General features: G+C 33.3%; 3 protein-coding genes across 3 annotated transcripts; 2 read left to right on the plus strand and 1 right to left on the minus strand.

Moving 5' to 3' along the window:
• The first annotated feature begins 14,917 nt into the window (after positions 1-14,917).
• Positions 14,918-17,171, plus strand: LOC103498407 (peroxidase 10-like). The gene is made up of 3 exons (XM_008460995.2): positions 14,918-15,191; positions 15,325-15,516; positions 16,425-17,171. Exons 1-3 carry the CDS (start codon positions 14,970-14,972, stop codon positions 17,016-17,018), a joined length of 1,008 nt encoding a protein of 335 aa, XP_008459217.2. The 5' UTR covers positions 14,918-14,969; the 3' UTR covers positions 17,019-17,171.
• Positions 17,172-43,316: 26,145 nt separating this feature from the next.
• LOC103498406 (peptidyl-prolyl cis-trans isomerase CYP40) lies at positions 43,317-49,340 on the plus strand. The gene is made up of 9 exons (XM_008460994.3): positions 43,317-43,618; positions 45,552-46,052; positions 46,262-46,349; positions 46,468-46,520; positions 47,826-47,930; positions 48,124-48,199; positions 48,744-48,781; positions 48,859-48,930; positions 49,022-49,340. The coding sequence occupies exons 1-8, from the start codon at positions 43,448-43,450 to the stop codon at positions 48,910-48,912; spliced, it is 1,086 nt and encodes a 361-aa protein (XP_008459216.2). The 5' UTR covers positions 43,317-43,447; the 3' UTR covers positions 48,913-48,930; positions 49,022-49,340.
• Positions 49,341-50,512: 1,172 nt separating this feature from the next.
• Positions 50,513-51,617, minus strand: LOC127143841 (uncharacterized). The gene is made up of 3 exons (XM_051079084.1): positions 51,381-51,617; positions 51,087-51,267; positions 50,513-50,775 (listed from the first exon to the last, which is right to left on the minus strand). Exons 1-3 carry the CDS (start codon positions 51,615-51,617, stop codon positions 50,513-50,515), a joined length of 681 nt encoding a protein of 226 aa, XP_050935041.1.
• Positions 51,618-60,948: the final 9,331 nt, after the last annotated feature.

Genomic DNA, 60,948 nt, shown 5'->3' on the forward strand with positions numbered 1-60,948 from the left:
GGGAGTTTGGAACCACGTAAAGTGGAAATTCCTTCATCTATAACTTCTTCTCAAGTTATTGTTCGTGTAGTTGTTGACTCTGTTAACAATCCAAAAGAAGAACAAATTAATGGTCAAACATTTCTCAAGTTATTGTTCGTGTAGTTGTTGACTCTGTTAACAATCCAAAAGAAGAACAAATTAATGGTCAAACATTTCATAATGACGTTATAACAAATGAACCTGTAACTGAGGGACCACAAGAAATAGAGTTAAGAAGATCTGTAAGACCAAGAAGATCAGCTATTTCTGATGACTATGTGGTTTATTTGCATGAGTTAGAATTTCACTTAAGCATTGATAATGATCCGGTTTCATTTTCACAAACTATTAAAGGAGATAATTTTACCAAATGGTTAGATGCCATGAAAAAGGAGTTAAAATCTATGAATGATAATGAAGTCTGAGATCTTGTAGAATTGCCTAAAAAAAGTAAAAGAGTTGGGTGTAAATGAGTCTTTAAGACCAAACGTGACTCAAATGACAATATCGAATGATACAAGGCTAGAATTGTTGCTAAAGGATAGACTCAAAAAGATGACATTGAAAGAAACCTTTTCTCCTATCTCGTAAAAGGAATCATTAAGAATTATTATGACTTTTGAAGCTCAGCACATTATGATTTAGAGCTTCATCAAATGAATGTGAAAAACTGCCTTTCTTAATGAGAAATTTAGATGAAGAAGTGTTCATGGATTAACTAGAAGGTTTTATGGTTGAAGGAAAGGAACATATCGTGTGTAAATTAAAGAGCTCAATATATGGACTTAAACAAGCTTCCAGACAGTGGTATCTTAAGTTTAATGATATCATCACATCTTTTGGTTTTAAAGAAAACATTGTTGATCGATGTATATACCTAAAGATCAGCGGGAGTAAGTTTATAATTCTTGTTCTATATGTCAAACCAAAGAGTTTCTTTCTAAAAGCTTTGAAATGAAAGATATGGATGAGGCATCTTAATTATGTGATTGAAATTGAAATATTCTGTGATCGAACACATGAATTGTTAGGATTGTCTAAAAAAGCATATATTAATAAAGTTTTAGAGAAATTTAAGATGGACAAATGCTCTTCAAGTGTAGTTCCAATTCAAAAGGGAGATAAGTTCAGTCTCATTCAAAGTCCAAAAAATGAATTGAAATGAAATCAGATGGAAAATATTCCTTATGCATCTATTGTTGGAAGCTTATTGTATGCATCGACTTGAACTAGACCAGACATCAATTTTGTTGTGGGTATGCTAGGCAAGTATCAAAGTAATCTAGGAATGGATCATTGAAAAGTTGCAAAGAAAGTTTTAAGGTATGTACAAGGAACAAAGAACTATATGCTTGCCTACAAGAGATCTGATCATATTGAAGTGATTGAATATTTAGATTCAGATTTTTTCGGGTGTGTGGATACAAGAAAATCCACTTTTGGCTATTTGTTCCTATTAGCTGAAGGAGCAATTTCATGGTAAAGTGTAAAGCAGTCTATTATCGTTGCATCCACTATGGAGGCTGAATTTGTAGCATGCTTTTGAGGCTATAGTTCATGGTTTATAGTTGCAGAACTTTATCTCAGGACTTGGAATTGTCGACAATATTGTCAAGCCACTGAGAATTTATGTGATAATTCTGTAACAGTTTTCTTATAAAAAAATGACAAATATTCTAAAGGTGCTAAACATATGGAATTAAAATACTTTGTCGTTAAAGAAGAAGTTCATAAACAAAGGGTGTTAATCGAAAACATTAGCACTAAACTTATGATTGCGGATCCACTGACTAAAGGATTGCCACTAAAGACGTTCAATGATCACGTTGGATGTATGGACATCAATAGATATCATTATTAAGATCAAGATTATGTTATTTGACACTTTAAGCTAATTTATTTATTGTTTTTGATTTATCTTATGGTTCTATTCTTATGATTAGTACATACATAAATGATTTATGTAAATCAAATAGGACATCGTCTTTGATAAAGACACTTATTATTGAACCATTATTGATTACCTTTATTATAGATCATGTTAATAAAAGAACTATTTTAGTGATACATGGAAGGGAGTATGTTAATGTAATGATGTATGATCGCCATGATCCTTTAGTAGTTTCTTTGACTTGACGTGATATGTAATGAAATTTAATTTTACACATTATGTCTATGAACGTATATGGTAAATAATCTCAATAGGCCAAGTGGGAGAATGTTAAATTTATTCTTAAATATAATATTATTATTAATGTGGCCCAATTGCATTATATGTTATTTATCTTTTTTGAGTTTATTATTTTATTAGGCCCATTAGGTTAAAAGATAATGCCCTAATTAAACACTATGATGGGTGGTGTCTATAAATAGAACCTTAGGGATTGGTTCTCTCACTGCCTCATTAAGTAGTTTATTTTCTCATCAAGAAAACCTAAATTAAGTCCTAAAGGAAGGCAAGTGAGAGAAACACCATTCCTCAAGAAGATTATCATAGATCAAGATATGTTGTTCTTTAACTAAATTTAATTTGTAAAATTATCTAGTTCAAAGATCTTGACACTTATTGTTATATACAATGTTAGAGTTTTATTATATAATCATGAAACTAAGTTTACGATATTATGACCTAATCCTTTTAGAATCACATTTCTATGTCAATCTAAAGAGGTTCTAGGATTCTTGAATTAGCTGGCTCAATAAAAGAATAAGCCTCAAATTAATCTTACAAAATCGACCTTTGCTTGGGGCAATGCCAAAAGAAGTGTTTAATTGACTCTAACACATTCCTTCCTTTTTCTTTTTATTGGATCTTCTATTAGGTTTTGTATATTACATTGATTTATTCTAGCTTTTTTTCTCACCTTATTCCATGGAATTTACATGAGATTCTTCTTTCTTATTCTTAAGCAAGTCTCTAAGAGGCTTGGCTTAGTTAATCCATTATCTATCTTAATTGGTCTTTTGTTTCATTTTTCTTTCATTTATTTCGAGAAAACACTACAAGAAGTAGGGCCACTCCTGATACAAAAAACGTTAGAAGACGTGTAAATCATGTCGAGAATTAAGTTTTCGAGGCCAAAAGAGACGTCGGGAAGAGAGTTAGAAGAAATTCATTGGGAGACAGATTCTCAATGCGTCATCAACATGGCGACGGAAATATATGTCTCCTAACGGCAGCATTTTCAACGTCATTTGTGCGTCGGAAACAACCCATCTTTGACGCCCACATGTTCGACGTCAGCCATGCATCAGAAATAATCATCCTCGATGCAACGTCGGATACTCTGTTCCCTACGCTTTCTTAGGTGCATCAGGAAATAGTTTATATTTATTATTTTTTTCTGAAATCTTTTTTATTATATTATTCGTATTCATTTTCGATTCTAGTACGATTTTGTGATATTAAATTACAAAAAAACAATAAATTAGTAAACACCGAAATAAAAAATCAAATTGAACAAAAATTTAAATATGACTGTGGAATAAAAAATAGTAAATGTTCATAATACAACAAAATTAAAAAATTTAAACAAAGTTCATAATACAAATCAAAAGTAGTAAATGTTAAAAAAGAAAAGTACACAAAAATCCATACAAAATAACATACGTCTTGTACCGAGCCTCGTATGCCATACTACACCGTAGGACCTTCAATGATACAAAAGTGCCTAAGTTTAGTACATGTGCATATCATCATTGAATAATGTCATTTCAAGAACTTAAGAATAATGAAAACAAATATACGTACCACAAAGCCAGGGATCATCTAGTGGTATTTGTTGTGTCCGAGTCATGTCTTCCATGAGCTTTCGCATTTGTTCTACTTGTGAAGCTAACATATCTTGCTTTCTTGTCTGTTTTTCAATCGCTCACTTAGCTTCATCAAGCTCAGCCCATAATTGGAGCTCTACCGGTGATTGTATCGAGGTCGTGGCACTACTTGTACTGGTTGTCTTGCGGTCTTTGGGCTTTTGGTCCCCAACCAAGGCCTTTTGAGTAGTATGGTCGTCTACTCAACACAGTCTCACATATCTCGTCCCTAGAGGGAGAGTGGCTGAGAACCCTCTAGGTAGGCTGGGACTAGAGTTCCAGTATTTGATTGTGTAACAAATTTAGAAACTAAGTTAGTAAGTCATAAATAAATTAAAGAGGACAAATAAAGGTAGAAGTATTACTTAGATAACTTACATGTGCATCCTATGCGGCCTGTGATACGAAAGTCTCATCTCGAACCTGTATTTGTCGGTACAACTCCACACCATCGATTGGCTCCCCTCTTTGCTCAGCGAGCTCGTGTTGTTTAGCAGCCTTGTTGGTTCGTGATTGCTCCTGCATGAAAATAATTATATTGTTTACTTCTTATACATATTAAAAGTTGAAAACAAAATTAACCATTACAAAGCGTTTAGTTGCTCATTTGGAATGCACGACTCATGTAATGATCACAGAAATAGTGTCAATCCTCCATACGTCCCACCAATATATGTGGTGGGTTGGCACATGCCTCCTCAAGGTCGCTGAACTTTTTGAAGTGCCTATAACAGTCGCCCCTGAACTCTTTAAAGATATTGAGCATTTGATGCTCAATGAACCTATTGGTTGCTTGATTATTGAAATCAAGCACAAAAAAATGCTACACATTATAAAAAAAAAACACATTGCCTTTGTTAACTTAAATATGTTTCAAATAAAAATAGAAATGTGTAGTGGATGTACCTGTAGGTTGCCCTTGATGAGATCAATGTATTCTCTGCCTACGTCTGCCCACTTAAGGTAGCGGATTGGAAATGTCTCTCTCACACACTTGCATACCGCTTAGTTGAGTTGAACAACGTGTGGCGAAATAGGCTTCTTCGTACTAGGAACGATCAATATCAGAATCTTCTCATTGGCATGAACGTAGCGCTCCAACTACCCCAATATTCCTTGGCATTTCATCCTAAAATAAGTCTTGAAATATGTTTGTTGTATCTTGTTCTATATCTACCCCTATATTCCTCGACATTTCATCCTCCAAACAACCTTGCTTTGTTTCCTTTTCCTATTCAATCGGGGTTTGTAAATCATTCAGGATACCAAACATATCATCTTCTTCATGAAAGTGGCTACTTCTAGATCCTTCATTAAAAATGTTATTACTAGTTCCTTCATCAAAGTTTTCTGTACCTCTAAAGCTAACTAACTCTCCATGATACACCCATTTTGTGTAGTAGGGGATATTCCAATACTAAGTAGATGTCAATCCACACCCTTTAATAATTTCCAATTTGAGTTCATACATCTCTTGCATGGACATCTTATTCGTCCATAGGCATCAACGTGAAACTTGACAACTTCTAAAAATTGGGATACTTCCTCTCTATACTCAAGGGAAAACTTATTTCTAAGTTTCATCCAACTTTTGTCCATCGTTAAAGCTCCTAAAACACAAATATGTTTGATTAGAAGCATATTCCTTCTCTCACATCCTAAACATACTCTTCTGAATATACAATCTCCTAAACTTTTCACTAAAACTAACTTCAAACTACAGAGGCTACCATAACTGTAGGATAACCACCACTACCTAATTAACCACAAACAACTTCAACCTTCGCATACTACCGACCTTTCAACAACGCTACCTTACAAGCTACCTTACTACCACATCTTCAAACCATCAGAGATACAAACAAGTTCAAAACAAAAAAGGCTACCATAACTGCATGATAGCCATCTCAAATCAACAACAAAGTTATTCAAAACTACTAAGAAATAAACAACTAAAATTGAACTAAAGGCTACCTTAACTGCGGGATAGTCAAAACGAATCTTAAAACAAATTACAGAATTTTTAAAAGAGTAATAACCCTTGCCCCCCTCAAAATTTCATCCTCAACCCCTCCCCCCTCCCCCCTCTAATTCTCAACCTATACCCTTCAAATATTAATTAAACTCACCCCACCCCCTTGAAAAGTTTAATTCATCAATCCCCCTTCAAAATTCCAATTGAACACTCCTCTAATTCTTAACCTATTTCATTCCATTCAATTAATTTAAAACCCTATTCTTGTCCAATTTTTCAAATTTTCAACTTAAAATTTAAATTCCCCAACCTAATTTCTTAAATACTCCCCCCTCAAATTTTCAACCCACACTCCAAAACAAATTCAATATTCAATCTTAAACTAACTTCAAAAAATAAAACTAAAAACTAACCTACTTAAACTAACTTCAAAACTAACAAGAAATGGTCTTAAACTTGCCATAAATGGAAGAATGGTGGTGTGACAGCAAGGGGACAGCGACAGTGAAGGTAAGGCAAGGTGCGACGATTCTCGTTTCGGAATTCTCCTTCGTTTCAGTTCTGTCTTCCACAGAACTAAAACGAAGTATATAGGGGAACTTCTAATGCACCACGAAGACGTCAGAAGTTTCACCCAGTACTTAACGTCATTAGTGATTCGTCAGGAATACTATTCCCAATGAATCATTAATGACGTCGGAAACAGGTATAACCATTCCCAACGCCATGCATGGGGCGTCGGGAATCATGCTATGACATAATTAATGTTTGAGTTTTTTCCAATGTCCCATGGAAGCCATCAGAAACTATGTTACCCATTTTCGATGCCAAACGAGAATCGTTGGGAACAGGTGTCTCCATTCCTGACGCCATGCATGGAACAACGAAAAATATTATATATTTATTTTAATTATGAACTATTTTCGACGCGTTAGACCCAGACATCGGGATTGACTTCTTGATTCTCGACGCCCTTCATGAAACGTTGGGACAAAGTAATATTCAAATAATGTTTCCACCATGTCCCGACGTATGCAAAACGACATCGGGAGTAGACATCTGTCCCTACATTCTCTCTTTCGATGCCATTTTGTGTGTCGGGAACCCCCGATTTGTTGTAGTGAAACATGTCTATTCATTTCAATTCTTTTTTTTTTCTATTGATTCTTTTTCGATGAGATGTATGAAACCATAAACCTATGAGTGTCCATATAGATCTTGTTCATGGATTAATGAAAATGTGCAAAATTTCTATTTTTCTCTGTCATTCTATGAGAGGATCTCTTCCTTTTTACTAATGGCATCGCCATTCCATTTGTATTCGAGTAACTAGGACTTTCACAAAAGGGTTGAGGAATTCAAGTGAGGGTAAAGGACGAAATGTTTCACTTTCTTAGGCTTTTTTAGAGTGTTTAAGGGGTTGTTGAGGGGTTTGGAGATTGTCTTAGAAACCATCCCATTGGAGCATGTGGACTCGAGATGGAGGCTCAATCTCATTTCTCCCGTATTCCAATCATGTCTCTACCATCTGTTTCTCCCTTTTCTGACTGGAATGATAAGGAGAGATGAATCCAAATTTAAAATGGTCAGCTCAATCACGTTTATATTGGTATAGAAGGAGGCACAACATGAGTCGGGAGGAGATTGGTAGTGATATTGGGGCGGTTTGCCCTCGGTGGATCAATTAATTGGTTTTATCCATTTTCAAGTTTGTTAAGACAATTTTACTTTTGATAGGTTCAAAGTTATCCCTAAAACGTTGCTATCACTATCTTATCTACTTAGACCCACATGCTATAAATATAGACACATCCAACCCTTTCATTTATAAAAATATCTATTCTTCTCTTGATTGCCTAAAAAATAGTAAGAAGATATTAATCTTTTTGAAGTGGGGTGTCATCTTGTGAAGATTAAAGTAATTAATAATGTAATGTTAATAAGTGGGTAATGACACATACACACAAAATGAGTAAGTGGCGACGAAGAGTTTTGTTTCGTAAAAATTTCACTCTCTCAATTTGGCTGTCCCTCCACTCTATTTTTATTATCAATAGTGTAGTCTTCAATTGGAATGAGCTTAATGTGATCTTTTAGAAGTGTGTTTAAGCTCATACAAAAGTACTTTCTAAATTGTTTAATAATTTATTAATAATATATTTGGACACACTAAAAAAGATATTCTCTAACCAAACATTTTGAATATCTGACTTTCAGGACAATTGTCTAATGTATAATCCAATAGAACTATATTAATATTAAGTCAAGTCTCTTAACTTAAATCCATGATTTCTCTAATGTATAACTAAACTATTATACAATATGTAGCCCAAGTATTTAACCCAAATCATTATTTTAATATTTATTTACAAGTTCACTATATATATATACTTTAACTAATTGAAGTATGATTAAGTTAATAAATGATATACTAGAGTCATTATTAATATTTAAGAATATTTACTATATATTAACTATTATATATGTGCAAATGAAAATGAAACTTTAAATATTTAACAGAAATTATTTTAAAGGATAAAATTATTAAAAATATTTATAAATATAGTAAAACTTATCTATTAACAATGTAAATATATATAGTTTATCGTGGTGTATTATACTGATACATAGTAAAGTTTTGTTAAATATAATTTTACTATATTTAAAATACAATTCACTATTATTTTTTTCTCCAAAATTAATTAAGACTTCAATTAAGACTCTGAATGAAAGGTTATATCACATGTTCTATCTTCCCACTCTATTTTCTTATGAAAAAGATGCAAAATTTTCCTTTTCATGATAATGTTTCCAACCATTTTGATATTTATTTATTTTTACATTTCTTTGTCCATAAAAATTATTCATTATAAAATTTGTCTCTTTCTTCTTATTGATAAGAATTAGGTCTTTATTTTTCTTAGAAATGTTATGATTAAATAATATGATCCCAAGTCAACTAATCACTACTCAAAACCTCCATTAGTGCTCTAATTTTCAAGTCTTATAAAAAAGAAGAATAATCTCAAAATTGGCCACTTTTTCTAGAAATGATTATTGGTTGTGCTCCAACCCTAATAGGAAAATAGCACAATTGCAAGTACTTTGAATTTTTCTCTGTATATATTTCCCATAAATTTTAGTTTCTCTATAAAGAGAATACTTTTAATTCACACCATTATAATTAGTTTGCCTTAATTATAAAAAGAAATTGTCCCTGGTCACAAATATCTCTAAACTTTCAAAATAAAAAATGGTTCATTAGTTTTGAATGAAAGCTATTAAAGTTTTGTAACAAAAATACCTCGTACCTAATAAAAAGTTTCAAAATTACCCTTGGACAAAAAAAATTATTAAAAAAAAAATGCTAACACTTAGTTATAGTTGTATTCTTTGTTGTACCGCGAGTTAATAACAGAAAGAATAACTAAGAAAACACATATAAAAGCAGATCAAACACATCAAACTTTGATAATCCAGTTCCATGTCATGACAAGTACATAATTTATCTAGAATCAACTATCTTGAATTATATGACTTTTACAAGATAAACGTTTAGGCTCCCTCAAAACCACTTGATGTGTGAACAAGGAATTAGATCTAGACTCCCCCTAAATCGTATATTTCATGTTTCACCCTTGTGTCTCATGTTCACCCTTGTGTCTCAATATGTGTCAGCTCCCCTGTAAGAGACTCCTCAGAATAATCTTCAATATTAGGCTCGACCTCTTAACTTGCACGAATCTTCTCAAACTAGTGACTCACAATGCCACAAACAAAGTGTTCAACACCACACATCACACACCAAACAAATTGAGTACATCGTAAAAGACTTTCTTGACACATAATTTTGTTGCACATTTGCCCACACTTCTGTCTTCAACCACAACAATATCACACGACGCAAGCTTATATTTTTAGATCACACGTAATAACAAAACAAAAGTCAACTCCATTAATTCATTAATAAATATTAACTATATATTTATTAATAAATATTAACCAATTTTGATAGAATATACAATAACAACCACAGCCAACATAACATCTTTATTAACCTCGAAAATATCTTTATTAATAAATATTAACCAACATAACAACCAAATCTCCAAAGCCAGCTACTTATCTTTATTAATAAACATTACCAATGTACTTATTAATAGTTATTAACCATATAGGAAATTAAGCTCCAATTTTACCTTTAATAAGATAAGTCAACCAACCTCAGTAACAAACGCTAATCTCATAACTAGTATATAAATTCAAGTTGTTAATATCTCGTTGCAAAAAAAAATCTAAATCTAAATGTCTCCATTATTGCAACGAGCTATTTTTGTCACTATACTAACAATAGAGTTAATATCTCATTACAAAAATAAATCAAATTAATTTATGGGATTAATTTACATATACAAAACAAAATTGAAAATATTTACGACCGTAAAACAAAATAAAAAAGTCCATGATACCCATATAACATGAGTTAAATTTTTCATAATTAACTTCCAAAATTTCTTCGACTCTTCTTCAAGAATTTATTCCTTTTTCGTCATCTCCCATCTTTAGCATCATCTTTTTCATAAATACGATAATTTTTTTCTTATTCTTTTTTCATTATAAGGTATTGTGTCTTTCTTCTTCTTCTTCTTTTTTCTTCTTTTTTTCACTACTCAATCATGTACCAATATTTAAACGATCAGTCGTCTATCCCAGATACACAAAGATAAACCACTATCATTAATAAATAAGTGATAGATTCAAATGATCGTTTAGATTTGGTGCAAGATCGTGTACCAATATCATTTAGATTTGATACAAGATCGTATACCAATATCGTTTAGCTTTGGTAATCGTATATATTGGGTCACATATGACAATCTATTTATATCTATCTCAAATATTATTTGTTTGTACTTATTACTAATTTTCTTTTACTTATCTTATCTAGAAAGTTATATTATTTACCATATATTAGTTAATCGTGGACAGAGAAAGACAGATATTAACATCTATTTCTGTCTATATGTGGTAAATAAGTATTCTAACTGTATCATTGCATTGTGATTAAAGGATCATCATTTATTTTTTCTTCTTTTATAAGTGGAGAGAGATAGATAAAGATAGACAGAAAAATAGAACTCTAGATGTATATCTCTTTCTATCTATTTCTATTTGTCTTATAAATTGTGCATGGAGATAGATAAAGATAGAAATCTATTTCTATCACTATTGAATAGTTAATTTACTTCTTACATAATCTTGTTTTCATTTTATAGACACTGATAGACATTATAATCCTTGTTTTCTAGATGTATAATTAATTGAGATTATTTGTTAGAAATGAATTAGATAGATAGAGATAATAGTGGTCTATCGCTGTCTATCCAAGATAGATAGCATGCAAATATATGTGTTGAATTATCATTTTTGTTGAATTGGGATTATTTGTTAGAATGGAATCAAATAGACAGTGATAGTGTTGTATCAGTTTCTATCTAGGATAGATAGAGATAGTGGTCTATCACTATCTAATCACTATCTATCCGGAATAGATTATGATAGCATGCAAATATATGTGTTGATGAGTATTGCACCATATTAGAATTATTTATTAGAATGGAATCAGATAGAAAGTGATAATGTTCTATCTCTATGTATCTCAGATAGAAAGTGATACTGTGTTCTATCACTGTGTTTATTCGGGATAGATAGAGATAGACAACAATCTTTGTCTATCCCTGAGAAAAGAAGAAGCATATATAGATGAAAACGAAAAAGCGTGAAGGTTAATCGCATGGAATTGCCAAGGCATTTTTGTAATCGCATGATTGTGCTTAGGCGGTTGTTTGGCTTCTAGAATGTTATGCATAATGTAATTATTTTAGTAAATTTTTATAATTTTATTTTTAAAGGCACCCTTAATTTACTATACTAAGGATAGAGATATTTTTACTTTAGAGTTATTTTGGCAACGAGATATTAATGGCTTCACATATGCTAATTGATGGTGTAGTTTGTTTAACTTTTTTTCTTTTAACTTCAAGGATATTTTTAAAACAAAACTTTAATGGTTTATATTCCAAACTAACTGAAAGGGTATATTTGAAACATTTGAAAGTTCAGGGTATTTTTGACCAAAAAAAAAAAGAAAGAAAGAAAGTTGAGGGGTATTTTTTATAATTTAGCCGATTAATTTTATCTTTATGATAGTATATCTAAAATCTTACCTTCTCAACAATCTCATGAATAATAATGTCACACTTCAAAATGTAAACGAATTAGAAAGGCTTTTATAAGAGAGAAGTTTATTTAGGATGGAAATATTGTTGAAAAAGGTTAGAGGTTTGAACTTACGGTAATGGACTTATTACTCTCTTCTATTTTATTTTTAATTATCTAATATATCTATATATATTAGAAAAATAGAATTGCAATTGTTTATTACCTACGTAAAAATATTAAAAATAGAACTATGGATGAATAAAGTTTCTATGCCAAAAAGAATCTAAAAAAGGATGGACAATGTTGACAAACTTAATTTATATGTAAAATGTTAAATTCTCTCGATCTTTGCTTCATAAGCCAAAAAGAAAAGAAGGGAAAAAGAATCAACCTAAAGGGGAAGGGGAAGGTACTATGTATGCATGAGACAAAAGATTATTAGTGAATTCGTTTTAGATGTAATTAAACTCGGATGTAATTTGGATAGAAAAGTTGTTAGACGATCTTGGTACTAAATTAAACCATTTATCATTGTTTGTTCCTCAAGGTTAATCCAACAATGCATTTGAACTTACACTCACTGGAAGAAGGTTTGAAATCAATAAAGAAGACTACTTTGAAAAAATAGGTCTATACAAAAAGTGAGTTACCTCTTTAAACTTTTAATAGTTTTAGTTGTGATCACCACACCATATTACAACAGCTATTATTTGACACTACTGTTAGTAATGAATCTTACATATAAAACATCTAGTTGTTGCTAAATCTAGAAAAGTGATAACCCCTTAAAACTGATCTTTTACAAAAGGCTCGCACCTAGATATTGGGTCATCAAGCTGTCAAAGATGTATTAAGTCAAAACTGAGCTACGATAAGACTTTACAAATTATTCCATATTTTGAACCACTCAAATCAAGAGTTACATCATAGATTTGTGATGATTTAAGTCTCATACACGTTGAAAACTAAAATAATTCTCCTTCTTCAAATAGTTGTTTTTGCAGCTCCATGTCTCAAAAGTATATATATAATTTATATGTTGTTTTTGGCTATTCTTGTGGCCTCCACTAAGGCAGAATGCAAAGAGATTAGTACAATGCACCATCAAACCAACAAAGGTATATAATAATTTTAATTTATGTTATTTTATTCATTAGTGCATGATGATCATATAGTGTGCCTGCAGAAAAGTTAACTAAAAGCACTATATTAACACATTTATTCATTTTCCCCATTTTATATTTAATCTCATATTTATGATAAAAATATAGTTTAATTTAATGCTAGCAAGTACCATTATCGTTACCCTCTTATATAATGTCTCACACACTATCATATACTTCATATCTGATAATGTTATTTTATTTTTACTTAGGTTTGACTAAGTTAATTATTAAAACGATATGATATTGTTTATTTTAGTTTCATCTCAAAAAGTTCTATATTAACGAAGATAGTTATTTTTATTTATTTGTCCACAATCATCGACATTTCTAACCAATTTAGAATAACTTTGGCCACATTTCAATAGTCCTCCATCGATTAGCAAAGGATCGGATCATCAAGCCTCTCTTCAAATAGTCCATCATTCGTTTAGATCTTGTTTAGACCAGAACATACCTACTTATCTAACAGAATTCAACTATGGATTACACTATGACCATCTTTTGATGCTCCACAACACCTTGTCAATACTTGAGGATCCTACCTGACATGGCTAAGTCAGGGATACGCCTCTTATATCATTTGTTAGGAAAATCTTTCGATTTTTTAACAAGAATGTGTAGGAAAAAGAAGAGGTTAAAAAGTAAACAATAAAAATGAAACACACACAAGAATTAACATAAAAAAGAAAAGAAAAAGAAAACTCCATATCAGAGAGAAAACCACAAACCAAAAAAAAAAAAACCTAGATTAAATATTATTACAACCACACAAACAATTCACTCTTCATGACCTAATTGCAAAAACATTCTATTAAAACTTGTATACTAATTACTCAGCCTTTAATCTCACTCTCCTGCTAGATAATAGAAAAGGGAATTTAACTAAAGTTAACACGCCTAAACTTAAAATATTGTTTCTAACTTGATCATTTTCAAATCAAAGATATAGGATCCTTTTATGATACTTGGACCAACCTATGGTTTTCTTGAACTTTTTTTGACATGGAACAACTGCACTTCTAATATTTTTTCAAAACCCAACATAAAGTTCATTCTTGACAAAATATTTAAAGAAACTTTGTTACATCTGTTTTATTCACCAACGACAATCATAATTCTCAAAGAATTATAACTCATACTCCAACATAAAGGATTGACCATTTGGAATACTAACATTCCAAGGTTTTCATTTATTTGTTGCATGTTGATAAACCTTGCTGAAATTTATAGTGCAAACTTTCACCCAATACTTGGGTTCACCACAAAATTCTTCGACCAATGATATTACTTCCTACCAAACACACACCTTTGCATAACCACCAAGTTAATGTGTGGTACGCAAACTTGTGGAACCGCTAATACCACATCATCTATTATGACATTAGATTGAATTAATTTAATCTCTTCAGAGGAAGTTACAGTTTTCCTTGAGAAGAAAGATAACGTCAACATCATACCCTTCGACGAACCTAATCTTCTTTATCAGATATTATATTGTATTATATTATGTAAGCATGCAAATTTTTTCTAAATCAAAATGGATTGCGCATTAACCCAACTATTAAGAGATAAAATATAAGTAAAAAGTGAAAAGATATGTTAATTATATGTTGATACAATTATTAATCAGTGGAAAGGCCACTATGCATCTCCACCCAACAAAACTAGGTTTTGAATCTAACATTATCATTGCCTATAAAACCAATCAACCACGAAAGGCTTCATATTTATGAACTAAATTAAACAGCTCTAACTTAGAGAACCACCCAAAAATGCCTCCCAACACTCCCATTTTCGTCTCTCTTCTGTTCCTAATTTTTCCCTTCTTCATTCAACAATCTAATGCTTACATGGAGCTTAGACCTGACTTTTACGATGAGTCGTGCCCCCGTTTGCCAATGATAATTCGGTATCATATTTGGGCCGCTGTCCAAAATGATTCTAGAATGGCTGCATCACTATTGCGGTTGAATTTTCACGACTGCATTGTAGACGTATGTAAAGTGCATTATTTACCTGTTGTTAATACTATTACGATCATGTATTTAGTTGGTCTAAATACTCGAAGGTATTAGAAAGAGAAACATAAGTTTTATCTTTTTCTTTTCTTTCTATGTTGTGTATTAGGGATGTGAGGCATCAGTGTTGCTTGATGATACGAGAGATATGAAAGGAGAGAAAAATGCGCCGGGTAACGTGAAATCGCTTCGAGGATTTGAAGTGATTGATGGGATAAAAGCAGATCTAGAAACATATTGCCCACAGACAGTTTCATGTGCTGATATTGTGAATCTTGCAGCTAGAGAAGCTGTGTATTTGGTATTTTTCTTTTAACATTTTCCTATATCGTGAACTTGAAATCATCATTGGGAATATTACTTCCAAGTGAATTGCTGATAAGAAAACGTTTCTAACATCTATTATAGTTAATTATTTTCTTATATTTACAAATTTATAACAATTTAGAAAATATATTCAAAATTATCTACCAATGTATTTCTAACTTTTTATTTATAGTTTATAAAAAATGATCTTGAACAAATTTAATGCATCTTTTTAATTAAATCCTACCCAATTTTCCAGAATTTTTATTACAATTTATATAATACATGAAGTTACTAGCTAAGAAGGTGTTTGGAGTAAGGAGTGAGTTATTATAGTTTTAGGTTATTATGGTTGAATTGTTATTATAGTTGAATTATAATAGTTTGTGTTTTAAGTATAAATTATGAATTTGAGTTATAATAGTATAAGTTTATGGGGTATATTATTTTAGTTTGAAATGAAATAATAAACACTCTAATAACTAATAAAAAAAATGTCATGCAAATAGTAAATACTCTAGTAAGTTAGGTTTTTGAAATAACGTAGCTAACTGAGTATTTTGTAGCTAATTGAGTATTTTGAAATACTTTTACAATCCTTCTCACGTGCAAACGGGTCCTAAAATTTTCAGAGTAGAATGATTAAATCATTACCGAAATTTCATAAACTAAATAGTTAATTTTATTTAAAGTTAAGAGGGTAGAAGTATTTTCTTAACCTAAAATCATCGGTAGAATATGATAAATAATTCATTGGTCGAATATGATAAATAATTCATCGGTAATCAGAATCTTTACAATCATCATCGAGGTATTAGGATTGATTTTCAAAGCGTAGATAAAGCAGATTTTAACCTTAGAAGAAGTATGATTTTGCTGATTTGAAGCATGAATTTGGATTAGGTTGGAGGGCCATTTTGGCACCTTCCACTGGGACGTAGAGATGGTTTAACCGCAAGCTTAAAATCAGTGCTGGCTCAGCTCCCATCTCCCAAGGCATCTCTAGAGAACAACACCGCCAAGTTCATCTCAAAAGGCCTGGACTTAAAAGATCTCGTCGTCCTTTCAGGAGCCCACACCATCGGCTTCGCCCGCTGCGTCACATTCAAAGCCCGTCTCTTCAACTACAAAGGCTCCGGAAACCCAGATCCTGACATAAACACCGCAATGCTCTCCGATCTCCGGTCCATGTGCCCCAACAGGAACGACGGCACCGGGGCCAATTTGGCGCCGCTGGATGTGGCCAGTTACGACAGGTTCGACAACGAGTATTTTACCAATCTGATTGGCAATGTTGGGCTTTTAGAGTCGGATCAGGGTCTGATGGCGGACCCCCAGACGGCGAGAATGGTTAGAGAATACAGTTTTGATCCGAATCTGTTCTACGAAGACTTTTCGGAGTCGATGATGAGGATGAGTTTGGTTGGGGTTATGACTGGCCGTGAAGGGCAGATTCGAAAGCAATGTGGCGTTGTTAATAATGATGATGGGTATTGAAAATTAGAGCAGGGGATAAAGGAAGAATATGTCTGATGTAAAATGTCTTTCATTGAAAAAGTTATAAAAGAAAAGATTTAAGATTTGCCTTTGTTACGAAGATAATATATACATAAAAGTTAGAGAAGCTAGTTTTGCTCTCCAAATTTGCCACTTTTGTGTGAGTTGAAGTTTTATGGAATTGGAATTTTTACTTGGGAATGTGTAAGATGTAGTTGTGTTGGTGAGACGATGTAATGTATATTTCGGTAGACTAAATAATCAGTTAATGTATGAATGCAACACTTTGGTTGTGATAGTTTTAGGGTGATTCATACCAATGACCTTCCACCAAATGAAAATTGTTTTGGTTTTAAAGAGTACGCGAACTGATATTCTAACTTGCATCAACACGTTATGAATTTATTAATTCGTTCTTGAAAACCGTCCATGCACTTGATGCTCGATCCTCAATACTCGATGCTTTATATTCTATATGGTTTATATTAGTAATAGTTGCAAATATAGCTATTAGATTCAAAATAATTAAGTATATAGCAAACATTAAAAAAAATATAGTGAAAACTGTCAAATTCTATAACTGATAGACCATATAGTAAATATTGGTCTCTTATCAGCGATTGAAATCTATCACTAATAGACTTTGTCATATTTGTAATTTTTTTTAATATGTTACTATATACTTATTAATAATTATTCATAAAATTGTTACCAATTATAATTACTTTTTATACTATATGTTCTATGTTGTACGCTAGATATTCGATCCTCAATGCTCGGTAAGAGATACTAATTACTCTATGCTTAATACTTAATATTTGATGCTCTATGTTTTATTTATATTATATATATATTTGCCTCTGAATGCAAATTCTTAAATAAACAAGAAGGAAAAAACAGAAAGAGTATAAATGCTAAAACAAAGGAAGAAGAAATCCTAAAAGATGACACAAAAGGAAAAAAAAAAGTATAAAGACGGAGGAAGAAATGTAAAAAATTGCAAAGAAAAGAATCATTAAAAAAGAAGAACAGAAAAAGAAAGCAACAAAAAAGATGAAAAAAATAATACAAAACCGAAGAGGTGAGTTGAAGAAACATTTAAGGTTAAAGTAGTAATTTTACGCACAGTGATAAGATAAAAACGAAACTCCATTTTTCATGAGTAATTATAATGGACATCAATTTTTAGAATAATTATTAAGTATGTAGTAATATTTTTTAAAAAAATTGCAAATATAACAAAATCTATCGGTGGTAAACTTTTATCATTAATAGACTCTTATGGTTTATCAGTGATAGACCAACATTTGCTACATGGTCTATCATTGATATACTCCTATCATCGATAGATTTTGACAGATTTTGTTATATTTGCAATTTTTCTAAAATGTTGCTATATACTTCATTACTTTGTACATAATTGATATATTTGCAACTAAACTACTTTAAAAAAGAACCCATTTTCCATATGGGCTTTTTATTTTAGTAATATCAAACAGTCTAAGATTAAAGAAAAAACCCATCTATGAAAATTTTCCATCCTTTTACAAGAAGTTAAAATTTTATCTTTAAAGAAAAAAAATTATAATCAAGATTACGGATAAAAATAAAAAAATTGGAGTTACAAACCTTTTTTCGATAGAGTAATATCAAACTATTCTATAAGTAAAGTTTTTGACAACCATGGATTCCCTCTTATCTATAGTCCATAAGAATTTGGTCATCAATAAAATTTATGGCTCCAATTTGTTTTTGATCAATGTGAAAGCTTCAATAAATTTAAATTGTCTTCGATCAAAGTAAAAGATCTGATGGCCACATATTGATCAAATGTAGGATAATAAGGAAAGTTATTCTTCGTAAATGAAGATTTTCATGTAAAACACTTATATTTTACGTTCGTTTTACCAAAAAAAAAAAACTAAATACAAAAATTGAGAGTGATATCTAAAAAATGCTTAATGGTTATTTCAAACTTTTATTTCTAATCAAATAGGTACTTAAACTTTAAATTTCATTGATTTTTTTGTACCTATTGGATCTAATAGGTTATTCACCCCTTCAACGTTTTTAAAGTTCATAGAACTTACATAAAGCTCAATTTTATATATAATTAGAAAAGTTAATCTTGGAATACAATGGAAGCTTAACTTATTGGACATGACTCTTTGGTTTTGAAATAGAATCTTGATATGAATTGAAAAAGCATTAAATTATTAAATTATATTTAATAATTTTGATGTAATTTTAGTATTTTTCAAGCTAGTTTTGTTGTTTTTTTATAACATGTAAGTACGATTAATTTAATCTTTTTACAATACATTAGGGTTTTATTGGGAGTCTATTTCAGTCTTGCATTTACGTTGTTTAATGAAATTTTTAAAATTGCCTGGCACTACAAGAAATAGGAGCTATCTTGACACACTAAAACGCGTCGGGGTAGATGAAGTCGGGAAACAAAGCTTACCCCGACGCTATAAAGCCTATGTCGGAATTAGTCCTCTATCCCAACATATTTTTGAAGATGTCGGCATAACTTAAGGTTTTCTGGACGCCATGCACGTAAACATCAAAGAAACCTTTAATTAAAATAATAATTTCAAAATTCATTGGCATGTACTTTCATGGCGTCAGGGAAAATTGAAATTATTATTTTAATTAAAAGTTTCTTCGACGTTTACTTGCATGACGTCGAGATAGGTCGCCTATGTCGACGTCAAGCTTGACCACGTCAGGAAAAACTAGAAATTTAAATAATTGTTTCAACTTTTTCTCGACGCTATCAGAGAAACGTCGGGATTGGTCCGTCTTTGACCGACGTAAAATTGACTAGGTCGAGAGAACTATTATAACGACCCAACTTTTCAAACTAAGCTGAGATTATTATTTTACTACTAAGACACTTCATTCAAATATAAAACTTATAAAACCTATTTAAAAATCATTAATCATCCAAAAACAAAACAAAATGGTCTTTGGGTCCTATTTCAAAACAAATTGAAAAATTCATAGAATTGTTTAGGAAATTATAAAAAATAAAACAAATGAGTAAATATCCTAAACATGACTCATGTTCAATCCTTAAAACAATTAAATTTAAAGACGTTTAGCAGAAGCATAAATAAAAAGACGTCTCTATATGGCATTCACGAATCCTTCTTGCCCCTCGCCGGTGTACCTCACACCTCAACTATTAGTTCAGTCTTTATGTATAATCTTTCAAGCAATCTAAGTTTAGTCACAGTCTAAGTGCAGTCAACAATCTAAGTTCAGTCAACAATACCGTTCCACAGTATATACATAAATCTAAACTATGCATCACAGTTACACCATCTAACTCCAATTCATAGTACATACCATCAATATGCAACTACCCCTGACAGTCAAATCAAATGCATCCAGTCAGCAACACTACCCATCAATATATATATAGACATATATAAACTACACAAAATGGTCTAGGCATCTAAACTCAATCAACGACACAGCCCATTAATATACCTAAATTACACATAGCGGTCATGATGTCTATACTTGGTCGAAAGCAGAACTTAGCAGTACTTTTTATCTATACAAACTGTCGAACAATGCAATCATTATATTATAACTATCATATCAGTCAATACATGCCAATCTAAAATTTAGTCCAGTAGCATAAGTCCCTTACCTCGAGATAGCTAAAATCCTTTTTCGCACAAAATCCAAACAATCCAATCTAAACATAATCAAACAAAAAAAAAATCAATTACTTTCATAAACAATTCCCTTTATCTAAAACACTCCAAAGCGACGTCCACAACTTACTCAAGTAGTTGAAAGTCGAATTCCAACCAAACTTGATAGAAACTTAAGGAATTCGAGCGCTATAACCCAACGACACCTTTAAGGTTGAAACAGTAATTAAACAAATTAATACAACATTAGAACATAAACAATGGCTATGAAAACGACCATCATTTCACAAGCTTCATCTTTATCACAAACCTCGACGGTTCACGGCAAAGCAGAGGGCAATTACTCATGAATCGAGTGAACGATGGCGTGTAAAAAAATAGATTTGAGCGGCAGGCTTGGAGAGGCGAATTCGGCTTTCACGCATTGCTGGGAGAAGTGATGTGTGGCTTGCAACACGGAAATAGATTGACGCGACAACTAGCGAATTTGTAGGTAGTGACGAGTCTGGACGTGCGAACGGGGAAGGAGGCAAACTGGATATGACTGCAGCGGCTGGGTTCATGAAGGACGCAATGGGCGGATGAAACCAAAGCAACCCGTCAGAAGGAACGCAGCGTCGGCAGTGTGCGGTTCGACTTCAACGCGATGGACGGCTGTGAGCTTCAAGTGGACGCAATGGCAAGGAGCGATGGTCGCTGAAATGAAGAAGGAGAAGATGAAGATTAAGAGTGGGGGGAGGGGGCAATCGGCTGGGATGAAGAAGAAGAAGTAGATAATTTTAGGAAATAATAATAATAATAACAAAAACAAGAATAATAACAATAACAATAATAATAATAATAAAAACAACAACAATAACAATAACAATAATAATAATAACAAAAACAATAATAATAACAAGAACAATAATAATAACAAGAACAAAAAGAATAAAAAGAACAAGAACAAGAACAATAATGAATCATCTTCTTTTCCCAATGAATGAGAAATTATACAAGGAGACTGCCTCTGACCATCACATTGTATTACAAAAGGGAAACTACAAAAGCACTTCAAATTAGTTTACACAAGTTGGTCTAGATTCATAGATTATATATATTGTGTATATATATACACACATCTCCTATTGTGCAAGTGGTTATCACTTTAATCTTATCCCCTTAACCTATAAGCATGCACAAACAAACTTGCAAGAGTATATAAAACTAAGCATGAATTGTAAGCACAGAATAATGGCATTGACTTGAAAAAAGAGGTGAGATGAAAGTGTTAACAGTTCTAAACTTAGCAACTCATACAAAATAAATGCAACAAAAAAGAGAAGACGAATAAAAGAGCACTTAAAAGAGCAATTTGCATGCCCTATGAAAGGTTGGAGCCTTATTGCACCACGAGAAGATGATTTGAACATTAAATAAAGAGATATATTTTTCAACATGTTATGATATCTTACAAGAGAATTGGATTAATACTTTTGATACTGGAACTATTGATTTAGAGACAATTGAAAACAACTTCTTTTAACTTTTATTGTCTAAATACCCCTCCTAACATTGACAATGTGTAGTAGCTTCAGGAATAGCTGTTTCCCTCTTGCATCCGCTCATAACTTCGTAAGCTTGGAAAAAATATTGAGAGTGAATTTCTAGGCCGCACCGATACTCCCCTTGATTTGACAAGCACCACGGTAAAGTTAACACAGTTTCTATAAAGCTAGGACTATTATGCAAGTGAGTTTTGTTTAACTTGGGAAAAAACGCATTCAATAAAAATCTCTGAACGAAACATCACTCGAGTATTTCAGGAGTTTAGTATGAGTATGAATTTAAGGATGGTGGGAAGTAGTTTTGGCTGACTAAAAACCACTTCAAAATTGTCATATTATTAAAAAAAATGGATTTCAAACTATGAAGCACTTTTGGAGGAAGTATCTAATTAGCGTTTCTATCAAAATGTGTCGCACTTAACTCACACAGCTCTTAGTCACAAACTAAACATTATGAAAAAATTGAAAAGCAATTCTAAGTGATAACAAACATCCTTGACTTCAAGGTCATGCTAATTTTACTCAAAATAAGTAATTTGAAGAATAGGCAGAAACATAACTCAAAATAATGACGATAAAAGTGACCTAAAATACCTCAAGGAAGCAATATGAGGATTCATCTTCCCCAAAGAAATTTTAACGAAATCTTCGTCCTTGAAGGATAAGGTGGCATTTGGCTTTCCTTCTTCTTATGGACCTAAGCACAAAACAACCATAATGCTTTTCTCAATTTATCAGCTGAAACATATAAATATTCAATGCCATTTCTAAAAAATTAAATACCTTGGTATAATATGATGAAATCTGATCGTATTCCAGAAACAAGGGTGACTGTGGGTCTGGTGCTTAAGAAGATACAACAAAGAAACCATCGGAAGGGGGAGGGAACATCAAAATCGAAGTAAAATCCAAGCACCGGACGAAAGTTTTTTTAGCGTGTTTCCGAGAGGAAGGGAAAGCGTGTAACACGGCAGACACGAGGGTTTTTGCAAGCGTTTGGTGAGCTCCTTCAAACGGCGGTTAGAGCGCTTGTGAGAGAGAGGGAAATTTTTGTGTTCTAATAAATCAAAGAGTGTTTGTGAGAGAGAGACGACGACAACTAGGTTTTTGCAAGCGTGTTTACGAGATGAAGGGAAAGCGTTGCCAACAAAATGGGAATAATTGATTTTTTTAGAAAAAAAATTTTAATGACACAAAAAGTATGTCGTTAATTAACGACGTAAAAATTATGTCAAGAAAAACAAATTTGTGTCAAGAAAAATTCGGTATTTTTTATTTTTCAACGACACATTTTACTCCACCTCACTTTTTTTTATTTTTCAAGGACACATTTTACTCCACCTCACTTTTTTTTATTTTTCAAGGACACATTTTACTCCACCTCACTTTTTTTTATTTTTAACGACACAATGTCTTAATTAGTAGTGTCATTAAAATCCATTTTTCTTGTAGTGTCATGTACTCTCCACCTCGATCAAATCGAAGTATTTGGATCTTTCTACTTAATAGATTTTCAACTTCAGCCTTATACTCCTTGAACTTTTCAAGAGCTTCAGACTTATGCTCCATTAAGTATAAATAATCATACCTTGTATAATCATCTATAAAAGAGATAAAGTATTTAAAACTCCTCTAGTTTTTATATTTATCGGACCATAGAGGTCTGAATGTATAAGTTCTAAGGGCTCTTTGGCTCTATAGTTTTTCCAGTAAAAGGTCTTTTAGTCATCTTTCCTTCAAGACAAGATTCACATACAGGTAATGAATCATCTTCTAACTCATTTAGAAGACCATTCTTTACTAATCTCCTAATCCGATCAAGATTAATGTGACCTAATCTTAAATGTCAAAGATAGGTATTGTTATTTAGAAAAATTCTTTGCCTTTTATTTTGAGTGTTAGCAGTTTTAAACATCTCATTATTTAAAACTGCTTTTGCTTCATTAGGTCTTAATACATATAAGTTGTTTTCAAGCTTTGTCGAACAAATATGCACACCATTCTTAGAAATGAATGATTTATTCATAGAAAAATTATTTAAGTACATATGTTCAATAAGACAAGAAATGGAAATTAAGTTCCTCTTGATTTTAGGAACTATGTACAAATTTTCCAAAAACATAAATCTATTTCCGAAAAACAACTTAACATCTCCAACTATGCAAGTTGAAATGACATCTCTTGTTTCAACCTTGAGCGTCATCTAACCCTCCTCAAGCTACTTCAAGGAACTAGTTTCTTGTAAAGGAAAACAAACATGGTTAGTGGCTCCTGAATCAAGTATCCAAACATTTTGGTCATTTTCCACTAAACATGTTTCTAAGAAAAGTAAATTACATTTACCTTCTTTTTCATTGTTCTTCTCAGTGAGGCATTTGGTGCAATTTTTCGTACAATGTCCATTCACATTGTAGAGGAAAGATTTTCTCTTATCGGCTACCTTAGTCTTTCCTTTGCTTTTAGCAGCTGCAGCACAATCCTTCCCCTTCCCTCTTTTCTTTTTCTTAATTTTCTTAAACACAAAGGATGAAGGTTCAGACTTGGTTTCAAAGGATGAAAACTTTTGGAATATGCAACGTTTGTCTCTCCTTTTTTATTTTGTCCCTTAAGCATCTTTTGGAGGGAGTCCGTGATCTGACGTGCAGTGACCATGGTCTCGTGTTTCTTGCTTAGTATGTCAGACATATTGGACAAGAGATAGACACGAGCCTTGTCGTTGGCCTTTGTCCAACGGTCATATGCATCTCTAACAATTTGGGTTGCATTTCGAGTAAGGGAAGGAGGATATTCCAACATCAAGACGAAGTGTATATCATATATAACTAGAATCATATTCAGGTTTGACTTCCACATTGCATATTTTTATCGGTTAATTTTTCATTTTTAAGTAGTGCAATTAATGAAGAAGACATGCTAAAATAAAGACAATTGACCATATTAATTATCTTTGTCTTAACCCATTACACAAAATAATCCAATCAATTAAGCTAAAATAAACAATCAAAGGACCCTAATAAAATAAATGATTTATTTTTTGCAACGATACTTTAGAAGTTTAGAGCAGCAGTCAACGAAGGGTGATCAACTACTCCACTCACTACAAGGAATCGGGATTTTTCTGACGCCGAAACAAACATCGGGAATAAGCCAATCTTTCGATGCACACGATAGAACGTCGGGAGAAACAGGTATTCCCAATGCTGGACAGACTCATCAGAGAAAACACTATTCTCGTTACCAAACACAATGTGTCAGGCCTTGCATTGGGAAAAAAGTGTATTCTGACACGTACAGCATGTGTCAACCAAACAACGTCGGGAATAAGGTCACATTAAATACGGAATACCCCTTATTCTCGACGCCATGCACAGTGCATCGGGAAAGGCGTCAGGAATAATGGATATTCCCGATGCGTTTATGGTGCATTGAGAAAGATGTCGGGAATGTGGGCGACAATGCAGGTGAGTCTAAGAATTTCCTTCATTTTAACTTACGATTATTTCATGTTTTTTTCCTTACATTATATGTTATTACGAATTTATATAGCAGGGTCTTCTTCTCAACAACCTGCAACTCCGATTTCTAGGAGACGTGTGCAGTCTCGACTCTTGGAGTTGAAGCGCCACGTTGCAATAAATGGACGCATTTCGATGATGGTCGCCCCTGAAGCAGAGAAGCCTATTTTCCCACACGTTGTTCGCTTCAGCCAGGCAATAGGCGTGTGCATGCGAAAGACATTTTCTGTCCGCTGCCTTAAGTGAACGGACGTTGGGAGAGAATACATTGAGGTCGTCAAGGGCGACCTCCAGGTAATTAAGTGCACTACACATTTATGATTTCATTTAAAACATATCTAAGTTAACCAATATAATGTGTTATTTTTGTAATGTTGTAGCGATTTTTTGTGCTTAATTTCAATGATCAAGTAATGAATGGGTTTTTTGAGCATTAGATCCTCACGACCTTTAAAGATTTCTGAGTCGACTATCACAAACACTTTAAAAAGTACAGCAACCCAACGGAGACTTGTGCCAACCCATCAAACGTATTGGTTGGACGTCTAGAAGATTGGCACTTCATCTGCGACTACTACATGAATCGTGCATTCTAGGTATTTGTTATGATTAATTATGATTTCAAATTTTAATATGTATAAGAAATAAACAATATAATTATTTTCATGTAGGAGTAATCACGGACAAAAAAGGCTGCTAGACAAAAGCAGTCTTACAATCATAGCAGTGGGTCCAAGTCGTTTCTACAACGACAGTACGAGCTCGCTGTGAGAAAAGAAGTGTCGGTCGATCGTGTGAAGTTGTTCCGGAAAACACCCGTTCGAGCTAGGACGTTCGTGTCACAGGCCATAGAGGATGCACATGTAAGTTATGCCCTTATTAATTATCCTCTTTCATTATATATTTTTGCATTACCTAACTTAGTTTTTAAATTTGTTGCAGAATCAAATGTTGGAACTCCAGTCCCAGCGTACCGTAGAGGGTAGTCAGCCACTCTCTAAGGATGAGATATGCGATCAGGTGTTGGGTAGACGCCTAGGCTACTCAAAAAGCCTTGTTGGAGACCTACCAAAGGCCCGCAAGACGATGAGTGAGAGTAATTCCATGACGTCATGTTCTCAGTCGGCCACAGAAAGAGAGATTCAAATACAAGCTAAACTTGATCAAGCTTTGGAACAGATTGAATTGCAAGATAGAAATTTCCAATTGTTAGCTTCAGAAATGGAATAAATGCGAAAGCTGATACAGGACATGATTCGAGCACAACAAGGACCACCACATGGTCCTTAGCTTTGCGATACGTATGTATGTTCTCATTATTCTTAAGTTTTTGCAATGATAGTATATAGTGAACATATGAATATAATACACTAAACTTACTTACTTTTGTATCATTGTAGGACCCACGGTGTAGAATGGCGCATATGAGCCTCGTTAGGAGAAGTACGACTTTGTTTGTAGTTTTTTGTATTATGAGAACTACATTTTTTGTATTATGAACAATTATGTTTTTTTAACTTATTAAGTTTTTTTTTAATTTGTGTTTGCATTTCTTAATTTATTAATTTATATTGGACTTGTAATTTTAATTTAATCCAAAACGTCGAGAAAATATTTGAGCAATCCGAATGTCGTTATTTAACAAAAATAAAGAACTTATTTGAGCAAAATATTTAAGGGGAAATAAATTAAAAATTACATATTTTTTAAAAAAATACATATAAAAAGGAATTCCCGGCGCAAAGAAACGTCGGGAATAGGACGCACAAAAACATCAAAATATATCATTCCCGACACTACGATATGAGTCAGCAAAAAAGACGTCATGAGAGGTATTTCCGACGTCGGTGGTTTCGTCGCCAAAAATGACATTAGGAGAGGTACTCCCAATGTCGTCGACGTCGTCGGGAAACACAACGTCGGGAGAGGCATTCCCGACGTCATGTTATTCACGGGTCGGGAATGCCTCTCCCAACTCAGTTTTCCCGACGTAAGGCCCGATGCCGTGAAAAACATCGACATATCCTTCCCCGACATTTTTTCATTTTTTCCGACGTTTTTGTATGTCGGGAGTACCCCGTCTCTTATAGTGACTCCTGAATTGAGACAATCTCAGCTAATTACTAATACTAAAATAACTCTTATTCCTATAGTTCTTAGCTACCATTATTCGGTCAATGATTCATTAACTAACTTAATTCATCCCGTAAGTGTGACCCTACCATTTTCAGATCCTAGAGGTATCCTTCAACAAGCTACCATTAGGAAAGACAGCTGTTGAAGATTAACCTAAGAAACCTTATCCATTTCTGAAGTTTGCATTGTTCTGACTTTGATCAGGCCCTCCGAAGGGATGGTCGCTCCAGGACGACATGCAGACAGATCATAGAAATCTCACGATGCAACCTAATGGAGGAGACATAGGATACATTGACACGCGTCCTTCTCCCACTTACTATGAACATTTTTCTTATTCACCTTGTTATTAACTCATACAAACACTTTTCGAAGGAAGGTCGTGCCCATGGCGACACGAAGCCGATTATGGATCTCACATGTAAATTCTTAGGGACATGAGAGCTAAAAATTGATATATCATATATACGATTTTTCTCCCACTAAAATTCCGGCTAAATGAATCTAACTAAGTCTATTCTTATTATAACTCTTATAATAAAACTTTACTCTAAAGTTTCTAGGTGTATTAAACCATTTAATTTACCTAGTGGCATTTTATGCTAATAGGAATAAGGTTAATTCAACGTCGGTTCCAGGCCAGTTCCCAGGTAGGAGGTGTTCCACTTAAGCCTTAGATAGAACTTTACCGGTGGAGTTTCCTTATAACTTTAAATCCTATTTGTCCTTCTTAGTTTCATTAAGCTAAAATAAGACTTAATTCTAATCCTATTAGAATTAGTGTAATATTAGGTCTATTTAATTTTAAACAATTTAAAATTAAATCAAATTTATCCTAAAATCATATGTTTGCATGCAACTCTTTATTATAGGTTGATGGTTTCTAATTTTAAAATTTTACAACTATTATAAAATTAGTTAACTGGCCCTATAATCATGCATACATTAGTTTAGTTAATTAAAATCAAATTATAATTAAATAAGATCATATTACATGCAAAACATTACATTAATATAACATGCAATTTGATTTTCATTACATAAATAAAATCATATTACATGCAATTATATTAAACTATGGATGTAATATGCACAATGCAATTTGATTTTCATCTTAATTAATACAACACTTGTATTAAAAACATTTCATGAAAATCAGCCAAGCATATACAAGACATTAATTTAAATAAAATAAATTATATTTAACTAAGTAATGTCATGCATAATGCTTATCCAATTTCATATATTTAAAATATCAACATATTTTAAATTACTCATGAAATTCACAACCATGCATTAATACCATACAATATAACATTTATAATATATAAAAATGCATGAACATGCTTAACCTAAGATGTGATTTATCTAAATGACATTCATAAAGCATTTAAATAATAATTGAACCTGTAAAATTGGCCTTTAAGATAAAATAGAGTAAAAATTACAATAATTAAGCTTTAAAATATCCTAAAAAGCTCCAAAACCAGTTCCAGAACCTTCAAAAAGCTTCAAACCGGGCGTAGAAATCTTGAACCAGTTAAAAACAGCACCAAATCGACCCAAAAATGCTTGAATCGACCGAAAACATGAAGAACCGACTCAAACCAAGCCGAACCGACACCAAACCATGCGCCAAAAGAAGATCAGAATCGAACTGAGCCAACCAGATGTTGAACCAAGCCAATCAGAGCTGACCAAGTTGAACTGCAACGAGCACAAGCCGTCCCTGCAAGCCATACAAAAGCCTAACTGAGCCGCGTCTTCCTCGGTGTCTGTTGATGTCACTCTGACGTCATAAGCATGACATCATAAGCATGACATGAATATTAATCATAGCATTCTTAATCATGAGATTAATATTTCATGCATTAACATCATCATCGACATAAATCAGTCATCATTAACATAAACTCAGTCATGACTATCAGTCATCAACAACATAAACTCAGTTATGACTATCAATCATCATCATCATTAACATAAACTCAGTTATAACTATCAGTCATCATCATCCTCAACACATTATGTATATTAGATACATTAATGTATAATGAAAAATTACATGCAAGCTCTTACTTTAGTTTGAAGGTCTATTAGGAGAATCTCTTACCTGGAGATTAACTTAATAAAAATATATATATATATATATATATATATATATATATATATATAATCCTGACAACAAGCTCTCAAAAGAAATCCTAAATAGTAAGAGTAAAAAATACTAAGTTCAATAACTTAATTAACAATTGCTCAACGATCCAAAAAACCATTTAATTCAACTTACCCAAAGTTGAGATTGAATTCCAATTCAACCTTGATCGGGGAGAAATCAAAGTTCATAGTGCTTTCAGTTAGAGCTAATTGAGCCTTCACGAAGAAATAACCCAATTTAATCCAAAATTACGTTATTTAGGGTCCAAAATTAATATCTCATGGGTATTATCCAAAATCCATTAAATACTTACCAAAACTTATCAAAAATATGAGAAAAAGACCAAAATACAGGCTTGTGGCTTGGCTAAGGTGATCGGCTCGCCTAAAGGCAGAAAACGACTCGTAGAGAGGTGATGGCTCATGCGTGGCTTGAACCCAGCAAACGGCTCACAAAGGAACGGCTCTGGAAGATACGGCTTGGCTGACGCGGATTACTCGAGCGACTCACACGCGTGGCTCAGATCTAAGGCTGGAAGCGACTCGAGTGGACTCGACTCGAGCGCTTGTAAATTCGACGATCGACGACCGATGAGGCTTCGTCGACGGCTTCTTCTCAGCGGGACGACGCGGTGGAAGACGACGCACAACAAAAAACGACTCGATCGATAGACATGGGGAAGAGGAGCGACTTGCAATCGAAGACAAACGGACGAGGCACCGGAGCACAGCAGAGCACGACGGAAACCCAACCCACGACTACGACTCTTGTTCGTGCGGCTCGAGTGTGCAACGGCTTGCGAACTGAAGGGTTGGCTTCGATGGCTTGGATCTGACGGTAGAGGACGGCGTGCTGCGAAAATTGACAGAAAACCAGAAGCAGCGGAGGGAGGTGGTGGCGGCGACAGCTAAGGTTTGAAGGTTAGGGTTTTTAGGGTTTCTTGAGGAAGGAGATGATGAATAGTAAATGCACGCACTACGAGACCTATTTAAACAATAATAATAATATAACTATTATTATCTTCTTTTCTTTTTCCTTTTCCAAATAACCAACCCCTTCCTCTTTTCATTTAAAACCAATGAAATCTTTTTTTTAAACTCAAATATTCTCTTTCCATCAAATCAACACCTCTATCTTCTTTTATCTTTTCTCCCATAATAAATATATATTTTTTCAAATAATTATAGTATTCCCAATAATATAATTATTCTTATACTTTTCATAATCTAATTAATTATATATACATATACAAATTATAATTCCCTCAACTTCACCAAAAATCCACCAATCACAATTCACTCAAATAAAATCTTTCCACAAAAAATTCCAAATCTCAAATGATTAATTAAATATTCCCCAAAAAATATCTAATTAATTCTAATTTTTACAAAAAAATTAAATAATTTCAATAATTAAATCAAATAACACCAAAATAATTTCAACATGGTTAAAATTAAACTTAAGATAATTAAGATTAAAATTACCTTAATTTGGGGCGTTACAAAGGGATTATATTTACTATTTACGAGTTTTAGTACATAAAACCCAACAATTACAGAACTGTAAAAACCATGTTTTGATTCGAAAAATTATGACGCTGAAGATTTTTCGGTATATTTGCAATTATAGCACAACAAAAAATGTTACGATGGTGTATTTGATGACAAAAATCAATTGTTACTAAAAGTCAATCCATGATACAACAAAATTGTCGTCAATAATGGAAACTTCAGAAAAATAAACCAATTTGGACCTCAACAATGACAATTTTGTTGTGTCAATGTCTATTTAATAGTGGCAAGTGGTAAATGTTAGGAAAAATGGATTAGTAAGGGTCAATCAATTTCTTTTAAGCAATATTAACGACACATTTTTGGATGTGTCATTAAATGTCTTATTTTTATAGGGACTTCAAGGATGCAAAATATTTGTTCCATCTCAGTTTTCGTAACACATATTTTGTGTTGTTACATCTCAGTTTTCTAATAGTGGCTCAATTGGCTCCAGTATGTACTCGAGGACCAAGACGTCTCTACTTCAAATCCCTCCACCCTCAATTTCTACTGAAAAATATGAATGATCATTCATGTTAGTTAAAACTTATAGTATTTATATGAATCTCATCCATCAAATATATTGCTATCATATATAGTTTCAATTATAATCATATTTATAATTACGTATCCTTTTGATGAAGAAAGAGTTTATAGTCCAACTATAAACTAATCCTTCTCAAGTCAGTAAGAGAGTGAGGCTTGATTGTTCAAAGCCTGGAATCATCTATTAAGGGACAATTCATCTATTCGCCCTTAAGTTGGAATTGAGTAAATTTCATCTTATGTAGCTATATATGTTATCAGAAAAATTCACAAAATATTAGACTCGTTGAATCGACAAAACCTTCCTCACTCACGCATATAGATCAAAGAAACGTGTCATAGGACAGGAGTCCCAATCAACTTTATTCCTGTACTACCAACTTTTTCTATTATTTATTAAATATATGATCCAACCGTGTATGTCAACCCATATATGTTTAAATTTACAAAATAACATTAACAAATCTTATTTTATTTGATTAAGTTATTGCAAATACAACCAAACAAAATACCCTCTTAATTTTATTGAGTTAAACCATTTATATTTACAAATATAATTACAAACTATGAGAATCCAAGAGATTTAGGGTACCACTACCAACAAAAAGTTTCACCAACTAGAACTAAACAAAGAAGTCTTTTAAAAAAGGTAACATTTTTTAAACTATTTTAATAGAAACGATTTTAAAATAAACTTTAAAGCTATTTTGAGAAACTATTTCAAAGGGTGGTCAAACACATTTCATTTATTTAATTACTCATTTTGAAAATTAAACCCATTAATTTGTTGGTTAGGGATGTGGAAGCTAAGAAAGCATAATTATCCCAAGAAAACCAATGAAACAATGGAATACAAAGTTTTGCATGTGGTGTACTTAGTGGGATATGAATAATCTTATGCCAATAGTTCATAATTTAAATGGCAATAATGTCATTAGGGAACATAAATCATCCCATTCTCCAGTTATATCCATTATGTGTTGTTTTGGATGATGTATTAAAATGTAATTTTAATTGCCTCTTATTTCAAGATATATTTGAGTCAGTGGCACTATCCAAATTCAAATCTAACCTAGATTAGATTTTATATTTGGTGTAATATCTAGTAAAATAACTTTAAATTATTTAATCACGAATTAAAGTATTGCTTAAAATAATTAGGAGACATGTTTTTTGTTATTTGAATTTAGAAGGATGAATTAAAAATATCCTAACCCTTTAGGTTAAAACTTTTGGATGGTATCAATTTAAATCCTTTATTACGTTTTGTGTAGATATTCATTGTGTGAGATATGTATCGTTTCATCAATTGAACTTCTAAATTTTCACAAACGAACCCATTTAAACTCTCAATCAATATTTTTTTAAAGTTGTTCACGTATTAATTCTAATAGACATTTTGTTAATTCCACATTTGGAGAAATACACACACATATTTAAAAATTAGTTACATTAACGATTTTGAAATATAATCCTAACATAGGTTGTAAATTGATTCACTTATAAAATTAATTTAATTGAAAAATAAAATCTCTTGGACGATATTTTTCAAATTGATCTAAAGGAGGCCAATGTTAATTGATAAACTTGTGAAAGTTTGGGTTTTAGATTGATTACAACGATTAGTTATGAATTTAAATTGATACAAAAACCTTAGGAAGTGTTTGGGGGCAAAAGATGAGTTATTATAGTCTTAAGTTATTATAGTTTGATTAGAATAGTTTGTATTTGGGATATATTATTTTAGTTTGAATTATAATATATAGTATGTGTTTTTGGTGTGTGACTATTTTAGTTTGATAAGAAAATAGTAACACTATAATAAAGAATAAAAAATGATGAAAGTCAAATAATAAAAATGGTAGCAAATAGTAAATACTGTAGCGAATTGGAAGTTTTGAAATAATGTTTACTGTAACTAATTGGAAACTTTTAAATAGTAGGCAATTGAGTTATAATATGTGTTTGGCATGTAGCGAAAGGTGGTTATTATAGTCCTAGATAATTTTTTACCCCAACGGCCTCTAGAGTCTGAAAGTATAAATGATTTTTTTTAATAATAATAATAATAATAATAATAAATGAGGTTAGTATTATAAATATTAATTAGATAAATAGATGTCCATTATGTATACATTTCACATATGTTATGCTTTTTTTCTTTTTTTGTTAATGTGTTCTATAATTTGGTGTTTCAACGTTGGTGCTATGGATAAAAATTTTACTTTTTTTTTCTTTGTATCGATGGTGTGGGGTGCGAAGACTTTTTTTTTTTTTTTTTAAATCAAGTGTGAATATTTGTTGGTGTTTTAGGTTGAAATGTAATTTGAAGCAAAAACACAGACAAACTTTGGATTTGGGATGAAATATGAAATATTTTAGTTGATATTTCATATTGAGGAATTGAAATCGGGTTTTGGAAGATTCAAAACATTCCTAGTACTTGTTTCCTCTTGTGTTTGATTAGAATTATTTTCGATTTTTATTTTCTTTTCTCCTAAACCGATGAAAATAGATAGGTTCAAGTTTGAAATTTAAAGTTTTATGCCAATTAAGGTGATTTTTAGGTTGGTTAAACACAATTACTTAATTAATTTCAAAAGTATTATACTTTATAAATTTATGTATTGCATTTAGAATATCAATTAAAAGAATAAAAGTATAATTTATTCGCATGTAACGACTCAATGTTGAAAAGGTTGAAAATTGATCACGTTGTCTTTGAAGAAATTACTGTAAATTATTTTATGAAAACTAGGACGATTTGGTAAATTAAATATATATAATTTGTGCATGATTGAAAATGCCCCAAATCATTTTTCTGTTCAGAGTTTGGCACTTTATTGAATTTCTTCCTTTCTTTTTGATAGAAAGATTTGAAGAACCCTCAAATCGTATCATGCAATTGATCCCGATTATTAGCATGAACCTTGAGGTCAGAAGCTATTTATGTTATATTCGGCTAGAATTACACAAGTCGCCACTCTTTTTCACTATACTCACTTGAACCAGGGTTACTAAAGGGGAAAATGTCTTTTTGGTAAGACGATAAGACGATTCTCCGCAAAGAGAAGACGATTCCCCGCATCCACTGTCGATGCCGAGGAATATGAACTTGTTGGACTACTTGAACTCAATAAAAGACATAATCAAGGAGATGTCTTGAAAATACAGTCATGTGAAAATCCGAGTTCACTTTGATCCGTCCGGAGGACTTGTTTATCCATTGAGACAGGGCATTAGTTTCGGAAGTTGAAGAAGAGGATGTGTCATCTGTTCTAATTGATGAGGTGGTGGAAGTAGTTGCTGCAGGAGAAGGAGCGAGCCCCGTGGGGGCCCACCAGTCTCGGTTTTCGAACTTAGACAGAAAAAGTCTTTCTATCTAGCCAGAATCAAGGACAGATAAGCTAGGGCGGTCTTCTTATCCATTTCCAAAGTATGAATATGCTCGAAGAAGAATCTCAGTGGAGGAATTGAAGGACCGATATCAAAGTTCAGATGAAGGAGAGAGAGAGAACCCCCCAGCACCTAAGAGGCAGACAGGTTAGCTCTCGCTCGACCAGCCGGATTGACGAAGAAAGAGAAAGCATAGGGTTCAGGAGCAAAGCAGGAGATGTCTTGAATGCTAGCATGTACACCAAGCAAATTCAAGATCCTTACTGAAGTTAGAATACGAATTTTTAAAAAATTAATAATTTATTGACACGAAATGCTTGCGTAAAAAACGTTGAATCTGAACATCGTATTTAAGAAACGAAAATATGACAATTTGGTAAATTAAATATACGAATATTTGTATATTAGATTTAGAATACAATTTTAAAAAAATTGTAAAAAATGGTTTTCATAATCCTTCCCACCCTTTCCCCAAACACATCTTATTATAACCTCTCGTAATTATTCACATGTAATCTTTCCCTCAAACACATCTTATCATAATCCAGCTTCCTTTTTCATAACAAAGGATCATCATAATCATTTCCTTTCCTTTCCTTCCTCCAAACAGCCCCTTAGTGGCCAGACATTTCACCTCTTACTTGCCAAATTGCCTATAAATAATGGCATTTTGTGATAGTTTTGGAAGAGTGATACACATCGATGAACTTTCCAAATAAATGGGGATAGGATTTGAAGAGAAATTTCTAATTTCCTATTTTCTTTATTGTTTATTTATTTATTTATTTTATATATTTCATTTTATTTATTTTAATATTATATTTTTTCGATTTTTGTGTTATGGTTGTGCCTCATTTTCCCAACATAGATGTTTTGTTATGTAATATAATATAGAAAAATAAAAGATACTTGGTTGCAAAAGTGTGTTTAACTACTCATTTGAAATTATTAGTTTATAGTTTTAGTAGTCGTCTTTTATAGTAATTTGATATTGAGAGATTATTTAAGAATGATCAAGATGTTCAAATTAAATCTACTTATCACAAACATTTGAAAGACCGGTTGTTTCTTGACAATCCATGTTATAACCTATATAGAAGTATTGTTTGCATCTACTTTGTGGGACTAATCTAACATAACTATTTCTAATGAACAATATTGTAACGACCCGACTCCTTATACTGAATCGAAGTCATTACCAAATATAGAACAAGTGGTTTAAGTCATAAAAGTTTTTAAAACGCATACGGTTTAAGAAATTTCATTTATAAAATTCAAACAAGGTAGTCATGCAAAAATGTAAAAGCGTTCTGAAGTCCTACTCGGGCCCTATCTACATAAAAGATGGTAAGTGATGAAAAGTACTCAAATTCAAATGTGAAAATCTGAAATAAGAATAAGCGGAGGCGGTAGTCCCTATGGCCCTTCACGGTCTCACTTCGGGTCGCTCGCCAGCTTGCCCTTGCCCTTGCCTCGTCCTCTACCTGAAAACATAAAACGAAGAGAGTGAGTATAAAAATACTCGGTAAGGGACCCACTACTAGTCCCACTAGGTGCCTGTTAACTTCCTGTTAGAGTCCTGATAACTGGTACCCAATCTCTGGCACGTTCCCGAACACGTGCAATCATGCGCTCCCGTAGGAACGTAACTCTGGTCTTCGGTGCCCCGGGGGACACCTAGGACAGTCGGGATGCGAGGACCCCGTCGAGTCACTCGAGTCATATCTATATCCATGCTAGACTGGTGTCCCGTCGGACCACACAGTCCTCAATAGGTGGTGATCCCGGAGGACACCCATGCAGGTACGACTCTAACAGACTAAGCTAACAGGTACCCTAATTGCAGTATACATACACATGGCATCCACATATAACATGTCACATAAATCATCTCTACACTTTCCGTCCCGACATTCGTCGTAGCCATGACAGCTTTTGCCACACATACAGGCTATAGTATAACTATATCGTCATTTGCATCATACTAACATTTATCTCAGGCAACGTACTGTCTAATCCTTAACATGAAAAGTCGGGGCATACATAGTCTCATACTTCTAAACATGAAGCTAGTAGTAGAATCTCTTACCTGGAGATTTACTTGACGAGTCCTAACTGCGAGGCAGTACGCTTTCCAAGCGACGAGGTCCTAACTGTGTAATATGCCAAGATTTGTAATTAGGTCACCAACGACTAACGGTTCAAGACTCATTTGAAATGACTTACCCTAGAGGGAGGTTGCAGTGCTCAAGCCCCTACTGAAGAAATCCCCCGCTGCAGCAGTTACTTGGTCCAGGACGTCCCTTAAGGAGAAATAATCTAATTTAATTCCAAATTAAATCATTTAGTGCCCAAAAATATTGAATCTTACTGGATAATGCCAAAATAGTTGATTTAATTACCAAAATTAGGTGGATGGAGCCAATTTGGTCTTGGCGGCTCGGCTGGAAGAAGACAGGGACCGGCTCGGCTTGGCGCAGGCGCGGCTCGGCTCGGTACAGGAGGCTACGCGTGCGGCTCGGCTTGCAACAGGGAGGAGATGCGGCTCGGCTTCGCGGAAACGCGCGGCGCGGCTTCCCACGCGGACGCGGCTCACACGCGGAGAGGGCTGGACGCGGCGCGGCTTCGGTTTCGGCTTCGGGCGCGCGGGCGTGGAGCGGCTCCGGGTTCGTTCGTCGGCTGGAGGCACGCGCGGCGGATCGGCTTCGAGTGGCGGCTGCGGGAGACGGCTGTGCGCGGATCGAAGCGGCTCCCTTCGGCTCGATCGGAGCGGCGCGGCTGGCTGAACTTCTCAGATCGACGCGGCGCGGCGAGCTTCGGCTGCACAGATCGGCTTGCTCGATTTTTCCGACGCGGCTGGAAGCTCGGCGGCGGCTCGGTTTCGACTTGCAGGCGCGCGGCTGGTTGGCTTCGGCTGTCTCGGCGAGTGCCGGCTGCGCTGCGTCGGATCTACGCGGCGCGGCGTGGCTGGCTGCAGATACGGCGCTCGGCTGCGCGGATGAGGAGCGGCTCCGGATTCGGCTTGCAGACGCGGCGCGGCTGGGATGGTGGTTCGGCTCTACTACGGCCGGCTCCGAGGGTTATTTTGCAGCTGGCGGCGGTGGCGTGCGGTGGCGTGCGGCGGCGGCGGAGAGTGGCGGCGGCTAGGGTTTTTTTTTTCTTCTTTGGGGAGATGATGAGTCTCACATTTCCCAATGCCTCTTTTTAAAAGAATTAAAATAATAAAAGAAATCCCTAAACCCTCTTTTCTCTCTCCTCAATTAAACCACCCTTGACCCTTTCCAAGGCAATTAATTTATTTGTTAAGCCATTAATTGATTATTTCACCCCCTAACTTCAAAAATTAATATATAAAAAAACCTTAGTTTAATAATAATAATAATAATATTAACCACACTTAATATTAATATTAATGGTCAAAACAACAAAGGAAAACCAAATTGTTGGGCGTTACAAATATTTTTCTAATAGGCACATGGAATTGGTTCATTAATAATGGCCATGATTATATCTATATATTGATTATCTGTGAACATGTAAAAATAAGCCTTAATGACAACCCAATGTCTTATGCATGTTCGATGACTGTCAAAGTATGTTGTATGGTCCACATTTTATTCAAATAAAGACGAGTGGATTATTGAATAAAATTTTTCAATCCAAAATAATACTCATAAAATCATTATTTAGAGTTCAACAAACTATACAAAATAAACCCCAACACATAAGCCCTAAACACATACATATAAATTTAGACAAAACAATTACTCTTCACCCCCACAACACATACATATCTGAAATACACAGATATATGAATCTCTATACATCATATTATATCTCATATCAACATCCCAAACGACCCCAAATATAGAAATTAAAAGAAACAACAAAATTGAAAACATAAAAATTAACATGGAAAAACGTCAAACCAAAGTAAAAGCCACGTACTATAAAAATTCTAATCTTTGAAAAATTATTACAATCACATAGGAATCTCTCGTCAACCTCAATTATAAGAGCAACTCTTTCATTGCATTATATCACTTACACTACCGAGTTAGTGTACCAAATATGCGCTTTAAATTTGGTTGATTAATTTGAAACCAAATGCATGTGCTCATTTTATAATGTTCGGAGCCCATTAATTTGTTGAATTTTTCTAATGGAAGATGAACTAAAGTTATAATATTTTGCCAAAGCCCAATAATTGTCACATTGGCTAAATACTTGACGAATCCACAACTTCTATTACATCAATTGTCTTTGCTAACAATCTTAATTTCCAACTTAGAGAATTACAACCCACTCCACCATAAAAAAAGTAATTACTCAGAATATATACACCACCTTCTTAGATTTTTACTTTCGTCACATAAGATAAATCTTGTAAAAATTAAATTCATGTTGTAACTTCCTCATACATGACTCACTAAAATAATAATAATAATAATAATAATAATAATAATAATAATAATAATAATAATAATAATAATAATAATAATAATAATAATAATAATGACAAAAAAAACATTTAAACTAAAAGGAAAAAAAAAGGAGAAACTTAAAATTAGCAAAACACTAGTGTTTGGTGGTGTGAAATAGATACTGGGTGTGAAATAAATAAAGAGTGTGAAATATGACCAATTATAATCAATTAATATATCATACCCAACCAACTCAACAAATTTAATAAAAAGTAAACAAAAGTTTAACAAAACACAAATTAAATGCACATAACCAATTAATATCAAATCCTGTCATTCACAAACATAACAAATTAAAAAAAAAATCAAATTAAATCCTAAATCTTAAAACCAAAGTAAACCATAAATCTAATCTAATAAACCCTAAATCTAATAAATTAGAGCATTGGAAAAAGAAAAATGGGAAAAGGAAAAAGATATATCTTTAAAAACCTTATTTGGGAGAAACTTCGTTTCTTTTCCAACCCTCCCAATTGATAACAAATGGAAATTTTTTACGTCAAAAATCTCAACGTACCCTTTTCTAAAAAATCTCCCCTTTTTACTGTGAAAAAAAGCAAAATCCAGCGGTGTTCTGAGAGTGGAGAAGGCGACGAGAGGGGAAAAAATAGTGGAGAGAAAATTAGATTGGTGGACGATGGTTGAGGAAAAATAGAGAAGGAAAAATGAGATTAAGAGTTTTTTATTTTATTTTGTTTTCGTTTCGTATTTTCTTTTTTGTTTTTTAAAGATTAAATTCAAATCTTAAATAAATTCAAACCCAATTTTCTTTTATAAAAATAAAATAATGTAAATAAGAAAAATAAAGGACAAAATACGATATCTACACAAAGCCATCAACATAACTTCCACCACACACCTTACATAATCAATAAGTCAATGCTCACATGCGAACTTGTGGAACTGCTAACATCAAGTCTTCATTGGACTTTTAGAGTAGTAGAGTAGTTGATCTTCTACTCAAAGACTCTAGCTTAACTTGCACTTGTGTCACCTCGTAAAGTTTGACACATTTGCTTTATTCTTAAAAAGTCTAGTAAATAGTGAATAACTGATCATACTACTCATAATATTGCAACCAATTTCTCAAAGCATTATACCATTCATACAAACCTCAAAGTGTTTGAATGCATAGACATTCTTTTATATTGCTTGGAGCCTATCATTTATTTGAATCTTTTCCACGTGGGACAGCAAGAACATATGAAGAAAAGGGAGTAACAAAATAATGAATAGAAAAAGATTAAAAAGAGAGAAATGTTAAGCCATCAATTAAAACTTAGTTTGAGATGTTGTCGTAGCTTTTAAAACAACCGATAACCTAGCACATGCCCTGCATGCAAAACCTTATTGTTTTTAATTTAGCCCGAAAATTAAGAGTTATTTCCAAATATAGAAAAATAAATTAAAATATTTACCAAACATAACAAAATATTACAATTTAACTATGATAACTGTGATAAATCAAGATAAACTATTATTTGTGTATATCTGTATCGTGATAGACATAAATAATAGTCTATCTTAATCTATTACATATATATAAATAGTGATATTTTGCTAAATATAAATATTTTTAATAATTTTGTCGTATAAAATAATTTTTATTTTAATGAGACTTTAGATTCACATTTTAATTTTATTTGGTCTTTATGCAAATGGAAAATTTGGAGTACTGTAGTGTAAATAATTTACAAACCAAAATAGGCATTTTTTACAAAATATAACAAAATAACAAAATACTTATCTTGTATAGAATAATTTCGAAAATGAAAAAAAGTTCAATGAAAAATACTAAAATTGCCCGTAATATATTTGGTAAATCATCATTTAGATTTAGCTCGTTTGAATTCGGGTGACAAACGTAAAAGATTTTTTTTTAATTTTAATAATCGATATTTTTGAAATTTTTTTTGAATAGTTTAGATTTGATTTGAGCATTTAAATTTGGTAGTTAAACAATTTTTTTTAAAAAGAAATGGTACACCATCATTTATATTAGACTGTTGGTTATTCAAAGATTATTTTAAAGATTTTTAATATCTAATATTTGGTACACGATCTTAAACAAAATAAGAAAGAAAAAAGATATTATAGGAGAGGGAGAGAAAGAAAGACGAAAATGAAGATCTAACGAAGAATATTTAAAAAAAAAATGGCAAATTCCATGGATTTATTTATTTTGTACTTTGATTTATATTTATAAAAATTAACAAAAAATAAATATAGATTGAAATCTTAATTCTTATCTGATTATTGACAAAAAGATTAAAACCGAAACCAAAATTTTAATATAATGATGAATCTTCCTTACCTTGGTACTGTGAAATTTATTTAATTTTTCTAACTCAAATTGCTTAATATAGAAAAATATATATATAAAAAAGAAAGTAAAAGAGTAAGAAAGAAAAATAAAAAGTTGATATTCTTAAGCACATTTTATATCAGCAAATTCTTAACTTTCCTTTGAATTATTATTCAAACACAAAATCTTAAATGCATCTATTTCGAATATTTCTCCTTTCAATCAACATAATTAATTTTAAATCATTTATGATATTTTGAATCATAGGATTTAAAATCAAATTCTTCAACTTTTTTGAATTCAAACAAAGGGTTGGAAAAAAATGGATTATATTTTTGTTTTAACCAAAGTTTTTTTTATTTTTTAAAAACAATATTTACTTTATTATTTGAAGGGGTTAAGATTTTGGAGTTATGTACAAAAAGTGCACTCATTTACGTCTAAAGCTTAGCTCTTTATCTTCTTTTTATTGAGTGGTTTACTCATAGTTTAATTTTTGTCTAATTTTAAATTACAAAATATTTAAAAATAATATTTTATTGTTATATTATGAAAAGTATTTCCATTTAATATGGGGAAAGCATTATTGTAAATTCATAATTAAAAGAACTATTATACATATTATTTTTCAAAAAAGAAAAAAAAAAGAAAAAGAAAAAAGAAAAAAGAAAAAAGAAAAAATTAGTATGAAATGAATGAGAATGGGAGGATGTAGAGTAAAACCGTGGGGTCCATTTGCTTGGGGAATAATAGTAATAATCTCCCACTCCCACTCCCACTCCCACGATCTTCAAATGTCCTAAGTCCTAACTCCCTACCATACCAATTCCCCCACTAATTTTGTGAAGCCGTGGCGAGTGGGTTACTAATTACTATATATACATTTTTATTTTTTATTATATAATATATATATATATATATATATATATATTATATAACTAAAACAAAATTCATTTTAAATATAGCACAGAGGTTTGTTACAATTTAGAAATAAATAGCGGGAGAGGAACCAAGACGGCAAAAGAACGAAAAACAAAAAACTAAACGGAGAGACCCTCCTCCTTCTCCTTCATCTTCTCCACAAACACTCCAAAATCTAACCCACACCCACCGCCATGCCCATGCCAAGGTGCTTCTTAGACATTACCATAGGCGGAGAGCTTGAAGGAAGAATCGTTATTGAGCTTTACAATGACCTCGTTCCTAAAACTGCCGACAATTTCAGGGCGCTTTGCACTGGTGAGAAAGGCATTTCTCCTGACACCGCTCTTCCTCTCCATTTCAAGGTCCTTATATATCTCTCTTTTTTTCTCTTTTACTCCTTTTTATTTCTTTTTTATGGAAGTTGAAGCAAGCACTTGTAGTTCTGATGATTTTGTTTCTTTGTGTTGCTTGGTTAAAGTGTTTGTTTCCGCTACTTGGGCTGACTTTTGCTTTTGGCTTTTGGCTTTACTAGATAGTGGTTTCCTCGGGAAATGTTGGATGATTCTTGCCTTTTTAAGACTTTTTCGCTGTTGTGCGTTTCTAACTTGCGTTTTTCTGTTTACTCTCTTTATTGTTTATGTACTGAACTGTTTTGCTTTCCGTTGTTTTTGTGTATTTGGATGTTGATTTCGAGAATGGTTTGCAACTGAAGAAAAGATAGCTACGAAGTTATGTCTTTAATTTCTTTTTTCTGGCCTTTGGTTTTTAAATTTGTGTTGGAGAAAGGCATACTGTCATTTCTGGCTGGGATCTTGCTTTCTTCTAATTGTGAATTGTGATAGGAGAGGAACATTTCTTTTTCCTTTCTGTATTTCGTTCATATATAAATTGGAGAATAAATTTAGAAAATGGAAATGAAAAGTGGCTGCTGTGGAACTTTACTTTATATGACTGCTAATTGACATTACTATAGAGTGATTCAATATCTTCTGGGAAAATTTTGATTGCTAATGATAATTTGTCATCTGGATGAGTTATAGAGTATCATCATGATTTGATTTCTATGGTGAAAAGCACCCTCAACCTAACATATTTCGTGGCCCGACAAGATGCAACTCTCTGAGAAAAGCCTTTCCAATCTCACTTGGTGCTATTTAAGGCCAGTGTTTTAACAACATGAGGTACCTTAAAGCAAAGGAAAAAAAAAGTTCAAAATTTCTTTTTTAATGATCAAATAGTTCTTTTTAATGGGCCTTATTAAGGGGCCTTACTTGTTTGAAGTGCTGCGTCTAGCGTGGGCTTGCCTACGTGTGCTTTTTCAAACGGCATGTAAGGCGACCAATCTAGTCATAGCAATAGCATCACTCGGGTGCAAGGTTAACTGACTAGGGCCTTTGTGGTTAGGTGTATCTCATTCGTGTACATTTTATATTTCCTTGATTTTTTTGGTTGATAGAGTTGACCATGCTATCTTTTCTCCAATCTCATAGAGATGTTTCTCCTTCTCTCCGCCTTTCTACTTCTTGGTTGACATTTTTTTCCATCCATACATCACATAAGTTGCACAAACTCTCATTTTTTACCTACATACTTTTATATTGAACTAAAATCTATGTTTTAAATAATCGGATGTTGTTTGGGGCAAGGAGTGAGTTATTATAGTCTTAGGTTATTATAGTTTGATTACAATAGTTTGTGTTTGGGTATAGACTATTTTAGTTTGGGGTTATTTTAGTTTGGATTATAATAGTATGTGTTTGGTATGTAGACTGTTTTAGTTTGATAAGAAAATAGTAAACATTGTAGGAAAGAATAAAAAAAATTATGAATTTAAAATGGTAAAAACGGTAGCAAATAGTAAAAAATGTTAGCAAGAAACTAGTAACGCTTTTAGAAATCCATATTCAAGTCTTATTGCAGTTTGTTACTATTCAATAAATATGTTTTACTATATATCCTCTTGCCTATGGTAGACAATTTGACTTCTATTTATTTATACTTGCAAGAAAGTTCATGCGTTAAAGAGAATTTTGTTTCCATGGAGATTCTCTTGTTGAAACTTTTGTTGACTCTCTTCTTGACACGATTACCATGGAAATTATATGAATAGAAATGTATTTTCTTCAATAATATTGCACTCTTTTTGTGGCTTTACCTAAAATTGTGGCTGGCTATGGAGGCTTGGCACATAGGTTGGTTACGTATTCCAGAATGCTCAACTTCATTTTCCTTCAAGCACGATCATGTTGAATTCTTTTATTCAGTATTTGAAGTCACAATTGTTTAAATTTTTAGGGTGTTTGCTTTCATCGTGTAATCAAAGGGTTTATGATTCAAGGTGGGGACATTTCCGCTGGCGATGGTACTGGGGGAGAATCTATTTATGGTTTGAATTTTGAAGATGAAAATTTTGAACTGAAACATGAAAGGAAAGGAATGTTGTCTATGGCTAACTCTGGTCCCAATACCAATGGGTCTCAATTTTTCATAACAACAACACGTACACCTCATTTGGATGGAAAACATGTAGTCTTTGGGAAGGTGGTGAAAGGAATGGGAGTAGTTCGTTCAATTGAACATGTTATAACCGGTGAGAATGATCGTCCAACTCTTGATGTTGTAATTGCGGATTGTGGAGAAATCCCTGAAGGTTCCCATGACGGCGTATCAAATTTGTTCAAGGATGGTGATATCTTTCCTGATTGGCCTGCTGATCTAGACCAGAGTCCTTTTGAACTTTCTTGGTGGATGAGCGCTGTGGATTCTATCAAGGCTTTTGGTAATGTACATTTTAAGGTAAAATTATTTTATAATGGCTCCATGAAGATTTATTATGTGCATTCATTCTGGCACTTATCGTCTTCTTTTCCCCTTCAATCACGAGAGAATTAATTTTTTATACTTTGTCGGCTATAGTCATCAATTATTCACTTTTTGCGTCGTTTTCTTGAAAATTTAACTTTATTTTACTCGACACTTTTTATCATAAATATAAAAATTCATAGAAGCAAGATTACAAGATGGCTCTCAGAAAATACAGGAAGGCTTTGCGATATCTTGACATTTGCTGGGAGAGAGAAGGGATTGATGAAGGTAAACTCTTCATAGACCTGCATTTACTTCAAAAACGAAAGCCACATTACTTTTATTTATGGAAACCGTATATTGGTTAGACTTTACTCAGATCTTTGATCTGTTATGTTCTTAACAGAGAAAAGTACGTGTCTGAGGAAGACCAAATCGCAGATATTCACAAACAGCTCTGTAAGTTCTCATTAAGTACTTAGACTCTGTTTGGGATTGCTTTTAAAACGGTGGAAAGAGATTTTGAGAAAATCTTAACCGCTTTTGTTGTTTGGTGAATGAAATTGTTATATAATCAAACAAATGATTTTAAATTATAACTAATAATGGTAGCGGTTAGATTCAACTTTTCTAAAAATACCCTAATTTCTCAACCATTTAAATAAAAATATTATAAAATATATTATAATAATATTATTTTCATATTAATATATTTTTCACATGTATTTTAAAATTTTAATTAAATTCATTTTCTATCACAATTATTTTTCTTAAACTTTCATCAAATAATTCAAATTCAACAAATTAGTTGAAATTCAAATCTTAAAAATGTTTAAAATATATGATATAATAAATTATGATCTAATTATCAATGTGAAAATAATTAAAATAATATTTTAATTATATCAATTTACTATTAATTTGTATCATACTAGCTAGTTAGCTTAGTTTTCTAATTCAAAAATAAAATTGACCAAACACAGCTGATTTTTCAAAAAGCAAAGCTGACATTTATTATTTTAAAAGTTATAGCAACCCAAACATAGGCTTAGTGACGAAATGTTATTTTGTAGGCATTCATGAATCTTCCCTCGTACAAATATGATCCCATTTTTTAAGATCTCAAGGACGAAGGTTAAACATAATTTGAAGCATACCATTTCGTATGGAAAGGATTGTTCGAATTAATTCTGTGTTAGGTGTATTTTGTTTGGAGAAAATGATCTTCATTGTTATTAGTCCCAGTGAAGATGCATGTTTAATAGAAAGAATATATTATATTGGAAGTTGGAGATAAAATATAATTTACTGCGACATGAAGTTCATCCTTCGAGATGAAAGTTTATTTAGTGAGAAGTAGATATTAAACATATAGGTCATTGTTATTGTTATATTTAGATTCAACTATCATATTGGGTTGAGAGATCGAACCAATTGACTTTTGAAATAATAATTTATTGTTTATCTAATAAGCTCGGTTCGAATTGACATTAGGAATTTTATTTAGTATGTTTCATTGATACTCTCCTTTCCTCATTAGAAAGTCGATGAGAGAAGAACCTTAATTATATACATATGCATGTGAAAGAAAAGTAAAAATTGTGTTAATTCACTAAGGTGCAGGAGTAACTAAAACGTTTAAAACGTGACTGGAGATGGCCTTGGGTGCACATTGTGGCCGACTGTTTGATGCTACTGACATGTTTCATGTTTCAGATGCTTCACTTTTTTAGTGTAGTCATGTTATCCTTTCATCTATTGTAGGCTTGTAAACTGAAGTTAGGGGATCTAAAGGGAGCATTATTGGACACTGAATTTGCAATTCGTGAAGGGGTGAACAATGTAAAAGCCATGTTCCGCCAAGGCCAGGTTGGTACCTTCCATTGATGAATCACTTTTTGGATGAAATGACTACTGGTGTTATGTTTTTGATTACTTCTATGCTCTTTACAATTTAATGACTACAACCTATTGAACCTATCTAGTTTTCGGTTGGGTCAGATTCATAATTACTTCTACGTGTACGTTTGCTTGACTAACCTTGTCACCTATCACTCATCAGGCACACATGGCTCTTAATGACGTTGATTCTGCAGTTGAAAGCTTTAAAAGGGCATTGGATTTGGAGCCAAATGATGGTGAGTAATGATTACTCCAGTTGGCTGATTTGGTTGCCTGAGATATTACTCCCCCACTTTTCTTGTTTTCCTTTGAGTTGAAAGTTGGTATAGTTTGTATGTATTTTGGTTGGGAATTTCACCACACAGTTACACGAACATATTAGACTATAAGTAAATACTTATAAATATTACACTATGGACATGAACACGTCACGTCACCAGATCTTGTTTTTAGGAATCCTTGAATCTAGTATCTGACACTTTGAAAGACCAAACACGAGATCTCGTTGACTGTCATTGTATTTATGATAATTACAATTTTGATCATATGATTTAGAGATGATCTAATGTATAAAAGCCTCTACCCTACACGTGCCTCTACAATCTACATTATCTAGTTTTCTCAAATAAAACTGATCTCTCCCTCTGCTAGTGGCATAGCTAACAATGTTGGTGAACCATGTAAGTTGGTGTGTTGTATTTTTTAATGTTTATGTTTTCCCTGTTTTAACAGAATACATGAGTATTTGATTTCTTTATTATTTTGGATTTGTTTTTCCAGCTGGAATAAAGAAAGAGCTGGCTGCTGCTAAGAAAAAGGTTGGTAGACATTAATATTTTATATTATGATTCCAAGAATAAATGATGGTTTAATTAAGGACTAATTTTTTCAACAGATTGCTGATAGACGTGATCAAGAGAGGAAAGCATATGGCAAGATGTTCCTATAGGACTTTGCTACCCTAATGGTAGAGTTGTGACCTTTTTTTTCTCCATTTCTCCTTTTGTATAATATGATATGATATGATAAAGAAGAAAACCCATGGCTTCAAATTTCAGGTTTTGTTTTGGAGCCAGATGTGAAGATAGATATCCAGTTGTTAATGGCCGGTTCGATCATACAAAATTGCAATTGAAAGGTGAGGATTGATCCCATCAAGTTTTGAGATGATGATTAGTATCTTATCTATTAAGCTACAAGATTGCAGTTTGTATAGTTACCTAATCAATGAAAATATATAGATAGACAAATAAGTAGCTTTTTGTGATTTTTGTTATGGATACTTATCAATTTTGTTTAAACAATTGTAATATACAATATGGTTGGTGTAATCTTGAACTTGGGATTTGAATTAAATGGAAAATTAGAAGTTACTTATGTGAATGAATATTATACATGAAATTTGAAGTTCAAGAATTTATTATATAAAATACTTATTTGGATGAGAGCTTTCGAAAGCGTTGTAAGCTAAATTCATAATGACAAGCAAACAACCTGCACAAATGGAAATTTTGAATAGAGAATAATGATGAAGATTGTAACTTGCAAGTAGAATTTCTCTCTTTATTTCTCAATTCAATAAGTTAGGGTTACAATCTTGATCTCCTCTCTCTAAAGGATGAACAAGCCTGAATTCTCTATTACAAAATTCATACCCTTCTTTTCGACCAAACAATGCTATTTATATCTCACTCTAACTAACCGTCCTAATTAACTAACTATCACAGTTCATTACAGTTGTCTATCTTTTATTTATCACACATGCAGGTTCTTATTCCCCATTCTACTATAATGTAGAATTACTGGGGGTCTATCATTACTCTTCCCTTCCAAATTCACCTTGTCCTTGAGGTGAAATTTTGGATATAGCATCTGCACTTCTTCATATCTCTCCCATGTTGCTTTATGATTCGGTAGTCCTTCCCAACTAATTAGCACCTCCCAATCTCCGGAACAACCTTCCACTCATGAGTCTCGATTAGATACTGTGTTGTAGAATGCACAACATGCTTACCATTCATCTTCTTTAGTTGAGAAACATGAAAGATTGGATGAATAGATGTACCAACTGGTAATTCCAGTTAGGCCACAAGACCAATCTTCTCAATAACTTTGTAAGGTCCAAAGAACTTGGGAGAGAGTTTTCCATTTCTTTTCTTTCTTAGCGACAACTATCGGTAAGGTCTTAATTTTAAGAATACCATGTCACTTACTTGATACTCACATCCCTCATCTTTTTATCAGCATACTTCTTCATGTTTTCCTCTGCCACACGTCAATGCTCTTTTAAAACTCCTAGGGCCACATCTCTCTCTAAGTTGTTTATCTAGTGTAGAATTCGATGTCTCTTTTTCATAATAAACTAAGGAAGGTGGTTGTCGTCCATAAATAGCTTGAAAGGGTGTTATCCCCAATGCTCTTTGGTATGTTGTATTATACCAATATTCAGCCCACAGTAGTCACTTCACCCATTCCTTCGACTTCTCACTGCAGAAACATCTTAGGTAATTCTCTACTCCATGATTTACAACTTTAGTTTGTCCATCTGATTAAGGATGATAGGCTATACTCCGATTCAATTTAGTCCCTGCTAGACGAAAAAGTTTTCTCCAAAAGTGACTGAGAAAAACCTTATCTCGGTCTAAAACTATTGATGAAGGAAAACCATGCAATCTCATAGTTTCTTTTATAAACACATCAGCCACTGTTTTGATCGTATATGGATGTTTGAGTGATAGAAAGTGCCCATATTTGCTAAGACGATCAACCACAACAAGTATCACCTCAAAACCATGAGCCTTAGACAACCGTTCTACAAAATCCATAGAAATATCACTCAAAATATGGTTAGGTACTTCCAAAGGTAAAAGTAAACCAACAAGAGATAAAGCAAGTGTTTTATTTCTTTGGCATACTAGGCATTCATCACATATTTTTTTACATTCGCTTTCATTCCTTCCCAATACAACTCAGCAGTCAATCTTTTATATGTTCTAAAAAATCCAGAATGGCCTACAAAAATCGAATCATGATAAGTATGAAGTATAGCAGGGATTAATGATGAAGATTTAGAAATTACCAGTCTGTTTTTGTACTTTAATATCCCATGCTGGATTGAGAAACTTCCTTTGGATCCATCTCCTAAACCACTCATTTCTGCTATTATCTTTTGCAATCTGTGGTCCTTTTTCAGCTCCTCCTTAATTGTTTCAAGATCAACAATAGTTGGAGCTGTCAAATTGTACAATTTCGCAACTGATGGCAATCTGGAAAGGGCATTTGCTGCTTTATTTTCCAGCTCTGGCTTGTATACCACTTCGAAAAAGTACCCCAGAAGTTTACTAACCATCTTTGGTACTGGGGTTGTACTACTCTCTGCTCAAGTAGGAATTTCAATGATCTTTGATCTATTCTGACCATAAACTTTGTCCCCAACATATATGGCCTCAATCTTTGGATAGCAAAAACAACTGTCATCAGCTCTCTCTCATAAACTGGTTTTGCCCTATCTCTCATAGCCAAAGTATGACAATAAAAAGCAATGGGCCACTTTGTCTGAATTAGAACAGCTTCTATTCCATATCCTGATGCATCTGTCTCGATTACAAATGGTAGAGAAAAATCAGGCAGTGTTAGAACAGGGAGAGTCACCATAGCTTTTTTAAGCTTCTCAAAGGCTTCTTCTACTGCACTGGACCATTTAAATCCTTCCTTTTTTCGCTATGTTAGAGGAGCAGCTATTGATCCATATTGATGAACAAACCTCCTATAATACACTGTCAAACCAAGAAATCCACGAACTTCCCTCACATTGGTTGGACATGGCAATTCAGCTACTGATTTAATTTTTTTAGGATCGACTTCTACCCCCTGCTCAGATATTATATGCATTAGGTATTCAACCTTAGATTTTGCAAAGCTACATTTTTTTCTATTAGCATATAGCTCATTCTCTCTCATATAACCTTAGATTTGGTGAGGCTTGGATCCCTCTTAACGCTCCCTTTTTGGCCTTGATATTGGAATGTCAGAAGAAAATTCTTCTAATCCACTTTAGTTACTTCCAAGGAGTACAACCATTGCATCCCAAGAATAATGTCAACATCGCCAAGTTCTAACCACAAAAATTCATCTTTCACAGTCCATTTATCAAGCTGGATTTCTACCTCTTCACAAACTCCTTTACCTTGGACTGCCTTCCCAGACCCTAAAATTACTCCATAATGAGGAGTTTCTTTAGTTGATAATTTCAATAACTTCACCAATTTCTCTGAAATGAAATTGTGAGTGACCCCACAATTGATCAACATAATTACTTATTCATTCTGTAATTTTCCTCTCACCTTCATGGTCCATGGATCATTCAGTCTTACACCGAAGTTAATTGATAATTATACCATTCACACTTAAAAAGCACAACTGTCTTCATGCAAATGTATTGTAGCCTTATAATTTCATATAGTTCACCATAGAAAAATATTTGTCCGGTTTCATCACCACCTGACACCATTACTCCACTATTCTGAGTGGTCCGATGACTATCACGATCTTTAGTGTGAAATCGAACTCCATTTGCTATACACCCGCTATAAGAGCGAGCACAATCATTCGGACCACAAGCAAGGGCATACAAATCATCGGATATGAATTTATCACAATGCAACCTTTGGGCCTAATAAAAAAGACATTGCTTAATGTAACAAAAAATTGTATAACGCAAGGTACGACCACAAAAAAAGACATACCTTTGCTTTGAACCAAGTAGGGAATTCTAATTGTTGTCTCTTATACATATCACCATTTCCATTACTCGACTCAAGGATCCTCATATGCTCCCTATGTTTTGCAAGTTCGTGTAACCTTTTAGTCATATTTAAAATATTAAAAATGAATTTAAGCAAAGCGATACGTACTGGAGATAAGGTTCCACTTCATCACAGTTGTTTAGAATATACCAATGTGATTTTTCTAACTCATCAGGGGTTAGTTGTCGAAATACGGCACCACCTAACCACCTTATATGTTGAGAGAAAATTGATAGACCACAATTGTTGATCTCCTCATCATCAATGTTATCATTATTTTGATCCCCTCTATTACACATTGTTTCAATGCCATGTAAATACATAGAACAAAAGTTCAAGGATTCATTTATGACATAAGCTTCTGCAATTGAACCCTAAGGTCGAGCTTTAATTCTAACATATTGCTTCAAATAACGCAAACTCCTGAGACAACATGAACGAAATTACATATGTCGAAATCCTACATCATAAAAGTAATAGCAATAAAGAATTCACATACCTTTCGATTGGATACATCCAACTATATCCAACAGGTCCAACAATTCTTGCTTTCCATGGCAAATGGACAGCTAAATGGACCATCACGTCAAAAAAAGCTGGTGGGAAGATCTTTTCCAACTTACATAAGATGAGTACTATATCATCTTGCATTTTGTCTAGTTCTGGTATGCTCAACGTTTTTTGGGAAATTGCCAAAAATAGGTTAAAAAAAGAGGTTTAAATGAATTTTGGGACAAGTTTTCAAAAGAAAGACTTTTAGGACAATTTGGGTGTGAATGGACAAAAAAGCCCTTCCTTTCCTTTCCCTCTTCCACGTTTGCTTTCCCTTCTCTCCACGATCGATTCCTTCTCTTTCGCGTATAGTTCCCTTTCTCTTCTCTTTTCTTTCGCGTAGAACACCTGAACCTACTCCGCCCATCATCGCTTGCCCTTCGTCGCTTGCCATTCGTCGGTCGTTGTCCAGTGCATTTCGTCGCTCCTCTTCGGACCATTCAATCAACTTCGAGCGTTTTCTCTTATTTGGGTGGGTTTCATGTCTAACCGATTTTCAATTTATCTGCTGTAAGTAAATGTTTGGTTGGGGTATTTGGTGCTATTTTCATCCGTAATTGTCTGGTTTTTGGAATTGGACTTATTTGTCGTAAATTAGTTTAGTCAAAGTTTGGTTTTAGGTTCTTAGAAAGTTCAATGGATAGTGAAAAATTAATTAAACTAGAGGATGAGGATTTAGTTGGATCAAATAGAGGAGAAGTAAGCAATAGGAATAGAAGGAATGAAGGTTTTTTTTTTATCTCGCACGTATTTTTTTTTATCTCGCACGTATCTCGCACGTTCCAAACTTTCACTATTTATTTCAAAATCAACTTGGTATACCTCCTAATCCATTTAGAGCTATTCTTTGCATGTTTAGTAAGTCTCTTAGGCCCTCATGCTTTATCTCGCACACATCTCGCACGTTCCAAACTTTCACTATTTATTTCAAAATCAACTTGGTACACCTCCTAATCCATTTAGAGCTATTCTTTGCATGTTTAGTAACTCTCTTAGGCCCTCATGCTTTATCTCGCACGTATCTCGCACATATCTCGCACGTTCCAAACTTTCACTATTTATTTCAAAATCAAATTGGTACACCTCCTAATCCATGTAGAGCTATTCTTTGCATGTTGAGAAAGAATATTTGAGTTAATATTTGTATTCGTTTAGATACATATCACAAAATATTCGTGTAGAGAAATACTCATCGTGCACATATGTTTAAGCGATCATTTAGTAAAGTCTAAACGATCTTCTTAATAAACGTCAAAATATTAAGCGATCGTTTAGTAAAGTCTAAACGATCTTCTTAATAAACGTCAAAATATTAAGCGATCGTTTAGTAAAGTCTAAACGATCTTCTTAATAAACGATGTCTAAACGATCTTCTTAATAAACGATGTTTAAACGTTCAGGTGAAGAGTATTAAGCGATCGTTTATATGTATGACACTAATGTAAAAGATCGTACACATATCTTTACACGATCGTTTAGAAAAGTCTTAACGATCTTCTTAAAATCATAAAAAAAATCAAGCGATCGTTTAGCTACAAGTAGTTTTGCAACATAGAGAATAATCGATACTACTAATTGAAATGCCAACTGATACTAATTGAAATGCCAACTGATACTAATTGAAATGCAACATAGAGAATAATCGAACAGCCAATTGATACTTGTGATTTATGTAAATATTTCAATACATAGGAGTGTTGGTCCATAATTGAAATGCTAATTGTTTTCTAAAGTAGGACATGTTTTCTTGACATAATGTATCTAAACCAACACCAGCAGCTATGTACTCAAAATACTTAATGGTGAATACGCCACAATCACTATTATTTCGTTGAAGTGAAATTGAGTCAACAATGACAACTGGCCAAGGTTCCTTGTATGTTGATGATCTACCTCTCCTATCAAAGAAGCCAGTACTATCTAACAACTTTGGCACCAACTGTCGAATGGGCAGTAATATGTTTGTCATCTCTTCGGCAGTTGTAAGTGACGGAAGCGAATCCCATACTTTCACTTGACAACTTACCAAATCCAAGCATAATAGAACCTAATGGTTTCCATGGACATTGAATGGAGAATAAACGTAATCATCACTTGCCTAAGGATCTTGGAAGTCCTCTTTTGACCCGACAACATAGTCAACCAACCTATACTCTTCGTCCCAGTCAAACGGGCGATTCTCTTTAATACATTCTTTGTATAGGGGCCACTTCGCAACTAAAATGCGTTGCAAAGAAAAACATACAAACGCAAATATCGGACCGCAAGACAAATATCAAACGCAAATACATACATAAAGTAACGTGACGATTCCAAACCATAAAGATTGTGTCTGCAGTTGTGAAGTTATGAGAAGAAGGTATCCCGGCTGCCTTAATCTCCAAGTGAATGAAAAGAAAAAAATGCATCCAAATGCTAATAGAAACAAAAGTAAGCAGTAAATGTATAGAACCATAACAATGAAAAAATTATAATGACATAAATGATAAGATAATCCCTTACCTCATTCGCCAACCACCGGCGACACATAAACAAGTCTCTGAAAAAAACCTTCGATTTTTTCCCATGAAAGGTTTCACGCACCTCATCGTCTGTACGCTTGTCTGTAATCCAAGCTCGAAATCTATCTAAATGGACATCAAGTATTTTGTGCATAGGATCATAAATAATTGGTTCAGAACTGAGAGGTGCTGGTGGTTGATGTCACAGACCATTTAGGTAGAGTTGTGAATGGGGTTGATAGGTAAACACTTGCACGCTTCCTACGGACGGGCCGAACATATGGTCGTTGAGTGAGAAATGGTTCTATCTTTGTGACGTCCTCATCGTCAACGACATCTATTGGCTCCTCTAAACCAATATCAACCTTCTTCTCCAACACATCTTCGTCGCCCTATGGAAGCTCATAATGCATTAGTGTGGATAATGATAGAAATTAAACATCAATATTAGCAAGAACATGGAACCAAACCTTCTTTTTAAGTTCAATGTGTTCATCCTCCTTTGGCATCCTCAACCAATTAGGGGTACCGCCTGTGTCAACATCTTCGGTCTTAGCATTATCCACTTCTTTACTTTCTAATGTATGATCTACTAAGCCTTCGGACACCTTGCGGTCCCCTTCGTCACCCTATGGAACCTCAAAATGAATTAGCGAGAACATGCAACTTAACGTATGAGTAATTACCAAATATGAAACAACTAACGTCAATACACTTAACAGTTTCATTCCTAACCTTTCTTTGAAGTCCAATGTGCTTCAATATGGTTGACATCATGCTCTTCAATTCGTCAATATCTGATTTTATACTATTAAATTGCCCTTCAACAACCGCTACTCGATCTTGGAGATTCCGAATAGCCCTTTTCATCTTAATCTTGGACTTCTGTTTCTTACTCTTTTTGAAGTCATCTTCATCATTAACAACTTCTCTTACTCTTTTTGAACCACCATTCTTCGACTGAATAATGGTAGATAAGCGGAAGTTTTCAAAAAGATCACCTGAAGCAATTTTCAACTGCTCCTCTTTAGGTGTCATCTCAATGACCTCCTTAATTATATAAACTGCAAATAGAAAAAGGCAAATGTATTTAGGACAAAGAAATAAGCACAAAATCATGTGATCCTTAAGTAAGTTACTATTGCTTGCTACTTACCATTGGCGAGTCAAATACATGGCTTATAGTTTGGGACTTTGGTGATTGTTGGCGCACCCACCTCAGCATTCGTGGTATGACATGATCGTTTACTTTATCTACACCACATCCAATGATGGTTGGTATAGACTCATATGCCCAAACCTATTCGACATTTGACAAACAAGTTTAGGAAGTGCCACAAGATATATATAGATATATAAACAAGTGGTTTCACAATCGTTTGAAAACAACTAAACGATCGTTTAACATAACTAAACGATCGTTAAAAAACAACTAAACGATCGTTTAAATAACTAAACGATCGTTTAAAATAACTAAACGATCGTTTAATTTTAAATGTATGCATAAGTTTTGAAGTAAGAAGTAAGAAGTCACATACCTGTAATGCATGCGGAAATCCATTGATAGTATATTTTTTTATCTGTGTTGATTTCTTCTTTCCCTTGGCATATTACTTGTCCAAGGCTCTTTTCAAGGCACTTAGCGTGCGTACAAAAACAATCCGACCCCAATCATAATTATTAAATGTATTCCAATCATCAACAATCTTGAAAAAACCAATGTCGACTTTGGTTCGCCTATCTTTTCCTAACAAAGATATCTCTATAAAGTAGACTAAAGCTAATTTCACAATATCATCGTCATCACCCTCGTATTCCAAAAATATATCCTCTAAGTCGCTAACATAAATACACTCCTTATCTTTGAAAAACTTCTCCAACAGTCGACTATTCCCAACCAACTGAATATAGTCCTCTTTAGGACCCCATAGTCCAGTTATGATGTTAAACTCTCTCCTACCGAAAGTACAAACAACGCCCCCTAGTAAGAAACTTATAGAATCATTTCCTTCATCTTCCACATCCCTTAACAGTAAGTAGTGGATGAGTGGCCCATTAAAGACAATATTTAGGTCCAAAAAGTGCCCAAACTTTGTTTTCCTAAATAAGGCTAATTGATCGGGTTTGAGTTTGGCCTTAATATTATGTGTTGTCTTTTCTAAATGAGACAAACAACTTACTAGGGAATAAAAATGATGGGAAGGATTAATCTTGTACAAGGGTCCGTCGGTCGATGTCGATGTCATGATTGAAGCCTGAAGAAAAAGGAACAAATTCCAGCAAATAAGTCGATTCCAAAACCAAACATTTACAGCAAATATATTGAAAATGGGTTACAGATAAAACTCACTGAAATAAGAGAAAACGCTCAAAGTTGATTCTTAGGTTCGAAAAGGAGAAGCGACGAAATGCACTAGAGGACCGACGACAAACGAACAGTCGGGGTATCTTCGAAGAGCAGAGCGGAAAATTTCAAAAGCCAACGAAAGGAGATTTTTTTTTTTTACTTCAGGTGTTCTACACGAAAGAGAAGGGAAAGCGAACGTGGGTAGGCGAAAAATTCAATAGAGAGGGATAGAAATTTAATGAAGGGCTTTTTTGTCCATTCACACCCAAATTGTCCTAAAAGTCTTTCTTTTGAAAACTTGTCCCAAAAATTCATTTAAACCTCTTTTTTTAACCTATTTTTGGCAATTCCCTAAGATTTTTTACATAGAGCATGGAAGAAATTTGACAACTCTGATATAGTAGTAGAAATGTCCTTACGTAGATATGGTCGAATGCCGATTGGGAGAAGTCTTTGTAATAAAACATGACAATCATGACTCTTTAAACCACATATTTTGTCTTCCTTCAAATTAACACAACGAGATATGTTGAATGCAAAACCATCTGGAAACTTCACAGACTTCAAGAACGTACAAAAGTCAACTTTTTCAGCAGCAGTTAACGTGTATGAAGCATGAGGCTCTACACGTTTATTTCCAATCTCTTGTATGTGAAGCTCCTTTCTTATTTTCAAGTTAGCTAGATCCTCACGAGCTTTAATGGTGTCTTTAGTCTTTCCATCAATGTTCAATATAGTACCTACCAAGTCATCACAAATATTTTTCTCAATATGCATCACATCTAGTTTATGACGTAGTTTATGGTTTTTCCAATAAGGAAGATTGAAAAAAAAATGTTTTTTTTAGTCCAATTATGCTCACAATTTGTCCTTTTTCGTTTGATGTCATGTCTTGTAGGATTCTTGCTCAACAGTGGAAAACTTATAGAATTCAATTGATTTATAATATCTTGTCCAGATAAAATATTTGGACTTCCTCGTAATTCTTGTTTTCCATCATGTTGCCTACTTTTACGCCATGCATGTGTTAGAGGTAGATATCTACGATGTCCCATATAACAAATTTTGCTCTTTAGTCCCATTGAGCTTGTATCAACATTGCAAATCGGCATGCTTTATAACCTTTTGTCCTCCAACCAGATAAATCACCATAAGCTGGAAAATCATTTATTGTCCACAACAGTGCAGCTCGGAGTTGGAAGAAAGAAGCATTGAAACTATCGTACGTTTGAATACCATCCACCCACAACTCATTTAACTCATCTATCAATGGTTGTAAGTAAATATCAATTTCTTTGCCAGGAGACCTTGGACTAGGGATGAGTAAAGATAGAAAAGTGAATGGTGCTTTCATACACTTCCAAGGAGGCAAGTTGTAAGGAATGAGTATTATTGGCCACATGATATCCTCTGCGGTATGTTTTGAAAGAAATAATCTTTGCAACCTTGTCTTTAGTGGAAAATATCTTAGCACCTTATGTGGAATTTGTTTCCCCTTTCTATCATTCAACCTATATCTAGACTCTCCACAATGCGGACATTTGTCAAGTGATCCATAATCTTTCTAAAATAAAGCACAATCAAATTTGCACACATGAATTGATTCATATCCCATCCCTAGGTCACGTAGTCTCTTCTTAGCTTCATTGTAGGAGGCAGGTAGCTTCACACTATTCGGAAAGGCTTCATTTAATAGTTCAAGCAACATATCAAAGGATTTGTCGCTCCAACAATTAAGTACTTTAATGTGCATAAGTTTCACTAAAAAATTAAATGAAGTGAACTTTAGACATCCCGGATATTACTCCTCTTCTATTTCAGGAAACATTCCACTTATTTTGTCTGACTCATCTTGCTCGTTTGATTCTCTTATACATTCTTCAAACATTGGCCCATGTAGATCATGAATCATCTCTACCATCTCATCATCCATAGTATCTCTAACTCCAATGTTTTCTCTAAGATTTACATTCTCTTCTTGGAAAACGTTGCACCTAGAAACCTCGAATTAAACCTTAAAAAAGGAGAAAGATCAACAGTATCTCCATGAAGTATCCATCGCTTATAAGTCGGGGACATACCATGTTTATACAAATGACGTTCTATAACGTCTAATCTATTCCAATTGACATTCAAACAATTTGAACAAGGACTTCTTGTTCTTTCCTCTTCATCGAAATAATTAGTTGCAATTTCGATAAAGTTAGCAACACCATCAAAATATTCACTAGAAGCTCGATCTTTTAAATTTATCCAACTTCGATCCATAATAAGTACAAAACTTTAAGTAGCTAAGTTAGAAATCCATGTGTTAGAATTAAAGCCATGTGTAAATTGCTTAATAATAAAGTATACAATCACACATTCGAAAGAACAACAATTACACTTACAAAGAGAGAGAACAATCAAAACAACAACTCCCAAAACCTAAAATCAAGATCTTCGTATCAAGTCAATAAAAATTATATTGTTGTTGTTCTATTAATAACAACAATCTAAACCCACAACTTCATTCCTAGAAGTGAAAACACAATAACAAAACAAATATTCAACGAGACATTACTTAAATCTAATTAACAAAACAAATATTCAACAAGACATTACTTAAATCTAAACATTAATCAAGACTATGCAAACACTACAAGGATAAAACCCAATCTTAAAACTAATTAAGAGAATAAATATTCAACAAATCAAAATCTAAATACACTGCCCTAAAAATTTTAAAAATCAAGAATCTCACTGGAATGTCTTGGGTTATCGTGGGTGTGAAGAAGAAG

The sequence above is a fragment of the Cucumis melo genome, chromosome 11 (genome assembly GCF_025177605.1).
Source record: "Cucumis melo cultivar AY chromosome 11, USDA_Cmelo_AY_1.0, whole genome shotgun sequence".
Classification (NCBI taxonomy): Eukaryota; Viridiplantae; Streptophyta; class Magnoliopsida; order Cucurbitales; family Cucurbitaceae; genus Cucumis; species Cucumis melo.

What these genes read in the sequence shown, in the direction of transcription:
- LOC103498407 (XM_008460995.2), top strand. Translation starts at nt 14,970, where the DNA reads ATGCCTCCCAACACTCCCATTTTCGTCTCTCTTCTGTTCCTAATTTTT. An exon ending in TTCACGACTGCATTGTAGAC is followed by an intron (nt 15,192 to 15,324) that starts GTATGTAAAGTG and finishes GTTGTGTATTAG; the next exon opens with GGATGTGAGGCATCAGTGTT. An exon ending in CTAGAGAAGCTGTGTATTTG is followed by an intron (nt 15,517 to 16,424) that starts GTATTTTTCTTT and finishes AATTTGGATTAG; the next exon opens with GTTGGAGGGCCATTTTGGCA.
- LOC103498406 (XM_008460994.3), top strand. Translation starts at nt 43,448, where the DNA reads ATGCCCATGCCAAGGTGCTTCTTAGACATTACCATAGGCGGAGAGCTT. An exon ending in CTCTTCCTCTCCATTTCAAG is followed by an intron (nt 43,619 to 45,551) that starts GTCCTTATATAT and finishes TTAAATTTTTAG; the next exon opens with GGTGTTTGCTTTCATCGTGT. An exon ending in TTGGTAATGTACATTTTAAG is followed by an intron (nt 46,053 to 46,261) that starts GTAAAATTATTT and finishes AAAAATTCATAG; the next exon opens with AAGCAAGATTACAAGATGGC.
- LOC127143841 (XM_051079084.1), bottom strand. Translation starts at nt 51,617, where the DNA reads ATGGTGACTCTCCCTGTTCTAACACTGCCTGATTTTTCTCTACCATTT. An exon ending in TGTTGGGGACAAAGTTTATG is followed by an intron (nt 51,268 to 51,380) that starts GTCAGAATAGAT and finishes GTGGTATACAAG; the next exon opens with CCAGAGCTGGAAAATAAAGC. An exon ending in AGGAGATGGATCCAAAGGAA is followed by an intron (nt 50,776 to 51,086) that starts GTTTCTCAATCC and finishes TGGATTTTGTAG; the next exon opens with AACGGTTGTCTAAGGCTCAT.